Source organism: Chiloscyllium plagiosum, chromosome 2, assembly GCF_004010195.1.
Source record: "Chiloscyllium plagiosum isolate BGI_BamShark_2017 chromosome 2, ASM401019v2, whole genome shotgun sequence".
Taxonomy (NCBI): Eukaryota; Metazoa; Chordata; class Chondrichthyes; order Orectolobiformes; family Hemiscylliidae; genus Chiloscyllium; species Chiloscyllium plagiosum.
In genome coordinates this window covers 136,631,265-136,703,353 of record NC_057711.1, presented here as the reverse complement: position 1 = coordinate 136,703,353, position 72,089 = coordinate 136,631,265, and the positions used below count along the sequence as shown (strand labels likewise).

At 41.8% G+C, this 72,089-nt stretch overlaps 2 protein-coding genes across 2 annotated transcripts; both read left to right on the top strand.

Annotated features, from left to right (window-relative positions):
• The first annotated feature begins 23,771 nt into the window (after positions 1-23,771).
• On the top strand, positions 23,772-31,214 carry LOC122564182 (doublesex- and mab-3-related transcription factor A1-like). The gene is made up of 2 exons (XM_043718874.1): positions 23,772-24,801; positions 28,821-31,214. Exons 1-2 carry the CDS (start codon positions 24,273-24,275, stop codon positions 29,651-29,653), a joined length of 1,362 nt encoding a protein of 453 aa, XP_043574809.1. The 5' UTR covers positions 23,772-24,272; the 3' UTR covers positions 29,654-31,214.
• A 23,893-nt stretch (positions 31,215-55,107) lies between these two features.
• On the top strand, positions 55,108-56,893 carry LOC122558249 (doublesex- and mab-3-related transcription factor A2-like). Its single transcript, XM_043706623.1, has 2 exons — positions 55,108-55,429; positions 56,277-56,893. Exons 1-2 carry the CDS (start codon positions 55,108-55,110, stop codon positions 56,891-56,893), a joined length of 939 nt encoding a protein of 312 aa, XP_043562558.1.
• Positions 56,894-72,089: the final 15,196 nt, after the last annotated feature.

Genomic DNA, 72,089 nt, shown 5'->3' with positions numbered 1-72,089 from the left:
CAGATAGCTAAAACAGGCAGTCAGGCATCTGTAAGTAATTTTAAGACAGTTTATTTTGTCTATGATACAATAGCTAAACATAAAACCTGTGATAATTGCCAGCAGTTCTGTTATCAGAGGACAATAGATGGTTGGTAGTGTGGTGATCTCAGTTGTCTGTGATCACAGCATTTTGCTCTTGAGCCAGAGTGTTAGGGAACTCTTCCCCAACTTTCTATCTGAAGGAGGTGGCTGTTTGATTAGATTCCCTACAGTATGGAAACAGGCTATTTGGCCCAACAAGTCCATACCGACCCTACAAAGAGTAACCTACCCAGACCCATTCCCCTACCCTGACCAATACACCTAACACTATGGGCATTTTAGCATGACCAATCCACCTAACCTGCACATCTTTGAACTGTGAGAGGAAACTGGAGCACCCGGAGGAAAGCCACACAGACACAGGGAGAATGTGCAAGCTCCACACAGACAGCTGCCCAAAACTGGAATCAATCCTGGTTCCCTGGCACTGTGAATCAGCAGTGCAAACCACTGAGCCACCGTGCTACCCAAATGGTGTGGACTGTCCCAAGGTGTGATCGGCCCCATTTCTGAGCATTATACTTTGGCCTGGTTCTTTCCAATTTTCCGATGACTAGATAGTTGTTATCCCAGCATTGATGGGCATTGCATATGGAGTCCATGCGGAAGGCCTATTGTAGTAGACTCCAGAGAAATCACCTGGGAAATTGAGGGTTCAGCTGAATAATTCCTATAAGGTCATAAACCTCAAAACCTTCCATGTGTATCAGAGATCTCAGAGGTTTCAGACAAAGGTAAGCAAATAGTTACTCAGGACAATTTGGATTATTACATATATGTTTTGATTCCTGAATAACAATGCAATGAGCCCATACTTACCTCACACACTCCCAACTAAACCTTCCCCAAACCCTTTGCAACACCCAACTGCCCAGAAACTGGCCATTCCATTTTGGACCCATTTCGGACCCAATGCCCTTTCCCTGCCCCAGATCTGACCCTGATTTCCTGGATCTGGATCCAACTACGTCATCAGCTGACTCCCTTTCACCCTCCCTTCAGACCCACCCCCACTTTGCCCACAGTCTTCCCAAACCTCCTTCTAACAAAGAATTTGAGCCCCTTCTAAGACTTTGGACCCAACATCTCCTTCTCTTGCTCCAAACCCAAACATTCTTTACCACTACCACCCCCTGCCATAGGCACCTACCCATCTTCATACACAAACTTGACACAAACTCACTTCCCTCCTCAACACCTTCACATCACTCCACCCACTCCCATCCCTATTTGCCCCTGAGAAGGTGTTGGTGAGCTGCCTTCTTGAACCGTTGCCATCCATGTGCTGTAGGTTGACCCATAATGCCCTCAGGGAGAGAATTCCAGGATTTTGACCCAGCAGCAATGAAGAATCAGCGATATATTTGCAACTCAGGATGGTGAGTGGTTTGAAGGGGAATTTGCAGGTGGTGGCATTCCTAAGTATCTGCTGGCCTTGTCCTTCTCAATGAAGGTGGTCATGGGTTTGGAAGGTGCTGTCTATGGATCTTTGGTGAATTTGCATCCAGAACTACACCCCCTCTGCAACCTCCCAGACCTGCTCCTACTTCCACTGCCTCCAGATCTGTTATTCCGCCAACCCCAACCGTATACTCAACCTCTCGCTGCCTCATGTGACACAATTTCTCCCACCAACCTTGAACTATCATAAACACTTCATTGCTTACTTGGCTCTTTTGCCACCTTGCATCCTGGATTCCTAACCCTTGTCCGCTTTGCATTCCAGCCATCTTGCACCCTAACACTTGGCAAATTATGCCCTTTCCCACTTGACATTATACCAACTTGGTTGACCTAACTGACTTTCTACCTACTTGGCACACCACCCAGAATCCTCCTGGAACCTGAACCTCACTCTTAAAAAAACATACTTGGCATTTGGCATCAGCTGTCAAAGTGTGACTGTGGATGTTCACACACTAGAATATGACGGTTGACTGCTGTGGAAAGAGGGTGAGGTTTGCCTTGCTCCAACAGTTTTTCATGAAGAGAGAGCTGTCAGAATGGAGGCACAGCTCTCTGTTTCTGGAGGGGCCCTGATTGGAGTCTCCTGTCTGAAAAGCAGAGCCCTCTCCTTTAGCAAAAATAAGGGGCACAGCAGCCATCCACATGTGATTCTTGCTCCTTGGAAAATCAACCTGTTGTTTCCAGTGGCTTGTTTTTGGCTGTTTGTCAACTACTTGTTTGAACCTTTGTAACTGATGATTATTGGACAGGAGCCCAAGATGTTGGGATGGTAATACTTCAGTGTCCATCAGTAAGGTTGAGATCAGCTTTTTCATGCAATTCATGCCATGGGTCATTCCCTAGCTCTTCCCAAATCTTGCAGAATCCCAGAAGACTCCAAGATACCAAGTCACTAATGTAGTAGAGTCTGCTTGACCTCAATACAGAAAGCGTAACATCTTTTTGATTTTATCTTGTCTTGAGTGTCTGACTGTGTAGAATTTGTTATGCATTTCCAGACAGAAAAACCAATGGCTGTACCAGATAATTTCATTGGAGTCCTATAATATCCTTAAAAGTATTGACCTGGATTTTCCAATAGTCAAATAATTGTTTCTGCAACATAGACGGGAGTTGTACATGAAGATCCTGTGGAATTCCTATAGTAGGAAACTCCGAGGGAACTTTTTGAGAAAGTAAAGATTTCACTGGTCAACTCTCATTTGCCTGGGACCCTCTAAAAGTGCCCACTTAAATCTGAAACCTGGCATTTCTGTTCCCCTTCCTTATTGAACTACAGCAGAATTTCAGCATCAATTGTTATTCTTCTGGGTACATGTGAAATTTTATTCAATCTTATTAAAATCCAATTCAGATCTAAGTTTTAAAAATAAAAGCATCCCTGTTAAGTCTTGGCTCTTCTGCATTTACATGAGCAGTTGCACGTCAAGACCTACCAGACCCGTGAGCAGAGATATCATCAGTCTGTTCAAGTAAATACATTTCAGAAAAATGTGCTTTCCATAGAGGTGCTTTGCATCTCAGCCATAAACTGTTTCACTTCTTGAAATCAAACAAAAGCCAGGCAAAGCACAATCTGCTTGGATAAGTGTGATCTGCAAACATTAGACTGAATTCCATTCACAGTGAATGCACAACTAAACTTTGATTCACACCACCTCATTTTCTGCAAAGTGCATGTTTATTTTTATTTTTTCTATTTTTATTATTATTTTGTCCTTGTTTATTAATTTTGGCTTGATAATACCCTTACGATAAGTCCTGTTTCATCCATCATGACATAATTTTTATCTCTACTTGCGGAGTCCTTTTGTAAAGTGCAAAGTAAAACCTTTTATTTTGCCACAAAGGAAGTGCAGTAATGACTGAGCCCACATGAGAACGATATCTAAATGACTTGGCTGGCAGTCTTTCATTTTCCCAAGCTTTAGATTGTCCAGCATTTGGCAATTCTTAGAGCGACCTCTGAGGAAACCAAGAACAATTATTTCTAAGTTTGAATCATAACTGTAAATGGTTTAATACCTTGATTTCTTATATTGTCCACCTGAATTACATGGAGAGTGCTCAGTAAAGATTTATTGAGATGTTACCAGGAATGGAGGGTCTGAGATGTAAAAACAGGCTGGAAAGACTGGAACGTAGAGGTTGAGGGGTGACCTTATGGAAGCCTATAAAATCGTGAGAAGCACAGATAAGATGAATGACAAATGTCTTTCCCCTAGGTTGGGAGAGTTCAAAACTAGGGACCTATTTTTAAGGTGGGAGGCAAAAGATTTAAAAAGGATATTTGTTTGTCATTTATATAAATGATTTGGATGAGAATACAGGCAGCATGGTCATTAAGTTTGCATAGTGCACAGTGAAGAAGGTTATCTAAGAATACAAAGAGGTAATACAGAATCATGAAAACAATGAGGTCTTGATCAATTGAGTCAAAGGGCTGAAGAGTGAACTTCAGATGAAGATGAAGTATAATTTGGATAAATCTGAGGTATTGCATTTTGATAAAAAACAAGCAAGACCAGTACTTATACAATTAAAAGTAAGGCCTTGGGTACATTTTTTTTTTCAAATAAATAAATTAAGTTTATCGCTTTCCCATCTCCCCTCAAGTTTCTGAGTCACAGATGACAGGGAAGGGTTGAAAGTCTAATGTCTGGCAATGAATGTTTCTGGAACCTTGATAGATCTCTCATTTCCCAGATGCTATTTGCTCAGGAAATCCTCCAGTGTTGAAGTTGCTGTTGAAGTTTATTTCCCTTCAAAGATCTTTAGTTTCCTCAGATCACGTAAGGGAAGTTCGTTCGCTATCTAAATGAATGAATCTTCTTTTTCTGAATCTTTAATAAATACCCACATATGATAACTCCCATTCTTGCTTGTCTTCTTTTGGATATGATGAAGCAGAATTTTACTGAAATTCAGATGAGACAATTTGAATTGAATTGAATTGAATTTATTATCACGTGTACCAAGACGCAGTGAAAAGCTTTGTCTTGCGAGCAGTACAGGCAGATCACAGAGTTAAGTAGCATAGATAAGTAAATAATAGGTAAACAGCAGCAAAAACAAAAACACAGGTACAGGTAAATGTTAAGAGTTTGTGAGTCCATTCAGTATTCTAACAACAGTAGGGTAGAAACTGTTTCGAAACCGACTGGTATGCGTGTTCAGGCTTCTGTACCTTCTCCCCGATGGTAGAGATTGTAGAAAAACATTGCCAGGGTGGGATGGATCTTTGTGAATGCTGCCGGCCTTTCCTTGACAGTGGGCCTGGTAGACGGATTCTATAGATGGGAGGTTGGTCTTTGTGGTTATCCGGGCCGAGTTCACCACTCTGTGTAACTGTCTCCGATCTTGAATGGTACAGTTGCCATATCAGGTAGTGATAGAATGCTCTCGACGGTGCACCTATAAAAGTTGGCAAGGGTATTCGCCATCATGCCAAATTTCCTCAGTTGCCTGTGGAAGAAGAGACGTTGTTGGGCCTTTGTAACCATGTGTCCACATGAAGAGTCTAAGAAAGCTTGTTGTGGATGAGCGCTCCCAAGAGATTGACACTCTCCACTCGTTCCTCTTCTGTGCTGTTAATGTGTAGGGAGGCAGGAGTAACATCCTGCCAAAAGACAATAATGAGTTCCTTGGTTATGCCGACATTGAGAGCGAGGTTGTTCTCAATGCATCATTTTTCCAGGTCTTCCACCTCTCGCCTGTAGTCTGTTTCATCGCCATGTGATATTCGACCGACTATGCTGGTGTCATCACTGAACTTGTAAATGGCATTAGTCTGGTATTTGGCGACGCAGTCATGGGTATACAGTAGTACAGGAGGCAGCTGAGTACACACCCCCGGGGGGCTTCAGTGTTGCGGGTTAGTGAGGATGAAATTTTGCATTCCATGAGGTTCTCCGCAAACCCTTGTGAATTTTGATACGTCGTTCTGCAAAGCTTGCCGAATGAATTATGCACTCTGTTTGTCCTGTCCTCCCTCTCACCAGAGGAGAAATGCTTTCCACAACTAGGACCTCCTTGCATTCCCGGTGCAGGCACCATTTCAAAATACAGTCGTGCTCCAGGCCGAACCCTGTCAGCCTGGAACTGTCCCTCATGGCTTCCTCATGTGAACATTTTCCCAGAGATGGCAGCAGGGGCGATTTAGCAACCTGATTTGCCAGCTGGAATGCTTGTAGATCAGCTGGTCCACAGGAGGGTGTTGGAATCTGCGCCACCAAACTCTGCCACTCTGCTCTAATGAAGTGGGGGCATGTACAGTACTAACACAAGATGGTCTATGGCCTACGTGTCTTCCCAAAAATTGGCACCACTAGCAGAAGGAGAGATCCTTGCTCGAGCTGGTGAGGACTTGGACCTATCCTGTGGTGATGCCCATGTCCTGGAAACCAAGTATGAAGCATAGTTTATTGCTGTGTTGCTCTCCCAGCACTGTCACAGGGAATGTACTCTTAATGCCCCAAACCTCTGCCCTTTCTGTTGTGACTGAATGTCTCTTTTGTCTTCTGCAGGCCCTAGTGCAATTTGCACCGTCACTGCCAAGTGGGCAATCCTGCAAGAGTTCTCCTCCTCTAACGTTAAGTAATAGACCACAGATCTCTCAGAGGATGCACCATAAAAGCTGCCTCCTGGACCTCTCACCAGCTGAGATACTGTCGCCTGTACTACAGTTGGGCGCATGTGTTAGTGAGCACGTCTCTGTCATGTCTCTGCGGTGGGTTGAGAAAGAAATGCCCCAGCTCGAGCTGGGCACTAGGCACCACTTCACCCGCAGGCAGAAGAGAACCCCATAAACCATGCCGTCAATATTTAACAACTTCTTACAAATAAACCAGCAGAAAGAACAATAGGTTTGTCAGAGGTGCTCAGAGATTCCACCAATACTGCATGCTTCTGACTTCTGACTGCCATTATGAGCAGGTTGCCGTGGAGAGCTAGGTCCAGCAGTTGCAGTTTCTGCCAGATATATGCACAGACCTGCAGTCTATCTCTCTAACCATTGGTGCTCAACACCACAGGCAAAAGAGGGATAAGGGACCTTAACCTCGCTTCAGCTGCCCCATCCCCACAACAAGGTGGTGCTGAGACACATCCAGCCTGAGGAGGAACCACAAACAGAATCCTCACAGTCTCCTTTAGGGACAGACCAGAGGTTCTTCCACCTCCACCCTGCCTGCCACCCTGTTGGCCCATGACAGCTCAAGCCACAGAGAATGATCCTGCCTCTGGGCAGGACACGCTGAACATCTCTAAGCCCTTGACACAAAAATACCTCTGGGTTTGCCTGATGAAAATCAACTGGCTCCATGGTAGGGAAGGCTCTCTTCACCCCAGCTGCAGACTCTGGGATTGCACCGTGATGTTGTGAGGGGAGGGAGAGGGAGGGAAGAAGGGGATCTTCTAAGGGGTTATAAGTGGCACAGATGGCACTTCGTTGTAAATACATAATTACATTTCCAAATAAATACTCACCTCAACATCAGCTGTGTCCGTTAAGCCATTTTAGCTGCCACTACCAGACTTTAAGGACCAAGTCATCTTTTGGTATACATGATGTTCTATGGTCAATGATATGAAGTGAGCATCTCCTGTACCATGTGCAGGCATTGGGAACTTGGTAGGTGATAGCTACAGATATTATTAAATTGGAGAGGGTTCAGAAAATATTTACCAGGATGATGCTGGGAATGGAGGGTTTGAGTTATAAAAATATATTGGACAGGCTGGGACTTTTTTTTCAGTCGAGTTTAAGAGGCTGAGGGGTGACCTTGTAGAGGTTTATAAAATCATGAGGATCACAGATAAAGTGAATAACGAAGGTCTTTTCCCTCACTTAAGGGAGTTCAAAACGAGGGGCATATTTTTATGGTGAGAGGAGAAAGATTCAAAAAGGACATGAGGAGTACTTTTTTATACAGAGTGTGGTTAGTGTGTGAAATGAACTGCCAGAGAAAGTGATGGATGCATGTACAGTTTAAAAGACATTTGGTTAAGTACATGAATAAGAAAGGTTTGGAGGGGTGTGGTGCCAAATGCAGTCAGTGGGCCTAGTTTGCTTTGGGAAAATGGTTGGTGTGGATGAATTTCAATGCGGTATGACTCTATGACTCCATAAGTAGGATGAATCTTTCCAGGCTGCAATATATTTATGCTTCATTGCCATTAGTGGGGTTGATGTGTAATGTTGTATGATGTGGTCATATGTTTTTGGAGTAAGGATTTATTCTTTATGCAACTGGTTAATGCCTAAAGTTCACATATAGCATTTGCAGTAACAGATATTCTTCACCTGTATTATGTGAGTGTCTAATTAATACTCCTACCCTTTGAAGGGCTTCACATCACAAAAAGATGGAGCTTCCTTCCCCAGTGAATGAAACACTTACTCCACACAGCCGAGCAAATATCATCATCTTCGATGCACTCTTGCTTTTTGGATGACAATGGAAGGAGACAGTGGTTGTTCTTCACAGAGTGAGTCTCAGATATAGCGTTTCAGTCGAGGTGGCACTCCGAGTCTTCATATTCCCTATGTACAAACAAGATTCAAAAAGGACTTTGATCTTCCCCACATACCCAGCAAATTTGTTGTTTAATCATTTATCTCTCCAATTTACCCTCTGAGGTCCAGGCATATTGCGTCAGCATACCACATGTGGCAGTCCCTTTCCAATGTCTTACCACACCATAAGGCTGACAGAGAGAGAGAGAGAGAGAGATGTCTGGTGGTTTAACCTGAGGATCACCACACCTGAGGCAAAGGGAGAGGTTGAGAGGATCCTTGATGGTAACCTCAGCAGATGCAGGAATTGAACCCACACTGTTGGCATAACTCTGTGTTGTAAACCATCCAGTCAACTGAGGCAACCAATCTAGATATGGTCATGTAGTGCACTGGGCACCCAACATGGAAGCCAATGTGGTGTTGAGATTGAATAATTCCCTTCTGCCTTACCCCTTTCTCACACAAGCTCTATTGTCTCCTGCCATATCCCTTTATATTTAGAGTTGCTAGTTCGGTCAAGGGCTACTTTTTAAAAAAACATTTAAAATAATGATTTCCTCTGCAAATGAACAAAATGTTTTTAAAAACTGACAAGTGAATTAAAAGAATATATTAACATCGATTCTAAAAATTAATCACTGAAGCTTAGGCTGAAGGAAGCAGCAGTTACAATTTTTTTTAAATTTAAATCCTAATTAAAAACTTTGTCATGGAACAAAATTGCTAGTTACAAATCTGCGTAGATTGATGACAAATGTTAAAATTATAACAGGGAAGCATGTTTATTCCTTAGCTAATATTGAGCCCATCAGATGTAAACTTGCCTTTTTGATTTAGCAGAAAAATGGTTCCGAATTAGACTGTAATATTCTATGACTATAAATAAACCATGAGACTTTTGACAAAATTTGTAATTATGTTCCTACTTCTGTTTTGTGTCATTTTATGTAGCTTTTTTTTTCTAGAATGAGATGTTGTGCTTCTGTTAAAATATTAGATGAAAGAATAATTAAAATTTGTGTATTTAAATAATTACAGCAATAATTTAATCATAAATATGTTACAAATCTCAGCTACTCCAAAGTAATTATTGCTGAATTTTAGTCAATATTTTGTTTTTGAGGCTTTGCTGCCATTTATAATGCAACTGAGGTTCATATGTAATTGCATCAGAGCTGCAGTGTTGAAATTAATTGCCTGGCAGCTACTTATTAACACATAAGTAATGAAGCTTCAAAACATATAGTTTAACATCATGCATTGGTGAAACTTAATGTGGTTGATATCACAGTCCAGATGTTCACAAACACTTCAGGGTGTATGTAAATTAATGCAAGATTTGAATTGCTGTTTGGTCCATTCCTCCATATTGGCATTATTCTTTGCGCCACTATTTGACTGATGATTTGGACCTTTTTACCCAAAGATTATGTCATAAAGTAATGCATAGATATAGGGCCAAACATCAGCCATTGACACCCGATAAAGAAATGTGTTTGGTAATGTCATTGGATTCAACGTCCAGAGACCCAAGCAAATGTTAGGGACATGGGTTCAATTCCAATTGTGGAAGATGGTGAAATTTGAATTAAAAACAAGCCTAATGGGACCATGCTGTGTTCTTCCTATAAAGGGAGTGCAGCAAAGGTTTACCAAACTGATTCCTGGAACAGCTGGACTAATACATGAGGAGAGATTGAGTTAGTTAGGATTGTGGAGTTTAGAAGAATGACAAGGGATGTCTTAGAAACCTACAAAATTCTAATAGGACTGGGCAGATTAGATGTAGGAAGAATGGTCCTGATGGTGGGGGAGTCTAGAACCAGTGGTCATCATTTAAAATAAAAGGGTAAACCTTTTAGGATTGAGATGAGGAGAAGTTGCTTAACTCAGAGAGTGTCTGAGCCTATGGAATTCACTACCGCAAAGAGTGGTTGAGGCCAAAGCATTCCGTTTTCAAGAATGAGATCGATGTTGCTGTTGTGACTAAAGGGATCAAGGGATATGCAAGGAGGTCAGGATTGGGATATTGAGCTCGATGATCAGTAATGATCACATTGAATGGCAGAACAAGCCCAAGGGGCCAAATGGCCTACTCCTGGTCTTACCTTCTGTGGTTCTATATCTGTGTTTCATGAGACCATTGTCGAGCGTCATAAAATCCCAACCAGATCGCTAAGGTCTTATAGGAAAGGAAAATCTGCCATCCTTACCTTGTCTGGCCTACATGTGACTTCAGACCCACAGCAATGCCATTGACTCTTCGCGGCCTTGTGAAGTGGCCAAGAGAACCGATCAGTTCAAAGGCAAATGAAGATGATGCCAGCCTTGTCAGCAATGCTCAAAACCCATACAAGGAGAAATAAAAACTCTCTGTCCCGATGATTACATGTGCTGAGAACACCATCTAAACATGACAAGGCAAGATCAGCTTGTAGCCCAAAGGTATAGCTGGTGTCTGATGGGCAGAAGTTCAGTAAATCTCACTGAAGGGTAATGACTGCATGAGTAGTCTCTTTGCAGCAAAAGTTATATTATAGCCACAAGATTAAGACTGTTAAAGTGATCATCAACTGATATATTTTAAAAATCAAACACCAGTTTAGTTTGAAATATTAAGGGAGCAAAATATTTTGTACTTGATCGATTTTTTTAAAAAAGAACATCAATGGAATCATCTTTACTTTTCAGCTCTCCTGTTCTATTCTTCTTGCTAACTGATCATTTGCCATTGAAGGTTAGTTTGACAATTAGTAACAAAATAATATTGGTCATTTTCTCCCTAATCTTGAATCTTTCATTATCCCTTCTTGCTTTAAAATCTTTCTGTTTTGGGATCTTTCTAGACCACATCCCTTCACTCTTAATTAAGCTCTTTTTTCTATCCTTCTCGGTGACAATTGACTTTTCTCTCTGCACTCCTGTAATGCAATCTGAGATGTCTTTCTGAATGTTAATGCTGTACCAACACCTTGTCATTGTGTTTTACATGTAAGGATTCATTGTAAAAGTCTGTACAGCTGGTGGAAAACTACATGCACTGGCAGTGCATGTTGTGTACTGAAGTGCACACTCGCTGCAACTTTCTTTGCTGTGGAATGAATGGCCATAAAACAATAGGTTACATTTTTCAGAACGTGCTGTAAATAAGCAGGGATTCCCACTAGCAGATGACCCCTCCTCCCCTATGAATTATTAAATGTTGAGAATATAGCAAAGCCTGGTAAATTACAAACTACCCACTTAAGCTGTGAAAACCTCTGATCAAGTACTTGAGAACGTGACTGTACAAGTAGTGGTGCCTACAGACATGTCCCCAGTTCCCTGCTGTTGCATTAGTGATGACAGATTAATAGGGTTTTTTTGGCACCTATGAATCCTATATTAATCTTTGCTCCTAATGACTGTTGAGATTCTTAGGCCCAAACTGAGCTGCATTGCAATCATTTTCTTAGGACCAGAAGGACAGCACAGCAACAGATCAGCTGAGGGTAGAATAGCTTATTCTATCAGTAATATTAATTTCCAGATATAATGAACATAGTTACCAGTCTAGAGAACCAGAAAAAAAGTGATATGAAGCTCATCACAATCCTTACTGAAGTTCCATACAAAACCTTGATGCAAACATATGAGAAACAAAATGGAAATCATTGTTCATATATTATCATTTGTATTTCCCTAGATTTAAATCTGTAGGAATAAAAAAAGTTGTTGTTCTCATGCAAACAGAGTTGTGTAAGGGCAGATTTATTTAAAACTATTGATAAAGCGAACAAGAAGAAACTATTTCCAGTGGCAGAAATGTCAGTATCCCAATGACACAGAGCTATAATAATTGGCAGAGGAACCAAGAAATATGGAGAAAATGTTTTAAATCATCAAGCTGTTGGATACTCCTAAGTCTAATACAGCACAGGTGGACACTTCATGTTTTTTACATGGCCAGTCCTGGTGCCAAGCATAAAATAAATTGATGTGATGAACATGTATCCTGATTTTTGACATATTAAAGAAAATGTCTTGAAAACCGTGATGTCAAACTATCAGAGATTGATGGTGAATGACAAAAGGCACACTGGGGAGAATCATTTTTATGTAGTGAGTGTGCAAAATCCGATCATCTGTGACTAACATTGTAATATAATTCTTAATCATGGATTAGAACATTAATTAACACATTCACTGGGTTGCATTAGACATCTGAAAAATGTAGTAATATAGCCAAAGTTCCATATAATAGGGCAAGCCATTACATTGCAAAATTAAAATACTCTTTTTCCCTGTATTGTCTGACCACTTACCACTTACAATAAGAGGGTTGCAAAGATTAAACCTGTTAATATGGTGAATATGGACTGTAAAAGAATCTGTTTGCTGCAGTGCTGCACAACAAACTTATGGCGAAAGTCAGGTATTTTGAAATAAAAAGGACAGTTACAATATGAATACAAAATTAGCTAGAAACAGAGCTTAATGGTTATAGAATGCATTTTCAGACTGAAGAAAGGTTTGTAGTCGAATCTCCCTGGGTATGGTTTTTGGACCCTTGCTTTGACTAAACAAGGTTGATGTACAGAGCAGATTTCACAATCTGCAGATGTTATGGAAGTTAGTAATATTGTGAACTGTGGGGAGAATGGGATAGAGCTTCAAAAGGATAGAGACAATTTGATAGAATGGATGTACAAGTGGCTGATGAAATTTCATGCAGAGTAGTGTGTGATGATTGGTACCAGGATATATATGTGTACAAAATAATCGAAGATATCATGAAGGTGCAAAGCATGGTTAGTAAAGCACACTGTATCCTAGGCTTTATTAATAGGAGCATAGAGCACAAGAACAAGGAAGTTAAGTTAAACTTCCAAAAATGCTCACTGGTTCAAACTCACCTGGAGTACAGCATCCATCCTGGACAACACAGTCTATATAAAAAGTAAAGATGTTAGAGAGATTGCAGAAAAGACTCATAAGAATTGTTTCACATAAACATTGAAGAGGTTGGGGCTACTTTTCTGGAGTTGGAGAAAAAAAGGTGGGAAGAGCTTTGTTGGAGATATTCCGAATTGTGGGGGTCTGGCCAGAGTATTTCAGAAAAAAAAAGTGGACAAATCAAGATCCAAGAAGCACAGTGTTAAGGTAATTGGCAAAAGCCACACTGGAGATGTGAGGTGGATCCTTTTCATGTCGCGCGTGGTAAAAATCTGGAACAGGTTGTCACAGTATGATGGAGCTGAGTCTAAACAAAGCAATCAGAAGTGTATTTGGTTGTGATCTGAAAAAGAAGAATGTGCAGAGTTACATGGAGAAAGCAGTAAAATGGGATTACATGCACTGCTCATTTGTACAGCCAGTGGAGACATAAATCGACAATGTCATAAATAGAAGATAAGGGGTTGTAAGATTCCCTCTGAACTTATTGGCTTACACTGCCTCAAAGTCCAGTAACACATTGATTTTATAACTCATGTTCTTGCTTCCAAATCCCTCAATGCTTCCACCTTATAAGGTAATTTCCTCCAGTCCTCCAAGATCTCCCCTATAGTTCTGGTGTCTTGTGCATCCCTGTTTCACAGCATGCCACCATTGCTAACTGCACCTTCAGCTGCCTTGGCCCAATTCTCTCGAATTTTCTCTCTAGACTTCTCTTCCTCTCCACTTCTCTTTCCTCCTTCAAGATATCCCTTTAAGATAATTCTTGATAATGTATACTTAAATCTCCTTATGTGGCTCACTGCTGAATATTGATGAAATTGCTACTGTTATCATTAAAGATGGTGTAACAATGGAAGCAATTGTTGTTTCACCTTGTTCCAGATGTTCTCAAAATGCTCCACAAAATTTAACATCATATCTATTCAACTTCATAAAGATTTTAAAATTTATCAGAGGTGATGAACTAACTGTTGCATTAAAGTCAAATTTGCCATTATCCCATCAGAGTCGATTGTATGCTGCTGGAAAAGCACAGCAGGGCAGGCAGCATCTGAGGAGCAGGAGAATTGATATTTTGCGCATAAGCCCTTCATCAAGAATGAGGATGAAGGGCTCATTCCTGATGAAGGGCTTATGCCCGGAATGTCAATTCTCCTGCCTGACCTGCTGTGCTTTTCAGCACGACAGTCTCGACTCTGATCTCTAGTATCTACAGTCCTCACTTTCTCCTATGATCCCATCAGACCATAGAGAGTCTCTCTCATGAGTGAGAAAGAGTCGGGCAGAGACAGAGAGAGAGAGAGAGGGAGAGAGAAAACTGGTGGTGGTATAACCTGAAGCTCACCACACCTCTGGTGAGGGGGGTGGTTGTGAATGATGGACCGGCATGGTTACTTCAGTTGCTATGAGGATTGAACCCACGCTATTGCAAACCAGCCATTCAGTCAACAAATAGCATGTATGGCCAGCAATCTATCAATCTATGGCACTGAATTTGCAGAGAGTTTTTATTTACACAGAGTGATTATGGACTAGGGAATTGTTCAGCCGAGCTACCTCATGGACAGGTCCTGCAACTAGAGTGTTCCAGTTGATATGGCAACATTGAAAGGGAAATGTTGTCATAACAATTTACAACAGTAAAAGTGAACTGAAAAGCATGATTCCAAAATCACATCAGGGAGTAGGAATTGTGGGCAGAAAGTGCATCCAGGTCAAGTTTAGTAAAAATCTATAGTTGTCAAAATTTGAGCTTTAGAGAAATGTTCAATATCTGAATGATTCCATGAAAGCTTTAGAATAGATTAGCGCTTGATAGGAGTTATTCTTTGATGTTCTGTTCTGATTAACTGGGGTCTCCACTAGAAATACGTAGTCAGAAAATGACTGCTAAAAATTAATTAAGTAGTGCATGCTGAATAACCGAATCACTGTAAAGCAAGCTGAATCCAATGGGAATTTAAGAATCTTCTACCAATTAAAGGGCCAGAAAGTACAAATATTATATATTCCACAGCTGACAGCAAGAACTTGTCATTACTCTTAGACTCAAAGTAACAATTTGGCAGCTTATAAAATATGAAAGGAGATGTAGGTGCAATATCTTTGCCTAATTTTTGATCAATTTCTTGAATGATTTTTCTGGGCTGAATTTTATAGGGGCTTGAGTGATGTGGGCAACAGTGAGATTTATTGCAGAATTGCATGAGACGTTTGGTGAGGCCAGACGCAGATCACAATGGTAGACACCAGCTTGTCCGTGATGACAGACAGATGATTGCAAGATTGGCAGAGTGGAGTCACCATAGCAAAACAGCACTCCTGCTGTCACTGGGCATGAGAGCCATTGTGTTCCACATACCTGTCTGCTACTCCTGTTCCTCCCTGCTTATGTGGATGAATCTCTGATTGCTGACACCACAGGGTCCTCTCCTCCTGTGGCTGAGCTCCCCAACCTTCTAAGGGCTAAGTTCCCACGGTGGGTATCAGTATTTTTGCTGGGGGTGAAGAGTACATGCAGAAGGTATCCTTCCCAGTGCTTCCTCTGATGCCTCAATAGTTTCATTCTTAAAGATTAAAGCGATGGGTTCTGACAGAGCAGACCATTTCTTTGCTGAGATCCTGAACATCTGGCACCTGCAAGACACAAGGGCAAGAAGGGATAGTGGTCAGTGGGGAGACATGGTGGGCAATGAAAGAGACTGACAACAAGGTTACTGTGAGAGTTGTGACTGAATGGAGAATGATGCTTACTCAGTTGGAGGGACATGGATGCAACAGCATCTCCACAGAATAATCCCCTTCTTCTCCTAAAAGAGACAGCATTCTCTCCTCATAGTTGATGGGGAGCCTAATATTGCCACTCTGCAACCCATCCAGACCATTCCTGTCCTATTGTAGACTGTAAACTCCAGAATAAGAGGGATTGAGGGAGGTTAAATGTGGGTGGCATAGCTATTAGTGTTGTTACAGGCGCTGAAAAAATAGTAAGGAGCACGAGGCAAGCAAGTAGACAATGCAGAGGCCTGCTAAGAGGCCTGCTAAGCAGGCCTAAGATAGTGGTGTGGAAGGTTGCTGGGCAATGAGAACGAGTGGAGGAAGATGTTGCAGGAAATAGTGAGAGTGGCAGAGCATGGACCTTGGCGAAAAGAGAACAGTCTGGTACTTTGTTGAGGTAGAACTTTGTTGGCGGAGCAGAGAACATTATTGACCTTCATCCCCAACTGGACTGTGGAGATTAGACTGACCTGGGTGATGATTCAAGACCAGGTTGTCAGGGTTTGGTTTTGGGACCTCTTCTGCAGGTCCCTCAGGAAGAGGATTACCTGTTGTGTACCGACCTGTTGTCTTTTCTTGACAATAACAATCTATTCTTAAATAATTCAACTTAGTTCATTGATTGAAGTGTCAGCTGCATTTCTCTATCTTAACAAGTTTCCTTCAATTTATTCCTATCAAAACTTTGGCTTCCTACAAGTGTTTTATCGTATAATTACATTGAATTCAAAGTAATTTTCTGCAGTTGCAGGAAATTTGAGATCAAATCTGAAAAGACCATTGCATCTGGCAACAGCTGTAGAGAGAGAAACTGAGTTAACATTTTGGAGTCAGAGTCACAGAGAACTGCAACACAGAAAAGGGCCCTTCAGCCCATTATGTCCATACGAGTCAAAAGCAACCATCTAACATTTTTGATTTAGTGGACAGCGAAGAGGGTTACCTCAGATTACAACAGGATCTTGACCAGATGGGCCAATGGGCTGAGAAGTGGCAGATGGAGTTTAATTCAGATAAATGCGAGGTGCTGCATTTTGGGAAAGCAAATCTTAGCAGGACTTATACACTCAATGATAAGGTCCTTGGGAGTGTTGCTGAACAAAGTGCAGGTTCATAGCTCCTTGAAAGTAGAGTCGTAGGTAGATAGGAGAGTGAAGAAGGCATATTGTATGCTTTCCTTTATTGGTCAGAGTATTGAGTACAGGAGTTGGGAGGTCATGCTGCAGCTGTACAGGACATTGGTTAGGCCACTGTTGGAATATTGCATGTAATTCTGGTCTCCTTCCTATCAGAAAGATGTTGTGAAACTTGAAAAGGTTCAGAAAAGATTTACAAGGATGTTGCCAGCTTTGGAGGATTTGAGCTATAGAGAGAGGCTGAACAGGCTGGGCTGTTTTCCCTGGAGGGTCGGAGGCTGAGGGGTGACCTTATAGAGGTTTACAAAATTATGAGAGGCATGGATAGGATAAATAGACAAAGTCTTTTCCCTGGGGTCAGGGAGTCCAGAACTAGAGGACATAGGTTTAGGGTAAGAGGGGAAAGATACAAAAGAGACCTAAGGGGCAACATTTTCACACAGAGGGTGGTACGTGTATGGAATGTGCTGCCAGAGGATCTGGTGGAGGCTGGTACAATTGCAGCATTTAAGAGCCATTTGGATGGATATATGAATTGTAAGGATTTGGAGGGATATGGGCCGGGTGCTGGCTGGTGGGACTAGATTGTGTTGGGATATCTAGTCGGCATGGACAGGTTGGACCGAAGAGTCTGTTTCCATGCTGTACATCTCCATGACTCTATGACTCTATAATTAGGTCAATGACTCTTCATCAAAATTTCCTGAATCCTGTCTTGTTATGATTTAAGTTGACTTTATATGAATCCTAATATCCTCATTGAATGATTAACTTTATTTCTTAAAGTAGCTTTGTATTTTTGGTTTGGTTTTGTGCCCTTATGCAGAGCCTGTAGTCTTCCTCTTAGTATTTGCTCCCTGATTGTCAGAGGTATCTTTCATACTGGGAGAAAGTGAGGATTGCAGATGCTGGAAATCAGAGTCAAAATGGGTGGTGTTGGAAAAGCATTGATGAATAGCTTGAATAAGTTTAGGATCAAGAATTGACTTGATATAGTTAAGGGTGGAATTTAAATTAAATTAATTTTTAAAAGGTGGAGTTGAAAACTATTATCAGTAATACTAACAAAATATTATCACTGTTGTGAAATCCTATTTACTTCACTCGTGTCCTTCAGAGAAGAAAATCTACTGTTGTAACCTGGTCTGGCCTATATGTAAATCTGAGCAACTCTCAAGGTCAATTAGAGATAGGAATCAGATGCTGGTCTTGCCAGAGATGCCCACATCCTGTTAATGAATAAAGAAAATAATTTATAGGGACCCGCACCGAGCTTTCTGCTAGGGACAGTATGCATAATGAAAGACAGGCAATGCAAATGCATCTTTAAATCAAAGATGTTGGCACTACAATTTGATACTACTTTCACTTAAATTACAAGGACTGTGGAGATATTGCAGAAAAATGAAGTACAGGATTAGCCATGATCTAGTTGAATGAAAAGCAAACATAAGGTCCTGAATGGCCTACTCCTGCTCCTATTTACAATGCTCCTACATTGCTATGTTCTATCAGTAGCCAGATGACTCTTATTTTATGGAGGGCCTTAAAAAAACCCAGCCATCCACTCTTTTTCAACTGGCCTCATTATCCATCTGATGGAATGTCAGCATAATATTGGGGTGAACTGAGCTTTGAACACATTTAATTAACAAGTACTGGGTATGGGAGTTGGGATGTCATGTTGTGACTGGACAGGAAATTGGTTAGGCCACTTTTGCAATACTGCATTGAATTCTGGTCTCCCTGTATAGGAAAGATGTTGTTAAACTTGAAAGGGTTCAGAAAAGATTTACAAGGATGTTGTAAACTGGAGGCTTTATAAAATCACTTGGGGAATCGATAAGTGAACAGCCAAGATCATTTCTCCAGGAAAAGGGAATCCAAAATTAGATGACATAGGTTTAAGGTGAGAGGGGAAAGATTTAAGATGGACCTGTTAGGTAACTTTTTCATGCAGAGGGTGGTGCATGTATGGAATGAGCTGCCAGAGGAAGTGGTGAAGGCTGGTACAATTCCAATATTTAAAAGGAATCTGGATAGGTACATAAATAAGAAGGGCTTAGAGTGTTATGTGCCTAATGTGGATAAATGGGAATAGATTAATTTAGGATATCTGATTGGTATGGACAAGTTGGACCAAATGGTCTAGTTCTGTGCTGTACAATTCTATGACTCTAATTGACATTTAATTGTTTTATTTCCATATGGTGGTCAAGCAACTGACTGAGCATGGGAAGTTGGCAGGCTGAGTACATGAACTATTTTACATGCCCCCAGTAATACCATGGCAGAGACATGTCTTATCTAGGCTATAGCCCTGGTCTGGCCTGAATGTATATTCACATCTGAAACATTTTCCACTTTGCTATTCTTGTCAGGACCTAATAATCATAAAGTGTAGGAGCAAATAATTTTCACATATTTAGCTGACTCCATGAATTAAAGTAAAAGTGGCTAAACTGTACACTGGTGGGTTGCCTGGTAACTTGAGCATTTGACACAAAGTTACATTCAGTACTTTCCTGTTGAAATTTTCACATAAACTGTAGTGAGCAAATAGATTATCATTGCATCTAATCTATTAACTGCAAAATGTGTAAACAATCTATTAAGACAAAAATGTACTACTGCTGCAGATATTACTATAGAAAGAAAATTCTATCATTGCTACTCTGCGATAGGTGAAAGGAGAGAAAGCATTAGTCTAATTTCCCTGACTCTTTTTTTTGGTAAATGCCCGGTTATTATATCATGGCTTTGTTGTTTATAACTCCTATGGTCTAGCTGAGCTCCAGGGTGTGATAATTGCATGTTTCATCTGGAAGACAGCATTAATAATTAAAATTGTGAATGGGTTAGTGAGCCTGGGTTCATTAAGGAGTAACTCATGCATGTGAGGATTATTCCATTATAAAGATTTTCTTTTTATCATGTGATCCAAATAGCCCTAAGAATTGAACAGCAAGAGTTTTACCAACTGACGAGGAAGGAAATCTATAGAACATGTGGGAACCTGCACCTTTTATTGTTAATGATACTCTACCTGCTGGTTAAACAAATACAGCTTAGTAAACAGAATGAGGACTGCACTACTGATAAATCAAGACATTCATTTAATCCTTCCAGTTTGGTAATATATATGTAAGTCCACTTACTTGATTCATAAAGCAAATAAAGCAACCCATAGTTAAGCAGATGCATTAAAAGGCAATCATGATCTAAAGGGATATTGTTCAGGTACTGACCACTATTATTAAAGGTGCCCAAATAAAAGGTCTGAGTATAACTAGCTAGCGACTGTAACTCTAACAGTCAGAAAATGTATGTTGTTTACTACATGGTAGTAAAACTGGTTGTTGGCTGAATTAAAAGATTTAAACGTTGCGTCAATCTGAATTTGAATACGTTTGGTACTAAATCCAGTCACCCAGTAGCTGCAGAGTTATTTTTTTGTTTATGCATTTTTTGTTAATATGCAAGTAATTCAAACCCCACTGCCCCCCCCCCCCCCCCCCCCACAGACAGACACATACACACTCTTAAAGGTAACGATACAATATAGTATCCTCTTATGGTCCATAGGCCTGTGTAAAAATGCTTCGGCTATAGGATTGAACCCTGCACCCTAAGCTGTCAACGAGCAATGGAAACCGTCTGGACCTCGCTGTGATATATTGATTGTCATATATTCGGCCCATCATGCCTATGTTGCCTCTTTCAAGTTTGATCCCTGAAGAAAGATGTTATTTTGTAGACTTATAAAATATGCGGGTTTCCAATGTGACTACGGTCTTTCTTTTTTTTAAAAAAAGAACGCTGCTAATTATCACAAATTACAAGTAACGCAGTTTTAAATTGTAGTATTGTTTGGATAATTTAGTCATAGACGTTGGTGCGTGCGAGTGAACTGCTAAACAGCCGAGCAAAGATTAAGGTTACAGATTGACCTTTCCTGTCTTTTTTTAAATATTGGATCAGGTTCCACTCTAATATAAAATGTAATTGACAGTAGGTTCTGCAGTTAGATCATTTTCGTTTGAACAAGTGGTTATATTTAATTATAGTATTCTATTGAGTGAAAAGTTTTGCTTCTGAATCAGCTCGATTACAGAAAGAGCCGACTAATTATTCCATCTATGAATGTACCTGGAATTGTTTGGAAGTAACAGGAGCGGGAACGCTGTAGAAATTGTATACACGTAGGATATGAATGTAAAGAGGAAATGTGCAAGAAAATACAATCAACTCATCTGGAAGGTGTTGGAAAGGATACTTCTATGGTAGTGATCGTACGTAGGCGTAGTAGACTCATTTATGTCTCTTTGTTTCAGGCGTGTTTCTGATCTTGAGAATTAAACACACAATTTTAAATTGGATGATAAACTTCCCGCCTCTCTGCTTGAACTAGTTTTTTAAAAATTTCTAACGCAGTATTAACTCCTGGCCTTTTAAATTTGGATACAAAAAGTTCGCAAAAACGAAAAGGAAACAAACTCTGGGTGTTCTTATATTGTAAGAACATCAATTAAACCCAGTGTAATCAACGGAATAAACAGTTTCATGAATTAACAATACAAGTACCTGTTATCGGTTAACAATCCAAACCAAGTGTGTTAAAGGCGATGATTATAAGGAGGTATAATAAACATTTTCCCCCAACAAATATGAAAATGAACCCCGCTCGGAGTGGGATTTCGTCAACAGGAAGATTACAGCGTCCTGTTTGCAATTTATTTTCCATCTCTCCAAAGCTTCAAAAATGTCAATATCGAAGCCTTTGTTTTAGATTAAATAAGAGACGCCCCAAATCGGAACAAAAATAGAAATCGCTGGAAAAGCTCAGTAGGTCTGACAGATGCCCAATTAAAGTGATTTGACCTTTTAAAAATCCAAAGGTCTGGAGTATGTATTAATTTGGAAGCAGCCATCTCTAAACTAAGGTTTTAGTAGTGTCCTTTTTAACACGAAATCTGATAAGACAGGTGTATGTCTGTAGAGAGTGGTTGAGTTATTCCAAGTAATTTCGAGACAGTGACTCCGATATAACTTAATTGAATTACGTTTTACATTAAAACGTCTTTCTTGTTGAAAATAACCGGTTTGTACGAGATAGCGGACAATTTTATGGAAATAAAAAAAGTGTATAAGCATCTGTAGAAGCTAAAATGAAAGGCAGAAGCTAAAAAAATCTTCATTAAACAACTTAAGGAGAAGCGCTCGGGTTATTATGTGGTACACTCACGGCTAATTTTCGCCTTTTGAAATTATTTACAGCGTGATTAAGTGGACCTCACGGTTAAAATATGTAACGTGACACCTTGAGTCACCATTCATACAGCGAACGGGCGACGATTGTAAAATGTTCGCCAGTATCAAATCTTAACGATTATCAGCTGTTAAAACGTTCTATCAACATGTCCAGGATTAGATTTCTAAATGTGCTCTACGGGTTAAAATCGGCCGCAGTTAGCAAAAATTCACATGTTTCTAACTTTCTAGTATAAAGGCAGATGCGAAAGATGTTTATTTTACAATGGGCGTATATTTGAGATAATTCTGTAAATGACTTTCCAAAACTGCATTAAGATTTTTTTTCATGGACACGACTTTATTCAATAAAAATTTGGCAGCGAAAAGTGGAAACCTATTATAATTTTATTCTAATGAAAAATTAAACAAAAATAAAACAAAAAAACCGCGGATGCCGAAAAGCTAATTTTATTCTGTCTTTTTTCTAAAAAAAAACTAGCACAAAAAAAGGACTGTCTACAAAACGAGTCATTTGTAGGTGTATTTATTCAAACCAGTTAATCTGGCAGATGTACAAACGGTTTCGGCCGGAATTTAACGTGTTTTTGGTGAGGAAAGTAAAATGAAAACGCCTCGTGAAACATCAAAAGGAACAGAATACAGTATTGAGGAATTTCGATAACCCTTTCCACTCTTGTTCAGAAACAGCCTAAGTTAGAACATAACACTGACATAGGTTAGCTTCGAAGAGTGAAATCTGTTCATGGCTTGCTGACTATTTCAAATGCCTGTTTCTCCAAATTGAGTTACAGATATTTTCCCTGCTCGGTGAGATTGTGACACAGCTTTGGAGTAGGTGGGACTTGAAGCCGGGCCCCCTATCTCAGAGGGAGGGACAGAGTGCTACAAGAGCCCCTCGTATGGAGGTGGATCATGAGAGTCTGTTTTTTTTTATTCCACGTGGAGATTCCCTGACACTGATTCAGCTCCCTCACAGCCAGCTTGCAGTGAACAGAACCTCTGACACTCCTGTTTATTTTTTTTTAACACACTGATCCAGCTCCCTCAGAGGCAGCTCTCAGAGTGAGCAGTACCTCGGACCCAGTGTTGATTTTGTTTCACTGCTAACCCCCACACTACCCCCTAGCTGCGGTAGTGCTTATGTTTTTCCCCAGCACCCATGGTGTGTGTGTGCAGGTGTGAGACACAGTGAGAGACACAAGGTGCACAAATCTTTATTCAATTTCCACCACCAGGAAGATAGGAAAACACCCGAGTGGCCAGTGACAAGCACTGCCCATCATGAGAGTCTGCGAGGGGTCAGTTTGCTTTGCTGTTGGGCGGGGGGGGGGGGGGGGCAGTCAATATGGAATAGAATGAGTTTCCATTGGTGCAGAACTCCAGCCAATAGGGGAGCTCCCCCACCATGTCCCCGCCCACCCCGGGTGGTGATTGACAGCCAGCTGGGGGCGGGGGCAAGTCCACATGTCAGTCATCTATTTATCTTTTGCAGCGTCTGCACTTGAACAGAGGCCGGGCAAGACCATCAGGAGTAGAGTCGCGAGTGTGGCGCTGGAAAAGCACTGCAGGTCAGGCAGCATCCGAGAAGCAGGAGGGCCGACGTTTCGGGCATAAACCCTTCATCAGGAGTCCAGAACTCAGGAGTAGTCGCATTTCGCAAGTGCAAACTCAGAGCGCTTATCCCCGATTCTTTTTCCTTCCCATTTGTAGCCACAGAGTGTGCATGTGGCAAAAAAAAAAGAGAGATCTAACTTGAAGTCAGGTTTGCTTGTAATCCAAGCAATTTTGCTTTCAGTAGAAAAGTCCTCCTGATGATTTGCAGCATGTCACATCTCCAGTGAGCCGGGGAAGTGCTGGCTGTTGATTGACCCTTCATGAGGGTGCAGTAGTTTGCAAATCCCTGCCAGCGCCTTTGGTGCATCTTGTTGCACAACCATGTTTGTTGCTATTTTGTTGCGAGGCCAGCTGTAAAACAACAAGCACACACATACAAAAAAAAAAGTCACCTCTAATTGATCATTATAAATAAGATTGCTCCTTGCTGGTTTGTTTTAATTTTGTTTGGTGGGGTGGGGATGGATGGCAGAGCGTCCCTGGCCTCTGCCCCGCTCCCGGGCTCCTGTCTGCAGCCTAACCCCGCGGCTGTGCCCATCTCCGTCGGTGGCGGCACGGCCGGCGGTTCGCCCTTGCTCCGGCCGCCGGCGCTGCTCTTGCGGGCGGCCGCCGCCGCAGCCGCCGCCGCCTCGGCCGCCGAGCGCTACCCCCGGACGCCGAAGTGCGCCCGCTGCCGCAACCACGGCGTAGTGTCGGCGCTGAAGGGCCACAAGCGCTTCTGCCGCTGGAGGGACTGCCTGTGCGCCAAGTGCATGCTGATCGCCGAGAGGCAGCGGGTCATGGCCGCGCAAGTCGCTCTCCGGCGCCAGCAAGCCCAGGAGGAGAACGAAGCCAGGGAGCTCCAGTTCATGTACGCCGGGGGAGGAGCGGCCGAAGCCGGCCTGGCCATGGCAGCGGCCGCCGCGGCTGCTAACAGCATCATCCCGGGATCGAGAGCCGTCTCGGCGCCCTACGAGATCTTCGGAGCCGACTATCAGAAGCAGAAGGAAGGTGAGGGGGTGCGCCACACAGCCGGAGGCAGAAGCCGCTGGGAAAGCTCGGCGGGTCCGTGCAGAGAGAAATCAAGAGCCAGTGACCCTCCTGGGCAGAACTGAGGGCTTAAACCCCCCCCCCCCCCCCCACCGGCCCGTCGTGAAAATAAAACGGGGAACAACAAAAAAAAACCCCAGAAATTGCTGCAGAAACTCAGTATCTGTGGGCAGACAAACTCCTCTGAGGAAGGGTCACCTAACCTGAAATGTTAACTCTGATTTCTCTGCACAGATGCTGCCAGACGCGCTGAGTTTTCCCAGCAATTTCTGTTGATGTTTCTGAATGTCGACTGTTTTCTGTCTCCATCGATGCAGCCAGACCCGCTGAATTTTCCCAGCTATTTCTGTTTTTGTTCAATGTTCAATAGTGCCAGGTTTCTGCTATAATTCGACTTCATTCAAATTATTTGAAACATATTATTGAACGGTTGTAAATTTATTGTTAGTGTTTAGTGGATCGAGTACTCCGGGTCAGCCTGGAATAGTCAATAATTTTCCGCTTAATGGGTTAACATCTCAAATCATTCATTTCAAATCGTGACCTCCTCATGCACTAACAGAACTCGACTGTTTTCGATGTCATGATGGGCCATTTTAAGTTATCAGTTTTAAAACAGAATGCATGTAATTTTACCCCATTTAAAAATGTGCGCTCTTGTTGGTAAAGCATTATTCGGTTTTCTCCGCGTCGAAATTGCTGTTTGGAAAACAATGGTCAATCTTCTTGATTTTAAAAAAAACTCTCGCTTAGCAGTTGTTTCTGAGCCCAATACATTATCTAAATATTCGAGTCAGTATCTGATCATCCTTTCAACAATAACATGTTCATTATCTCAATAGCCAACTCGGTGATAAGGTCTGAGCGTTGTCAACAAACATTTCAAGTGGGGAATAAACCCTTTCACCTCACTGCACCCCAGGATAATAAATGAGGACTACAGCCTTGCGTGAGGCTTAAATGCAAACTTTATGTGGAGACTATTTACAAAGAAAACAAAGCTGCAGTTTCTGCTTGACCATATTTTCCTGATGTGGGTCAAATTGTACAGTCCGAGCAGTTGAAACGTGAAATGATACAAGTTTGAGTCAAATGTCCACTTTACTCCACTTGTCCATAAACAATGAACAAGTTGAAGTAATTTGAAATAAAAGGCTGATTTACAAATAAAAGGAAAGCTTCCAGTTAATCTCGGAATTACTCTACTTTCCTTTGTAGTGAAACCATTCCTTGTTACTGTTTCAATTTTCCAATAAGGGGAGGAATCGAACAGCGATTGGACAATGGACTGTTGATTCTGATCTTATTTAAACCACCCTCAAAAATGATCTGACTTTGATTTATTTACAAATCTGTTGTCAATAGCCTAATGGGAAATTAGCGAGAATCTAAGACTTTGTTCAAGTAATTGTATTCAGCCAATATGCAAATGTGTCCCAAAATGTGACTCTAGACTGGTACTAAAAAGAGAAAATACTGGAGATACTGTGATATGTGGAGAGAGGTGTTCCATTCGTAAGAAAGGTTACCGGGTGGGGTTTAAACTGTCTAGGCTGAACCACTTTAAGCGAGACTGTGGATTTTAGCTTCTAATGGGTTGTGGTTTGTTTGCTTTTGCGAAAGTAGTAACCTATTAGATGCTTTTCTGTTTTTGCGACTGGATCGTGACATTAACAGGAGATGCCAAGTCGGGCGGTAAAGGGACATTTTTGTGAATTACATTAAACCAAGTGTATTGGACCCGTCCAAACTTGTTTTAAATGAATGCCTTCAAGCTGGGAATAATGCAGACCAGACAAGTAGAGTGATATAGACATTGCAGTTTATTGAGGTCACCCTCAAGCCAATTTACTGTGGACAAATGTTAATGTGTTTGCGAACATGAAAGTGTTTTCCCTCAACCTCGGAAACTTGTGTTGAAAGGCAGCAATCCAATCCACAAAAATATATATTTTTAAAATTTTCATTCATTTCAAAGTGTGTATATGTTGTGGCGGTGAGAGGTGGGTTGGCTTTTGATGTGACAAATCGTTTCATACATAAGTGAGGTAAATGAGGAAATATCAACAAAATGTAGAATTTGCTTCCCTGGTAGAGTAACATTTTATACTAAACTATTGATTTTTTTTGTACATCCTATACTGTGTCCCTTGAAGGTCACTAACAGATCCTAGCGAATTCAGTTCTTTTTCGTATACATTAATGCAAAATAAAATTTTAAATATGGGGTGGAATGATTTGCAACCAGATTCCAACAGTTAAAAATAAGTGTCCTTGCCCTGGAAGAACTGTAAACTGTTTAAAAGCTTGAATGTTCTGTAGAACTTGCAGGAATAGAGTCGCGAATGTGCTTCGAGATAGTCCAATACAATGGGGGGAAGATTCCGAAAATGGGCTGTCTCTCAGTAAGCTGAGCTCTGGCTTGCTGATAAGAGACCAGGTATAGTTCACAAAAGCAGAAATGGCTGCTCACGAAACAAGCAGGTCACTTACCCACTGCAGCTAAAGGCAGACATTTTATACAGCGCTTAAACCAAAACGACAGATTGATTGCAATTTGCAAACGTTGCCAGCATCTGGGGAACTGAGTGGTAAAACCTTATCACACACACACAAAACAGTAAGATGCTCCTGGGAGAACCCAGAATTCCTCTGAAAACATACAGAATCTATGATAAAATATTATAGTTAACGTTTCGGGTTCAGTTCTGAGGTAGGGTCACCGGACCCGAAACGTTAAGTTTCTCTTCACAGATGCTGCCAGACTTGCTGAGCTTTTCCAGCAACTTCTGTTTTTGTTTCTGGGTAACAGCATCCGCAGTTCTTTCGGTTTTTATTTAGAGTATTATATAACACACGTCGAATTCCTGGCCTGGGGAAAGACTGATCTGAAGCCTTCTTTTGTACTGGGCCAAGCTGGAGATTTACTGGTTTTAATATGGATTTTAGATCTTATGTGACGTACTTTAAAAAGGGGGATGCTTTCGTTCAACGGCGTTTGAATGGAAACACATTCGTAAGATAGTGTTTCAAATGAAATCATAAAGGGCATTGTTCGGGTGAATAGTCAAGCTCTATTCCCCAAGGTAGGAGAGTCCAAAGCTATAGAGGGCACAGGTTTAAGGTGAGTGGGGAAAGATTTAAAAGGGACCCAAAGGACAACTTTTTCATCAGGGGGTGGTGTGTGTATGGAATGAGCTGCCAGAGCAAATAGTGGGGGCTGGTACAATTAGAAAGTTTAAACGACATTTGAATGGTTTTACGAATGGGAAGGGTTTGGACAGATACCAAATGCTGGCAAATGGGACTAGATTAGTTTAGGATTTCTGGTCGATGAAGGCTCTGTTTCTGTGCTGTACAATTCTACGACTCTGTTTTGTTTAGCATCAAAACCTGTCGTAAATAATTTGAATTTGAGCGAGAATTTAAAGAAAAAAATATCGTTTTAATTCACGCAAATCTACCGAGCAGCAAAACTATTCTCTTGGGCATAACAGAATATTTTATATTGAAACAAACACAGAAAATGTTGGAGAAACTCGGGCTGGTCTGTGTAGAAAGTGAGGACTGCAGATGGTCTGTGCAGGGCGAAAACAATTAACATTTTGAGTCCAGTGACCATGCTTCAGAAATGTCACATGATTTTGTTTTTGTGATTTGCATCGTTTGTAAGATAGTAGAAACCCTGAGTAGAAACACTGAGGTGAATCAATCAATAGGACATGAGGGGGATCTCGGCTGAAAATGTGTTGCTGGAAAAGCGCAGCCGATCAGGCAGCATCCAGGGAACACTTTGGTTTGGTTTTCCTTTAACAGGAGAATTTCACTCAGTTAAAACAAGAATCGTACAGTACCGTGTTAAATTATAAACTTTTGTCATAGTTGTTTTCTTGATCTTTGTGTGTAATATATCTATTTGCAAAGCAAGTAATGTTTTAAGTTGCTGTGCCTAGTCTAAGTGTCTTTTGTTTTTATTCTAGGCCAGAAAAGTCCCAAGTATGAACTATTTTACAACGGTTTGGTGAGCCGCTCGGTTCTCCAGGCCGCGCCCTCTCTTGGTTCAGAGGCGGAGGGCTCAGACGCCAATGGAAAGCAGAAGGGAAGCGCCGAAGCAGGGGAGACCGAGCCGGGCCGGCTATCCCCATCCCCGGATCCTCCATCGGAAGGCGCCGACAGCCCTCGCTCAGTGACTCCGTCGGACGTGGAGTCGGGCAACGAGTGTGAGAAACCCAAGGAGCTGGCGAAGGTGATGGCCAGTCTCCCGGGCTCATCGGCCAACCACAGGGCACCCATTGACATCTTGACCAAAATCTTCCCCAGCCACAAGCGGGACAAGCTGGAGTGTATCCTGGCAGACTGCAGGGGAGACGTGGTGCAGGCCATCGAGCAGGTGCTCAATGGGAAGGAGCAGAAAGGGCAAGGCAAGGACGTGGCGTGCCCCGGGCCCGACCCTACGGAGCTCCAGCGACCCCCGCACTTCACCCTGGCTGGGCTCTCTGGCGGATCCCTGGGCACCAAATCCGCCTTCTCTCCGCTGCAATCGAGCGCAGTGTTCGGAGGACCCGCCAATCTGTACGGCTTGAACCCCAGGCTGGGCGTTAATCCACTCCGGCTGGCATACTCCAGCCCTGGCCGGGGGCTCCCCACCTTCATGTCCCCTTATGTCACTTCTGGCCTGATGCCAACTCTCCCATTTCGCCCACACATGGACTACTCCTTCCCGGGAATCGTTAGAGACCTTCCATACTTCCAGAACAAAGAGGCACTCTGTTCCAGTGGACTGTACTCTCGAATCAATCCAGAAAAGCAATGAGCGACTCCGTGAGACAACTGAATGTGAGGCACAGCAGGGAAACTTGGAATGTGCAAAATAAACGGTGGTTCAATGATTACGGACCGATTTAGTTTCACTTTGTCACCAAATTGTTCCACGGATCCAACTGAAAATCAACGTGGTTACTTTGATTTCAAATATGTCGCGGCTAATAGCATTGTACTGAACAGATTGGAAAATACAGCATTGGCTGAAGCTGGTAATGATAAACCCACGCTGAGCTGTGGCCCGTTTCGCTGATGCCTCTGGAGAGTTTAGTGAACAGGCCAGAGAGTGTAATTTCCCTTTGCCATGGTGGACAGCGTTTCTGAAAGGCAGTCTGGGAGGGGAGACGCCTAGGATACAGAAGTGGACTTTACCATGTTGCTTGCAACGGTTTTCTTTGGGGGGGGGGGGGAGTTGTGGGAAGGGGGAGGGTAAGTGAGATGGAAAATCGGACCAAGTCCAGCAATTGAAGAAGAGACGCTTTCAGTTTTTGCTGTAACTGCTGACTGCATGGCCCCGCACCTGGTGCACTAAGTTAAAATATTTAGTCACACTTATACATTTAAAAAAACGAAGTGCAGTTGAAAAGAAACAGCAGATTTATCCATCAGGTGATGTGTGAACAGTTAGCTGGCTGTATTTAATAGACTGATCGCACTCTGATTGGTTTGAATGTTTAACACGGATTAGCAGTACCGCTCGCTCTAGTGGTCTCACATGGCTTTTTAATCATGTATTGTCAAATTTCATAATAAATATAGCTTCAAACAAAGTACTCGCAACGAACTGCGGATGCTGTAACTCAGACACAAGAACAGAACTTACTGGAAAAGCTCAGCAGGTCTGGTAGCGTCTGTGCAGAGGAATCAGAGTTAACGTTTCAGGTCGAGGTCAAGGACTTGTTAATTGTGCGCATGAGGAGCAGCATTTGACTCAAAACCTACCTGTTCGAACTATGTACAGCAACACCAACAAAACAAAAAGTGCCTTATTTCGAGTTAGTTAAAGGGGTCGGGGGAAGTGGGGGGGGGGGGGGGGGGGGTGAGAAGGAGAGTGTAAGCTAAAACCTTTCCGGGTTTTCCCAACTCCGGGAAATTCCTATGGAATCAGAAAAAACACACACATACTGACAAACGACCTATTTCATCAAACAACCACAACCCAGAGAGGAACACTGCTGGGATTGGACAACCACGCTGCCTGAGGGGACAGGCAAGGGAGAGGAGTCGGTGTATTTTTGACAAATTGAAAACAAAATCACCCTGATAATGCATTGCCGCAAGACTTACGTGAATGAAATATAAAAATCCCGAAGACTTTCTGAGGAAAGGCCATAACATTTTAGCACTGCGAGCTATCCGTCCACACACTGGACGTCGAAAGGCTGAGCGGTAATTGGCCCTAAAAGGATGGGCGTTTACAGCAGGCAGTTCACTGGCTGAGGTTGTGTTACTGTTAGGATATTTTTGTATACTAATGTTCAGAGTTAAGTGCTACTGATAACAGATCTCTTATTGTTGTAAACAAGATGAAAAAAATAAATCAATTAAAAGTAAGCCGGTTTTAATTTTCGAATTCGTTATGATAAAGGGAGGAAGGTGTTTGCACTTTTTTGTTTTATATCTGTTCAACTGGCACTTCCTACTAAATATAAGCAATAATAGTTATTTGCGACGAGATTCAATAATAATACCAATTAAAACAATGGAATAGGCTTATATAAACATTCAACAAAATTAATTTTAACCACACCCTAAAATATTTTGATTTTACAATGCCATAATTAGATTAGATTCCCTACAGTGTGGAAACAGGCCCTTCGGCCCAACAAGTCCACACCGACCCGCCGAAGAGAAACCCACCCAGACCCATTTCCCTCTGACTAATGTACCTAACACTGTGGCCAATTCGCCTGACCTGCCACATCTTCGGACTGTGGGAGGAAACTCACGCAGACACGGGGAGAATGTGCAAACTCCACACAGTCGCCGAGGCTGGAATCGAATCTCGGACCCTGATGCTGTAAGGCAGCAGTGCTAACCGCTGAGCCACCGTGCTGCCTATTTTAGTTACATCACACTGTAAATTTTAGCTATAAATTCTGTGTCTTACAATCTTATATTCCACAACCACCTGATGAAGGAGTAGCGCTCTGAAAGCTAGTGCGCCCAAATAAACCTGTTGGACTATAACCTGGCGTTGGTGTGACAGATGTCAAAAGTGTGGATTATTTAAAAAAAAATAACACTGGCCATATAGTATCATCTTCTGGGGGGTCCTCTCAAATTTCAAATCTAATGTTGATCTTGCTTTATGCGCACCTTCTTTGCAATGGTAACTCTATATTCCTCGCTCTGTTCAATCACCCTATGTATGTTATGATCTGCCTATACTGCACGTAAAACAAAGCTTTTCACTCTACCTAGCTACATGTGATAATAATAAATCAAATCAAACCTCATTTGCCAATGACATAAATAGTTATGGCCAATTTTTAAAAAATGTTGCTGTGTTCCTTTTAATTGTCAGAAAAATAGCTTTCAGTAGGAAAGACTGCATTTTTCTGACTGACCTCAACACACCAAAGTGATTTACAATCATCCGCCAAGTATAGTCACGATTGTAGGAATAGGATGCAACCAACCGCACTACAATAATGACAAGAAAATCTGATTGCTCTGAATAACAGATAAATATGGTCTCGATCACCACTACAACAAAGGGCAATCTGCAAAATAGGGCCATTGGATCTTTTACATCCAGTTGAGAAGGCAGATGAGACTTCCCCATTTCAGTGGACGATAGCCATTTAACACAGCATCACTCCCTCAGTAAGGTGCTGGGATGACAACCAGGATTATGTACTTATGTCTCTGTGGTCAAGTGATGTTGCTCACTGACTTACATATAATTTATTCATTAAGAAGTCACATCAGGAAATGGAGCAATATTGGAAAATACAGTAGCTCATCTTCACTATTCATTTTGATCTGAGGTCGGCTTTTCAATCATCTAAAGGAATTTCATAAAGAAGAATTCTCCTTACATTCTTAATAAAAATAGAAAATATTGGAAATGCACAGCAGTTCAGGCAGAACGAATGGGTGACACAGTGGCTCAGCGGTTAGCAGTGCTGCCTCATAGCACCAGGGACCCAGGTTTGATTCCACCCTCCGGCGACTGTGTAGAGTTTACGCATTCTCCTGTCTCTGCCTGGGTTTCCTCCAGGTGCTCCGGTTTCCTCCCACAGGTTAGCTGGATCAGCCATGCAAAATTGCCCAAAGTGTCCAGGGATTGTGCAGGCTAGGTGGATTTGCCATGAGAAATGTGGTGCTATAGGGGTGGGCTGGGGAGGTGAGTCTGATGGGATGCTGTTCTGAGGATCAGGGTGAACAAGATAGTCAAAACAGCCTGCTTCCACATTGTAGGGATTCTTTGAACAAAACAGTCTTTGTTGTTTGTCAGAAGACCTCTTACATTGTTTATATTAGCAGAAACACTTGCAGCAATCTGTGAAAACTAGATTCATTGTGACCTTTAGCATCATAGGAACAAGAATAATCCAATTAACCCTAAACCCTATTCTGCCATCCAATGGATTAATGATTAATCCAAATCTTAACTCCATGTATTACATTAGTTTTTTTTAAAATGCCAAATAAAAGTAATTCATTTGAAGTTTAGAATTTCTTTGTGATTTACCAGATGTCCACAACTATGGGCGAAACAGTTTCAGATTTATTATGAAGTGCTTCATGACATCACCCCATTGCATGACTCTAATTTCAAGGTTATCCCTCATTATTTTAATCTTCCTTACAAGAGAAAGTCACTTTTTCTCCATCTGTGCCAATAAATTCTGAAATCATCTGAAACATTTCAATTACATCACCCCTTAGCTTGTGCTAATAGGGGTGGAGGCTGAAGAAAGATTTGTGCATCTAAAGGGAAAAGTCAAAACGACAGAAGAGTTGGTAAAAACAATCTGGTAAAAACAACCAAATGGGGACAGGTAGGTCCAATGAATAACTGCGCATCAGCGAATAAGGTCCATGCAGAGAACCATAGGAAAAGAAATAAAATTGAAGGGTCTTTATCTATTTGTATGAACTACCATCGTATGAGACAGGCACTAATGGTATAAATTGGTTAGATGGTTTAGACCCAATTGCCATTACCAGAGAAATGGTTACAAGGGACTGGAGTAAACAGCAAGGGCACATGCCCTGCTCTCTAGTCTAAATATTAGAGGTGACCCTGACGTTTTTTTTTACTCCTCATCGACCTGTCCAGAAATGTTATGACACATCCCTGGAACAGGTGGGAATTTTAAAAAATCGTTTGCGGGACTTGGGCGTCGCAGGCTGGCCAGCACTGATAGCCCATCCCTATTTGCCCTTGAGAAGGTGGTGATGAGCTGTCTTCTTGAATCACTGCACTTACTGTGGGTTGACCTACAATGCCGGTAGGGAGGGAATTCCAGGAGTTTGACCCAATGCCTGTGAAGGAACAGGGGTATATTTCCAAGTCCGGGTGTGTGTGGATTGGAGGGGAACTTGGAGGTGGTGGTGTTCCCAAGTACCTGCTGTCCTTGTCCTTCTAGATGGAAGTAGTCGTGGGTTTGGAAGGTGCTGTCTCAGGATCTTTGGTGAATCTCTGCAGTGCATCTTGTAGATAGTAGACACTGCTTCTACTAAGCACTGGTGGTGGAGGGATTGAGTGTTTGTAGATGTGGTGCCAATCAAGCGGGTTGCTTTGTCCTGGAAGGTGTCAAGCTTCTTGAGTGTTGTTGGAGCTGTACCCATCCAGGAAAGTGGGGAGTATTCCATCACACTCCTGACTTGTGCCTTGTAGATAGACTTTGGGATGTCAGGAGGTGAGTTATTCGCTGTAGTAAGTTTCCCTAGTTTCTGACCTGCTTTTGTAGCCACGGTGTTTATGTGGTGAGTCCAGTTGAGTTTCTGGTCAATGGTAACCCCAAGGATGTTGACAGTGGTGGTTTTAGTGATGGTAATACAGCTGAATGCCAAGGGGCAGTGCTTAGAGTGTCCCTAATTGGTGATGGTCATTGTCTGGCATTTATGGATGTGTTACTTGCCACTTGTCAGTGCAAGCCTGGATATTGTCCAGATCTTGTTGCGTTTGAGCACGGACTGCTTCAGCATCTGAGGAATCGCAAAAGGTGCTGAATTTCATCTCATAGAGGTGCTGGCCAATCAAAGGCTGACAATCTTGCACACTGGCAACACCCGGGGACTGCTTCTGCAGTTGACAGGCTAAGGGAATGATGTTCCAGACATTCAGGTTATGTCCAAGATCATATCAGTGTGAAATTTGCAAAAATATGCCATTCTATTTCCCAATGAATTTACACACAAATACTTTTGATATTATTAAAGGTGATAGAAATTGAAAAATTGATTGAAAATCTTCCAATTGTTAGAAGTAAAATGTTTCCATTTGTATTTTTTAAATTACAGCTGAAAATGTGTTGCTGGAAAAGCGCAGCAGGTCAGGCAGCATCCAGGGAACAGGAGAATCAACGTTTCGGGCATAAGCCCTTCTTCAGGGCTGAAGAAGGGCTTATGCCCGAAACGTCGATTCTCCTGTTCCTTGGATGCTGCCTGACCTGCTGCGCTTTTACAGCAACACATTTTCAGCTCTGATCTCCAGCATCTGCAGACCTCACTTTCTCCTTTTTTAAATTACAGCAAAGGATCACGAGAAGTTAAACATGTTACTTAATTACAAGTCAGAATGAAAAAAAAATGTAAAGTTGAAAGGATATCTTGCAAACCAGGAGTAAATTTAGAAGAAGTTTTGTTTTATGAAACTCGTCATAAATGTGAAATTGTTCACAGTGCTATTGTGTTAGCTCAATGCAAAGCAGATTTGATATACAATAGTACAAGACCAATACTATAATCTGGAGTCAAGGAACAAATCTAATTCTGAGGATGTGATGTCACCTTCAGAGTACTTTTTTTTGTACAGAGCTAAGCTTTTCTTTGGCTACAGATTAATTCCATTCAAGCTCAAAACAACATTTTAAAAGTTAACTTTGAATCAGTTAAGAAGGAGGTAGGCTATGAGAGTTCACATTCACAGCCTTTCTTTATTGGAAAGCATGGGAGGCACAATGTGTAACATAACTCTGCTCTGGTTAACTAGTCAAACACTGTATTTTGAGGCTGAATTTACACTGCAGTCTTACGGTACTCCAATTGGCGTGAGTTAATTCATGGAAAAACTTTAGTGCATTCCATGGTATGGTTCAACAGGTACTTTAACCTATTGAGCCCACACAGCTGTTTTCCAATGACATAAAAGTTGCAGTTCAAAAACAATCTTAGGTATTGGGGTCACATATTGTATCCTTAGTAATTGGAAACAGTTCAACTCAACAGGGAGCAGGGAGATGGGAAAGAGCTGTTGGAAGAAAATTCAATGAATAAGCAAACGATGGTGGAAGTTACAATCTGAAGAGGAGATTACCAAGAATCAGTGGAAAAGTCAGTGGGATATTAAGGGTAACAAACCCTTCTGTCACCAATCATCTGAAGGTCAGCTCCCTTTGTTTTGAAAGGCTACTGTTATATCTCTGTTGTGTGTTTTGGCCTTCAGGTTTGGACTCTGAGCTGAATCTGCCAGGTATCAGGCTATAGTTTCCAAGTTAGGTTTTCACCATGACTAGATTGTTGGGCATATTTGGTAAGAACAGAAGCAGAATATTAATGAAGTTGGGCCATCAATAAGGAGCTTAACAAACAGTAATTCGAATGACACAGCTCTCTGCTGCCAAGTGAGAATCCTGCCGTGCTGTTTGTGAAAGACGAACTGACATGATCTCCATATTGAGATGGGCTTCACCAGAGTTTTTGTCCCATTTTGCTTATACATTTCACCAAAGCCCACCCAGATTCCTGAACATTTCCACCCAAAGTTCTCAGGACAGGTACCCTGTCTACAGCTTGGACCAGATTGCCTACCAGAGCTGATGGCTTGTCGTCAGCATGCTTCAGCTGGAGCCTACTGACATGTCTCCAACATTTATCATTGGATTTTATTTTAAGGCTAAGATAGACAGATATTTGGACAGTGAAAGTATTAAGGGTTATGGTGAGCAGGTAAGTGGAGCAGAATCCACAAAAAGATCAGCCATGATTTTATTGAATGGTGGAGCAGGTTCCAGGGGCCACTCAGACTAGCCCTGATCCTAGTTCTTATATTCTTACACATGCCTTGCCTTGCAGTGCCAATTACCGCAGTTACCAAAACACAAAGCAGGTAGTCCTCAGTAGTCCTCAGTCAAGGGCGCATTGTGCCACATCAGTCTTACCTTTGGCAGCAACCAGAGTCATAGAGTCATAGAGATGTACAGCATGGAAACAGACCCTTCGGTCCAACTCGTCCATGCCGACCAGATATCCCAACCCAATCTATTCCACCTGCCAGCACCTGGCCCATATCCCTCCAAGCCCTTCCTATTCATAAAACCATCCAAATGCCTCTTAAATGTTGTAATTGTACCAGCCTCCAGCACTTCCTCTGGCAGCTCATTACATACATGTACCACCTTCTGCGTGAAAAAGTTGCCCCTTAGGTCTCTTTTATATCTTTTCCTCTCACCCTAAACCTATGCCCTCCAGTTCTGGACTCCCCCAAAAGCACTGGACCTGCAGCAACCTGTCAACCTTTGTTGTAACATCTGAGAGGAGTAGTCCTCAAAATTATCAGTCAGGGAAACCAGGAACAGTTAGACAAGGGCATTCACCCACACCAGCCACACCGGGAACCTATGTCACTTAACTCCAGGAGTGTGTCCTTTGTTCTTTGTCTTCATGGGAACCAATCTGGGTATTCTTTGGGAGGGCACTGGCATGTTGAGCCTGGATGATGCTGCAGGGAACCAGCAGAGGACTGCTCATTGGCAGTTTCCATTGTGAAGTGAATGGAAAGTGTGTGCGCAAAGGAAGGCAACAGCCACCATATTGTTGGAATATTGCTTGCATCCTGGTCTCCTTTCTATCGGAATGATGTCGTGAAACTTGAAAGGGTTCAGAAAAAATTTACAAGGACGTTGCCAGGGTTGGAAGATTTGAGCTATAGGAAGAGGCTATGGCTGTTTTCCCTGGAATGTCAGAGGCTGAGGGGGTGACCTTATAGAGGTTTATAAAATCATGAGAAGCATAGATAGGATAAAGAGACAAAGTCTCTTCCCTGAGGTGAAGGAGTCCAGAACAAGAGGGCATAGGTTTAGGGTGAGAGGGGAAAGATGTAAAAGAGACCAAAGGGGCAACATTTTCACACAGAGGTGGTATGTGTATGGAATGAGCTGCCAGAGGAAGTACAACTGCAACATTTAAAAGGAACCTGGATAGGTATATGAATAGGAAGAGTTTGGAGGGATATGGGACAGGTGCTGTCAGGTACTAGATTAGGTTGCGATCCTGGTTGGCATGGATGAGTTGGACCAAAGGGTCTGTTTCTGTGCTGTGCATCTCTATGACTCTAAGGAGTTCCTCCTGGACCTAAAGTTCCAAGGGTCAGAGGAAAGACAGGGAGAGTGGAGGTGGAGGGCTCAGCCATATTTGCAGTATTCTGAAAGGAAAGTGTAGAGGGGTCAGTGTGTTGTTCCACTTCCAGCTTTGTGCCTCCTGGCAATGTCTTATCGTTTGTGAGGATGGAGCACCTGAATTAGGGATGAAGGATCCTGCCCTAGTGTTGTGTGCCTTTAATCCTGAGGACAATGGAGTATGGGCCTAGGTATGGGCCAATATCCTCTGAGGGCACTGGGCCTGAATCTCGATGGCAGCTGGTAACCTTTCCATCAAGGCAGACAGACAGTGACGAGGCTCTGCTGCAGCTTTTGGGAGCAGCTCTTTGGGGAATTTATCACACACACCCTGTCTGCCGCTCCTGCTCCTCCCCGTGATTGCACATGACAGGCCTCAGGGCTGACACTGCGGGCTCCTCTCCTGCCTGGCACTGAGCAGGTGCCTGGTGTCTGACAGTCCTCCCAGTGCCAATGGACTGGGGTGTTTCTCCTTCACCCAGGTGCAGAGTTGTCATTGTGGGGTTCTCACCAGACAATTATCCCACACTCTGTGCATTTATGGACCTCAGTGTGGTGTCAAGGTGCAAAAGGCTGCAGCCTTGCTGATGCTTCCTCCGGTGCCTTGATACTGAATTTGAATTGAATTAAATTTATTGTCACGTGTACCAAGGCACAGTGAAAAGCTTTGTCTTGTGAGCAATACAGGCAGGTCACATCGTTAAGTAGCAAAGATAGTAAATAATAAGTAAACAGCAGCAAAAACAAAAACACAGGTACAGGTGAATGTTAAGAGTTTGTGAGTCCATTCAGTATTCTAACAACAGTAGGGTAGAAACTGTTTCGAAACCAGCTGGTGCGTGTATTCAGGCTTCTGTACCTTCTTCCTGATGGTAGAGGTTGTAGAAAAACATTGCCAGGATGGGATGGATCTTTGAGAATGCTGGCAGCCTTTCCTTGACAAGTGGGCCTGGTAGATGGATCTATAGATGGGAAGTTGACCTTTGTGATTGTCTCTGTAACCAACTCCGATCTTGAATGGTGGAGTTGCCATACCAGGTAGTGATACATCCAGACAGAATGCTCTCAATGGCGCACCTATAAAAGTTGAGGTTTTCGCCTGGGGGAGAGGGTCTGGTTTCAGCAGATGCCTTGGGAGGAGAGTTGTGGCCTCTATTCAAAGTCCTGTTTGATTCATTACACCGACAGCTGGTTAATATTAAAATTTGGTGTTCAGTGACAAGTGATCCTTACACAGCTGGGACAACATAGATGCCTCTGTATTCTTACAGGAGCAGACCTGCTCTTCCCCTGTGAGAGGATTCTGTCCTGATTGGGGATGAGGAGATGGATATTAGCCACGACCCTGTTTGACACCGCTCCATCCGGATATTGGATGTTCTCTTCACTAGTTACATAAAAGGGATAAATGAATAAGATCCAAGTCAGTGGTACAGTTATTAGTGTAGATGCATGTGGAGGAAAGATGTTCTGAGGGAGTGAGGAGGCAGCACAGAGGTCATGCAGGATCAGTGCTGTGGAAAATGAGGGACGTCATTACCCACAAAAGAGAGAATGGCAAAACATGCACCTTGGTAAAATGTGTGTATGCTTGCAGGGATAGAGTGAGTATGAACAGAGCATGGCTCTTACCGTGGGAGAGCATAGAAGGTGACTGACCTTCTTTCTGCTCTGCACCCCAGTGTTCCACATACCCAGACACAACTCTGATCCTGGTTGATGTTGTCTGGTGATGTGCCCTTCACCTCTGTTCTTCTGTGACGGAATGTCCATTCTTCTCAACCACCTCATCTACCAGGATGTCAAAGTTCCTTTTGGAGAAACACAGTGCCAACCTTTTCTGCTAAGCCTCCTCTCCTTGCAATCTCCAATACCAGTCAGATGCCAGTGGTCCTCCAGATGCTCAGCAGGCTTTCAAACAAGATATGGACGCAAGAAATGTTGGTCTCTGAGCTGAGGTCTTTTAAGTGGTTTGTCCTTCCAGGAAAAGCATGTGCTAAGAAGGGCTCTAATATTGGATGTAATAAATGCCAGACGGTTAGGAACAGCAATTAATGTGGTGAGTTGGGTGAAAAAGCATGCTTGACCTGCAGTTGGGAATCCATCCAACAAACCTGGCACAAACTGAACTAGGCCAAAACAACATAAGAATCAGCCTCTATTTTTCAATAATACTTCAATGAGTCAGCTCAACCTGCTCAAACTTTCCTCATAAAATAAACCCTTCATCTCCAAATGAACCTGAGTGAACCTTCCTCTGAATTGCTCTCAATGGAAATGTACCCTTCATAAAGTAAGGTGAGCAAAACTGTACACAGCACTCTAAGTATGGTAACACTTGTACTCTCTACAATTATCACAAAATCTCCTTACTTTTATAACATTTCTTCTTGTATACTTTGTACCACATTATGGCTACTGTTAGGAGACTTGGGGATCTCTTGCACTAGTGACTTCTTTTCCCTACTATTGCTCATTTCAAAACAAACTGATTTCACATCCTGATCTCCTGAACCAAGGATCATCTCCAACTATGCTGAAACGCCATCCTTGATTAACTGTACCTCCCCTCCAGTTTTACCCAGCTTCCTACTTTTCTTGAATATTCAGGATTTAACCCTCGTCACCCTGAGGCTATGTCTCTGTAATGATCATCAGGTCATACACACATACAGTTATACATATTTATTTGGTTCTACAGAGTCATAGATTCTTACAGCAAGGAAACAGAGCCTTCGGCCCAACTTATCCATGCTGAACAAGTTTCCCAAATTCAACTAGTCCCATTGGCCTGCATTTAGCCCATATCCCCCTAAACCTTCCCTATTCACGGACCCGTCCAAATGTCTTTGTAACTGCACCTGCATCTATCACTTCCGCTGGCATTCCATTCCATGTATGCACCACCCTCTCTGTAAATACATTGCACCTCATGTCCCTTTTAAATCTTTCTCCTCTCACCCTAAAATTATGCCCTCTAGGATTGTACTCTCTGAATTTGGGTAAATGACCTTTGCTATTCACTTTATCTATTCCCCTCAATGAGGTCACACCCCTCAACCTCCTCCACTCCAGTGAAAAATGTCCCAACCTATCCAACCTATCCTTCTAACTCAAACTCTCCAACCCTGGTAGCATCCTTATAAATATTTACTGTACTATCTCTAATCTACTAATATCCTCCCCATAACAGGGTGACTAGAACTGTATATAGTACTCCAAGGGTGGCCTCACCAACATCCTGTACAACTGTAACATGATGCCCCATTATTTTCTTTGTTTGAATGCACATGTGGGTACTGAGGCATTAGTTTCATCTTTTTATTTTCTTTGTCATATCTTGCTCTGATTATTGGTGTATTCTGAGCATTTCTCTCTCTCTGCTCATTTCTGTCATTCTTTGACTCACATTTCTTATATTAATGTTACCTCTTATCTGTTACCCAATCTTTGATTGACATCTTTCCCCATTTGCCCCTGCTATTTAGTTTGAAACACTCTCTACTTGTTTAGTTATATGGTTTAGAAGAACACTGGCCTCAGCACAAATCAGATATTGACTGCCCCAATGGGCATCTTCCATTGCCCCAGGAGTGGAGGCAGCAGTCCACAAACTTAAATCATTATCTCCCATACAGAGGTAATTTGAGACACCCATTCTTCTCTCGAATTTTATGTACCCTATGCTAAGTTACATGCAGCTCAGTTGATAACCTAGAGATTATAACTTTTGACATTTTGCTTTTCAACTCTGTATGGCTGATCTCTTTCTAAGTTCGACCAAGTCACTTTCACCTGCATAGACTAAAGACACTGAATCCTTCCCCTTTCATTGTAAGTTCCTTTTCAGCCCAAACAGTTAGCCTGAACCTTGGCAGTGGCAGGCAACACTGCTGTCTGGATTCTTACTCTTTGCTGCAGAGAATGACGTCAATCCCTGTTATAACATTGTCACCTCTTAGTGCCTTCCTTGTTACTCCCCTTCCTCCATTTGAATAGCTTTCTGTACCGTGTTCAGTTTGCACATCCACCCTGAAGCCTCTCTTGCCATTCAAACAGACTGAGAAAATCTCAAACCAATTGCACAACTGCTGACGCTGATACTCCTGCATTCCAGATTTCCTTACTTGCCTGGTTCACAGTCACAAAAGGAGGCAATAGCCTAGTGGTACTATCACTAGACTGTCACTCTTAAAAGCCAAACCATACTCTGGGGACCTGGGTTGAAATCTCAGCATGGTAGAATTTAAAATCAATTTTAAAAATCTGGAATTAAGAGTCTAATGAAGACTAATGGTCATCTGATGACTGTAAATCCATTATCAATTGTCAGAAAACCCATCTGGTTCATTGATGTCCTTTAAGGAAATAAACTGTCAGCCTTACCCTGGTCTGACTACATGTAACTCCAGAGCCACAGCAATGTGGTTGATTCTTAACTGCCCTCTGGGTAATTAGGGATGGGCAATAAATCGTGATCTGACTAGCGATGCTTTCAACCTGTGAATGAATAAAAAAAAGCTTCCTGTCCAGACCTGTGACCAAATCTGAAGACCCTTGCCTGAGTGCGTAACTGCCTCCGAGTTCAAATAATCCAGGTTACATTCCCATTCCCAGATGTGTTGCAGTGCTATTAGCTCATCCTCCAGCTCATAAACTCTGAACTAAAGCTGATTGAACTTGAAACATTTACTGCACATCTATTTGCCTCAGATCATGATGAGATCCAGGCAGTCCCACATGATGCATCACCTGACCTGCCATCCTTAATGAATTGCAATTACTTAAATATAATATTTACTTACTTATGTTGTCTTTATTTATTTCATTAACCTTACCACAAATTTGTACGCTATGTTAAAACTTAAGACTAGTAAAAATATTGACAAATTACCAGAGATACATCAAACTAATAGCTCCTTTTTTGCTAATAAAGCAACAATTAATTCTAATCAACTCTAATAAATTGTTGTTCTATCTCTAACCACCTGCCAGAGGTCCTCACCTCACTCTCTTTTCTTAAATTGCCTAACTCCTTGGAGAGTATGGACTACCACATAACTGCTAGGAAGCAAGTTCCAGGAGTTTGATCCAGCAACAATGAAGAAATAGCAATATAGCTCCGAGATTAAAGGGGAACTTGAAGGCAGTGTTGTTCCCATTCATTTGCTGTCCTTGTCCACCTAGGTGATAGGTAGAGGACACAGGTTTTGAGTGTGTTGTTAAAGGAGGTTTGGCGAGTTGTGATAGTGCATCTTAAAGACTGTAGATACTGCTGCTGCTATGCAATGGTGGTGAAAAGACTGTATGTTGAAAGCTGTTGCTAGGGCACTGATCAAGTGGATTGCTTTGTCCTGGATAGTGTCTAACATCTTGAGTTTTGTTAGAGCTGCACACTACAGGCAAATGAGGAGTATTCCATCACAATCATGACTTGTTCCTTGTATTTGGTGAACAGGCTTTGGCAAGACGGAAGGTGTGTTACTTGTTGCCCAATTCCCAGCCTCTGATTGGCCCTTGAAGACACAATTTTTATATAGCTGGTTCAGTTCAGTGTTTGGTCATTAGTAACCCCAAGGGTGTTGAAGTGGGATTCAGTGACTGATAATGACATTGAACATCAAATGCGATGTTGAGATTCTGTCTTGGAGATGGTCATTGTGTGCTATGAATGTTACTTGCCACTCTTTAGAGTTGAGAGTGTGGTGCTGGAAAAGCATGGTAGGTCAGGCAGCATCCAAAGAGCAGGAGAATCGATGTTTCAGGCATAAGCCCTTCATCAGGAATGAGGCTTGTGGGCTGGGCTGAGAGGTAAATGGGAGGGGGGTAGGGCTGGGAGAAAGGTAGCTGGGAATGTGGTAGGTAGATGAAGGTGGGAGTGAAAGTGATAGGTCAGAGAGGAGGGTGGAGCAGATTGGTGGAAAGGAAGATGGACAGGCCAAGATGGCAGTGCCGAGTTGGAGGCTTGCAACTGGGATAAGGTGGGGGGAGGGGAATGAGGAAAATGATGAAATCCACATTGATCCTGTGTGGTTGCAGGATCCCTAGGCGGAAGATGCGGCGTTCTTCTTCCAGGAGTTGGGTGATTAGGGTTTGGCAATAAAGGCTTGAAATGTTGATTCTTCTGCTCCTTGGATGCTGCCTGACGTGCCGTGCTTTTCCAGCACCACACTCTGGACTCTGATCTCCAGCATCTGCATTCCTCACTCTCTCCTTGTCACTTTTCAGCCCAAGCCTGGATATTGTCCAGGTCTTGTAACACGTGTGATACGGAGGAGCCAATGTTGGACTGCAGTGGACAATGTAAGAAGTTGCATGACACCAGGTTAAACTCCACAGGTTTATTTGAAATCATAAGCTTTCAGAGCGTTGCTCCTTCACCTGAGGAAGGAGCTGTGCTCCCAAAGCTTGTGATTTCAAATAAACCTGTTTGTCTATAACCTGGGGTCATGTGACTTGTGACTTAGCTGCTTATAGTCACACACCACTTCGGCGTTTGAGGAATCAGGAATACGACTGAACATTGTGCACTTTCACTTCTGACCTGATGGTGGAGGAAAGGTCATTGGTGCAGTAGCTGAAGATGGTTGGGCAGGGGATATCAACCTGAGGATTTTTCAACTTCTATTCTTTGTGAAAGAAATTGGACTTTTATAAGTGGACGGTTAAGTATTAAGGAAAAAACATTTGTCAACTGCAGGTTGTTTTTTTTTTGGCTTCACCATTCAGGTCCAAGAAAGCTATGTCACTAATATTGAAAATAACTGTGAAAGAAAACAAAATACATTGAACGGAACTCTCAGTTATTTTAGTAATCTAACTTTTGAACAGAAAAAGACTATGGAAAGATACAGGTGCAGCTAAAATATGAAACAACTGCAATCTTCATAATCTATTTTACTTTGTGTGAAATTGCACATTTTGAGAAAGAGACAAGAGCCGTCTGAGTTTTTCACCATCAACAAAACTTTCTCAGAAATTTGAGCGTCGCCTGTTCGCCAGTGCCCCCAGGGATTCCCTGGACCTCTTTATTTACCTTTAATTGGAAGGGCGATCTGTAAACATTTGCTGCTCTGTTTAATTAGCCAGAACCCGAACAGTGTGCTGTTTTGCCCCGCCCACTATTGACCTCCCCTTTTACCCTGCAGTCCATCTGGTGACTCTCCAGTCCTCCTGACAGACCCAAACCTTCCCCAAATGGAACCTTTCTCAAATGAATAAAGCTTTACAGAATATGTGTATTAAGGAGAAAACATCACATTAATCCCACTGTGTTCAATTGCCTTACTTGTGTGAATTGCGTGAACAGGTTCAACTTTTTTTTTAACGTTTGAAAGTTCCTTCATTACACACCAAGAGTACTTAATTGTTTGTAAAGCGCTTTAGGACATCTTTATGTAGTAAAAGACGTTCTGTTAATGCAAGTTCTTTCTCAAGTTCTAGGAGTGAAATCAGGAATCCCTTTTATTTTACTGAAAGACCCTTAAAAATTTGCAATTCTTAGCTTCAAATTACAGTGGATGTTATGGATTATAGATCGGAATTAAGATCAAAGGGCGCTTGTTAGGCAGGAGATGAACAGAGCGAATGGCCCTAAGGATGGGCGATGACTATTTTGATTGAATGGTCTGCGGGGGCTAAATTTCAACCCTGTCTCGAAAGTTCCTATTTATTACGGGGCTGTTCCCGAAAGAGTCAACAATTTCACTGTATAACTTGTTAAAAAAACAAAAAATCACGAATACTTCGCACAATTGTAATCGTGGTGATGCCGCTGAAACATAACAGCGGGACAGAGGAATTTGTACAGCACCAGTTCAGAGAACTGATGGAAAGGGGGATGTTTGCTTGTTCTCTCTCGACCGTGCCGCGCACATCGCTGTTTGAAGCTAAACTTGACTTTGTCCGAAATTCTTTCAGATAAAAGAAAGCGAAATTTCTGCTAACTACAGCGAAACAAACAGCATTACAAATCCACATGAATTTTTTTTTAAATATGAATTTTGATGCCAATGTAAAATAAGAACGCAAATGGTCTGGTTTCTGTAGTCACACATCGCTCTCTAGCGGTACCTTTAACCATTGGTCAGAGTGTGTTTACTTAAAATTACATTCCTGGCAAGTGGTTGAGGCTGGAAGCTGCAACTCAGGGTCAAGGTCACTGTCCTTAGAGTCATAAAGGTTTTACAGCACTGAAATAGAACCTTCCGCCCATCATACCCATGCCGGAAAGATGTTGTGAAACTTGAAAGGGTTCAGAAAAGATTTACAAGGTTGTTGCCAGGGTTGGAGGATTTGAGCTACAGGGAGAGGCTGAACAGGCTGGGGCTATTTTCCCTGGAGCATCGGAGGCTGAGGGGTGACCTTATAGAGGTTTACAAAATTATGAGGGGCATGGATAGGATAAATAGACAAAGTCTTTTTCCTGCACTTCATGATCACAAATCCTTGAATGCAGCAGGATAGATAGATTAGGTGGTTCAGAGGCCTGTGCGATACTTGCCTTTATTTAGTTAAAGGGGCAATGATGGACCTCTACATAATGTTTGTTAGGCCAGAGCTGGAGTAGTGTGTGCAGTTCTGGTTGCCACCCTATAGGAAGGTTATGACTGTGTGAGAGGTAGAGTGCAGAGGAGATTCACCGGGGATGTTGCCTGAGTTGGAGTAACCCAGCTATGAAGTGAGCCTGAGTTGGAGTAACCCAGCTATGAAGTGAGCCTGAGTTGGAGTAACCCAGCTATGAAGCGAGCCTGAGTTGGAGTAACCCAGCTATGAAGCGAGACTGGATAGGCTGGGATTGTTTTCCTATGAGTGGGAAAGCTGAGAGGGGGGTAATCTGATTGAGGGGTACAAAGTTCTGAGGAGCATGCATAGGACAGATAGGAATAAACCTTTTTACCCCTTATTAGAGAGGTTAATAAATGGGGACATAGTTATAAGGTAAGGGGAGATTTGAGGGGAAAAAAACCTCTTTCACCCAAAAGGTGGTATAAATCAGAAACTCGCTGCCTAAAAGCAGGAACCCTCAAGACATTTAACAAGTATTTAGAGGAGTACTTTGAACTTACAAGTGCTGGAAAATGCGTATAGAATAGAGCCATAGAGTCATAGAGATGTACAGCATGGAAACAGACCCTTCGGTCCAACTTGTCCATGTTGACCAGATATCCCAACCCAATCTAGTCCCACCTGCCAGCACCTGGCCCATATCCCTCCAAACCCTTCCTATTCATATACCCATCCAAATGCCTCTTAAATATTGCAATTGTACCAGCCTCCACCACATCCTCTGGCAGCTCATTCCATACACGTACCACCCTCTGCGTGAAAAAGTTGCCCCTTAGGTCTCTTTTATATCTTTCCCCTCTCACCCTAAACCTATGCCCTCTAGTTCTGGACTCACTGACCCTCCTGTCTCTCAATGCTAATATGTTCAAGTATATCACAGTTTCTCTCCTTAATTTTTAAACCAACATCATTCTTCTCGACAGTGAATACAGATACAAAGTACACACTTAAGATGTCAGATATGTCTTCCAGCTCTACATACAGGTTGTCACTTTGGTCACTAATTGGTCCTATTACTTTGTTGGTTATTCTCCTGCTCCTTATTTTCCTTTGATTTTCCTTAATATTAACTGTCAGTGTTTGTTCATGTCCCCTCTTCAATTTTCTAATTTATTTTAAAAGCAACCCCTAGCACTTTCTATACTCATTGAAGACATTTACTGGTTTGAGACTGCGGTGTCTACCATATGTTTCTTTTACTTTCTTATCCAATCCTGTGTATCCTTTGAATCCAGAGTTCTCTGGACTTATTGGTTCCCACCCTTCACCTTTACAGGAACATGTTAGTCCTGCACTTTTACTGTTACAATTTTGAATGTCTCCCACTGCTCTGATGTGAATTTTCCTGCATGTAGCTGCTCCCAATCTGATTTGGTCAGATGCTGTCTTGTGTTATTAAAATTGGCCACCCCTGGATTCACAACTTTATTTCCAGTCCATTTTTGTCCTTATCCATAATTACTTTAAATCTTACTGAATTATAGTCACCATCACTGAAATTCCCCTCCACAGGCACATCTGTCACTTGACTGGCTTTGCTCCCTAAAATTAGGCCCAACAGAATTCTCTCTTGCAGGAATCTCTATGTGCTGGCTTAAAAGTATTCCTGGATACATTTAAGAATTCCATCATCTTTGAACCTTTCACACTCTGTTTATCCAAGTTAACATTGGTGAAGTTGAAATTCCCCATTATTACATCATGTGGGTATTGCCTGACTTCCGCACAGCAGAGAACACTGTCTGAACCTAGGAACCAGAACTGTACTCAGAAATTAGTGATTTAATTGTTCAAGCAGAAGGATCATTGTTGTTCCAGACTAAACATTTAAATTGACAGAAGGCCATTTTAAGAAATGCTGAAAATTGTAAGTCATGTCAGGAATTATCGAGTCAACAGCATGAGGCAAGTATCAGAAATATTGGGTTTGGGAGGATATTCCATGACAGAGTGAGAAAATGAATGCAATGCAAGGCAATTGTGTCAAACTTTTAAAAACATCTAGAAGGTGCAATGTGGAGCTGCAAATGTCAGCAACAGGAACAATACCAGGACCTCTTATCTGAAGGAAATGGGAGCAATGGTTATGATCTGAAGTCATTGAAGTTAGTGTTACAGGCTGTAAGGTGTCTCATAGAAAGATGAGGTGGGGGGATCCAAGATGGCGGCGACCCAGTAAGACTGAGTCTATGTTTATATCTGAGAGTTTTGTTTATTTTTGTAAACTTGTAAAAATGTTAAATTTCTAATAAAAATATCTATAAAAAAAAAAGAAAGATGAGGTGACGTTCTGAGTTATTTTGGATAGAGAGATGAAAATGCACTTGGATGGAGCATTAAAACAACAAGAAACTGAAAGCACAGGCTCTATCCGGAGGACTGAACTGAAAGCAATCAGAATTCAACTTGGTTTCAATCTGCCTAATATCAGGGAGACTGCAACACGAACAGTGAATACATCGACTGAGTTGAAAGAACTACAATCACAAGGAATATGACTTATTTGGAGGGACTGCTTAGGCAATGAAATAGTGAGAAGGAAAATGATGAAAAGGCAGTTGTTGGATCTCCTGATTTGGGACTGATGGAAGAGTGGAACAGAGGGAGGGACTAAACCCTTAATGCTGGAGTGGAGGAGAGATGTGTTTGTTTGTGAAATATTGAAGATCAAGGCAGGTGAGATGTAAGGCAAGGACAAAAGGAATGCTATTGCAATTCTTGGAGGGAAGGGTGAAGGAGGAATTTTACTGGATGGGAAATGAGATGAAAATGGTTAAGGTCATAGTTGTTTATATGGTTCAACCTCGTGTAAACTTAATCTGACAAATGTGAAAATGCTTTCAAGTTAAAAGGCCTTTTCTCAAAGACACAGTCATGTTTTGAATTGGAGGTTTAGTTTTGTCGCTTAAAGTTTGAACAATATTAGTTTTGTGTGGTTACTATGAGCTGTAACTCATTTTGGGTACCAACAGTTATCATGGAGTCACACATGAGCAGGTGGAACTTGAATCTGGGCCTCCTGGCTTAGAGAAAGGGAAACCACCGCTGCACCACAGGGACACTCAATTAACATCTTATCCACTCTTAATTCACCTCCAACACTTACACCCTTTTCACTGCCCCATCCTCTATGAACATAGGCGTTGTAACAAATCCCCTTTCACCTTCACCCTTTCTCACTGTCTAGTGCTCCATTCGGTTCTTCAGGTGTGACTTATTTATTTAACAATTTGGAACACTGTACTTTCTCACAATATAGTCTCCTCTGTATTGGCTGAAACAAATGTAGGTTAATCACGTTGCTTAACATTGCCATTCAGTCTTTGAGCATAACAGTTTCACATCATTTACTACTTTAATTTACCACCTCACTTGCATTCTGATCTCTCTGTCTTACACCAAGCCAATGAAAGTTCAAGGACTGGCACTACATCCTTTGACTTTCTGGATTGAGCAATGTTTTCAGTAACTTCAGATCATAAGTACTGCTTTAATTGTAATCAGTGAGTAAATGCTGATAGCAGTTCTCCCATGAGCATTTCCAACCATCTGTTATTTCTTTACTGTTCATTACTGCTCCCATCTACTTTGTTATTTAATCATTCTGGTCTTCCACCCACCACAGACATTTTTTCTTTTTCCTTCATCTTTCATTTCCTTGTTTTGCTCAGCACTTCCCCAAAATTTGTTACTCTTTAACTTCCAGTTCTGAATTAGTTTCTCTTGCTCTGGATTACATAACCTCCTGAGTACTTTTGACATTTTCTGCTTTTATTTCAGGCTTATATCATCTAATTGATGTCACTAATTTAAAAGAAGGTCATGCAGTTAATTCGTGCCTTTCTCAAACTCAAGGTGTCCCCAACCTCTTGTTTTGCTTCTCGGCAGTACACTGAAAGAGTGCAGTCTGAGAAATTCTCGACAGATTTTATTTGAGAGTAAGGTTCAGCAATCTTCAGGCATCCTCCTATATTATAACTAAAGCATCAATGGAACTCAATTCCAAATATTAACCTGATACCAGGTCAAATAAGTAGTCTCGCTTCACTTTCTTTCAGTCAGCTTTATATTGTGTAAATTTAATGTCGATGTTAAACTGCACATCAACATTAAACTGCAGATTAAGTATTACTCACTTGATGTCTGATTTATGTTGCAGACTGGGGTGAAGCACATAATGTGTAAATAATTCACAAATCCATATGCATTTTTTTACAGATGAAAATCTTTCTCTTCCAACTTGCTGTTGCCATGGGAAATAAATCTTCTTGCAATAATTTATATGAGAACAAAGTCAAATAATTCAGTGATTGAGAAGTAGAAATATTAATGAGTATAGTCTATTTTTAATACAATGATAATTCACAGGCCATGGATATTGCTGAGATTTTGCCTTTATCAATCAAAACATTTCAAAACTGAATTATTGCAGGTTCAAATAATATCAAGATAATAAAATGCACGAGTAACAAGCAGAAAATTTGTTTTATTTTGTGGACTGACATAAGCAGGATATTATTCTGTTTAATACAATTTGCAAAAAGATTAACTGCAAGATAGGAGCTTACTATTTATTATCATTTATTACTGAGGAAGTTGGTGAAAATTTGTTATACCTGTGCACTTTCAGAGCCATCTTATTCTCTTGCTAACTGAAACACTAAGTTTTATGAGTAAAGTGTAATCATGGCTAAAGGCAACACATTATAATACTGACCCATTTTGCTATGCTGTTGTTTTCACTTGTGGAACTCACACTACTGAGAGAAATTTAGACATTTCTTCTTCGGCAGAACGGGAGAGACGCAGAACTGGAGGTGATTGGTTGCTTCTGCACACTTTATTCTGAATCAGTATTATGCCAACATTGATAAGACCTGGGAGCATATTCACCATTTTATTGAGATTGTATTTGGCATAAAGACATCCAGGCAACAACAAAATGATATTTAATAATTTATAAAAGGTAGGGTGAATCTGGCCCTCATAAGAATTAATTTCTACACAGGACACTGTGGTGCTGGATATTCTCGCATTACAGTACTATAAAATTCCTCTAAAGGTGCACAACTATAACAATACTTTACCAATTTTCTCAGAAAGAAATAGGAATTAGAAGCCAGTGTTTCAGTCAGTCTTATCGCAAGATGTATGGTGTTAGACAGAATTAATTGTCTATATCAAATCATATTGTTTGCTTATTTTCTTGCATGGAAAGTGCCTACATAACCACTAAAAGTCAATACTTCAGAAGTGGACAGATGTTCACACTTCATTCACTTACAGTCATCCAATGTGGAATGCATTATGGGTGAAACTCCTAACACTATTCCAAGTAACATTCAGTTCATGCCAAATTGGCAATGTTTTAGGCAGTCAATTCTTATTCCCTTTCTCTAGAAAAATATTATTCTGCATCTACTCTCAATGTTTGGTACCAGACTGGTGAAAAAATTTGTTTTTTTAAAAAAAGGATTGTGTTGTCCGAACAAATGAATCAATAATCATCCAGTCTGTGTCTCGGCATGGAATGTAAGCTTGATGTTAAATGATGTTTGCAAATGAAAGTGTGCGACAGTGTGTTTGAATGTTTAAGAAATACAGGATGAGTTGGCGATTAGATAATTGTGAGTGGGAACAACAGTGTTGTTGTGCATGTGTGAGAAAGACTGCATGAGTGAAAGGAATGGATACAGCAGCCTGATTGTGTGAGACAGACTGAATATAAGTGACTGTATATGTGCTTGTGTGTGGGCGCAGAAAGGTGAGCTTAAGTAATGGGTATTTAACTCATATATATATTCGGGCTAAGACTTTGCTTTCTTTTGAATAAGGTATCAACAAGTTGTTAAGTGAAACCCTTGGCCGGATGGGGCTATCATGTCGAAGTTGACAGGAACTTTTACTGATTAAAATATAAATGACAGTAAATGTAATTAATAAGCAACAGAGAGTCTATGTAACTCTGCTGAAGAAAATTCCATGACGTCAGGTCATATTAGTAGAGGATAATTAAAGTAGCCAGGAAACATTCTTCAGGATGACTGATAGCCAACTGTATTCGCAGTGTACGCTAAGAAACGAAAGGTTCTGTTCAAAGTCGGTCCACACGTTAAAAAGAAAACTCATAGAAGTTACTCTCCCTGCTGTAACATTAGCTTAACCACTTATTTCAGAACATTTAAATGAACGATGATAAGCATATAAAGTATTGATTTGTGAGCTTATCTGTTCTTATTATCGATACTTTCAATCATATACTTACAATCACGTACTCTACAACCACCTGATGAAGGAGCAGCGCTCCGAAAGCTAGTGCTTCCAATTAAACCTTGGTTGGATGATAACCTGGTGTTGTGTGATTTTGTTTTAACTTTGTACACCCCAGTCCAACACCGGGATCTCCAAATCATCACTTCAAAACACTGAACAGCAAAATTCTAAACCTGGGCATTAACAAAAAAGTTGTTAAACCGAGGAGTGTTAACACAATAAAGGAAATGAAATAGAATAATTCAGATGCAGTTAAGAATTTTTTAATGGATAAAACTGAAACGGTTGACCCAAGACTTTTTTTCAATATTATTAGCACAAAAAAAATTTAAAATTTGAAACAAACCGTTAGCGGTGAGCATTCAGGGGGATATACCTTCCGATTCAAAAGGAGAATATTCAGATTACGAACAACACCGGAGACTGTTAGACTCACCGCAATCACCCGAACCTCTCAATCTGAGCCGTGGTGAATCTGTACTCAATGTGCCATTTTCAAGACTCCAAGGTCTGCATTAAAGAGCAGTTATAACCGGAGTAAATCGAAGGAGAGGTCGGAGCAGCGGGAGAAAAGGATGTGATTGCCCTCAAGGCCTGGCCCAATGGGTTTTCCCTCAAAGTGCCTTCCCCATTATTTCTGAATCTTTATCGCCGTCACAATGAACAATTCAAGACAAGGAAGGAAGCGGTCAATGTGACCGAGCCTGAAATTAGGAAGGAACGCCAGCTCTGAGAGAATCTGCAATATTCAATTTGCCTTCAACTTTTAAACAGCGTGGCTAAATCCTCCGCAATTTGACACAAACACAGAAGTTAGCTGGAAAAGCTCAGCAGGTCTGGCAGCCTCTGTGCAGAGAAATCAGAGTTAACGTTTCGTCAGAACGTGAAACCTGCAACGGTCACCCTGATTTCTCTGCACAGATGCTGCCAGACCAGCTGAGCTTTTCCAGCTAACTTCCGTGTTTGTTTCTGTTTCACAGCATCCGCAGTTCTTTGGGGTTTTAATTAGTGTTGCGCTCTTCAGTTTGAACTTGTCTGGCTAAGGTGTTACATCAAGCTGCAGCATAATGTTCTTCCAGATGGAAGAAAAAGCGAGTCGAAGGATCGTCAGAGTAGCAATACAATGAAAGGGGTGCTGCAAATTGATCAATATCTCCCCCCCCCCCCCCAAGTGAAGAAACTATTATTTGTTAAATGTTGGTGCTTACACGTGCATTTTTAAAGTTGCATATCACTGTCAATGGTTAATGGGCGTGAGCAAGGAAGTGCAGCTCTGTCACCGTGCCCTGAACCCCTCCCCTGGAGGTGGACCTACTCTGCAGGTCTAGCCGATGACAGTAACACTCGGGAGCTCGGTCGCTGTGGCGTTGAACGGGAGTTATTCAAGTGGCGAAAGTCCCGAGGTAAACAAACTTGGCGTTAAAAATAATCTAGCAACGCCCCGTGTTCTGAAAGGGTCGGGATTCCTTTCTTTTGGACATTGAGAGTTCTACATTCAACAGCACATCTCCCGCTGCTGTGTAAGGCGTCGCTATCAGTACAACATCTCCCCGGTGCTGGCTCTATTTCAAAGTTGGGAAATTACTGTGTTCGCAAACGAGGATTGCAACTCTGTTCTGGCGCAGACCTGTTAACTTATTCCGAGAGGTCGGGCGATCCAGGTACGGGAGGGAGAGCTGGAAGACTGTTTTTCAATTTATGTTATTATATATAAATCGAATAATTCATCCATATCAGGCATAGATATCTAGAAAGACAATATTTCCACCTGGTCGGCTGATAGCAGCTCCACCTGGAGTCAATAATCGATTCATTGGAAAAGAAATACTGAATTTGGATGAATTGTTCATTAATTAACCGTGAATAGTTATTCCGAACAGGTACCCCTCTCCCGTTATTTGGGGAGCGGGGGAGGTGTTCACATCCGCCGTCACTTTTCATTTCCCGATCTTTGGCGACGCGTCTGCCGAAGTTACCAGCGAGCTGAGCCCAGTATTAAAGTCATTCCAGAGACACGGGATATCGGGGGAGGATGGATGCGCTGCTGAGCAGTGAGGGGAAAGGCGGCAGGAAACCCAAGTGCTCCCGGTGCAGGAACCACGGGGTGATCGCTTGGCTGAAGGGACACAAGCGGCTGTGCCCTCACAGAGAGTGTACCTGTGTAAAGTGCATCCTGATCTCAGAGAGGCAGCGGGTGATGGCAGCTCAGGTGGCACTGAAGAGGCAGCAGGCGGCAGAGGATGCTCTGGCTCTGCGGGACAACCTTCCTCCAAGGCCGGCTTTCCCTGATGGAACAGGGACAAGAGACAGGGCAGGCAGGGAGTCGAAACGGCCTCAGAAGAACCAGCTGTCAGGTATGTTAAATTAACAAAGAACTTTTAATTAAAAAAAAAGATTGTTGTTATATTTGACTCTGTGGTAGATATAAATGCAATTGGATAGCTTACCTGCTCATAAAGTATATAGCGTCAACCTCCTCAAGCTACAAACCTAATGTTGAGCTTGCTTTTTGTACACCTTATTCGTGGCCTTAATTTTGTATTCATCGGTCTTTTCTATCACCAGGTGATCTTTTTATGGTATGATCTGCCTGCGCTGCACTCAAAACAGAACTTTTCACTGTATCCAGGCACATGTGACAATAATGAATCAAAGCTAATCAAAAATTCAACCAGCTATCAACATTAATATGCCTCCACTATTTCATTAGTTCACTAATCATACCGCAGCTTATTTTCGGTTTGAAGTTTTGGAAGAAAATATAGATTGTGTTAACGCGATTGTAAGTCCAAGTTTACAACGCTAGTGAAGTTAAAAATCACTCATCAGGTTATAGTCCAACAGGTTTATTTGGAAGCACTCGCTTTCGGAGCGCTGCTCCTTCATCAGGTGGGTGTGGAGAATAAGATTGTAAGGCACAGAATTTATAGCAAAAGTTTACAGTGTGATGTAACTGAAATTATAAATTGAAAAATACCTGGATTGTTTGTTAAGTCTCCAAGTCATAACTAATGAAAAAATCGCAAGTAATGTTTCCACCCGGTGACACAGTCTCCTTGTGTAATATTTAGTATTTGTATTTACTCTTAACTGAAAGGTAAGTTCGATAGAAATTGACGTGTTTACGAATTGAATTCCTGCGTAAAAGATCTAACCACATCCTCAAGGATTTGGAAATAATTGAATGTATTTTTCATTCAGACCGATGCGAGGTGAGAGGTTTCACAAACGAAGCCAGAGCAGTTGAAACGGATGATTTGGAAATGCCAGTCCCTTTGTCGGAGAGGTTGGATTCCAGGCGGTTCCCGCTCACAGCCGGCTTTCATAGACAGTACAGAGACAACCAGCTCCCGCCGGCCAGGATGAACCACATGGAGATACTGCAGCGACTGTTCCCCTCGGAGAAGCGATCCGTGTTGGGGTTAGTGCTTCAAGCGTACCACGGGGACGTGCTAAAGACGATCGAAACCTTCCTGTCGGCTGCTGAAGCTGTGATGAACAATCACCTTGTCTCCAGCATGAGGCAGCTCTGTTCTGCTGGGGCTCTGGGCAATGGACTGAGCCCTCACCCAGTTAGAGAGGTCTCTCTCGGAGGTATTAACTCGGCCTTCACTCCTCTGCAAGGCCCGCTCCCTGCTGCCGCCGTCTTGGCTTACCGAAGGTCAGGTTTATCCACCTCCATCCACTCCAGAAGTTCGCCCTTATTTTCTTACCCATTCAGTGGAGCCGGGTGTTCACCGATGGGATTTCTGTTTCCTTATCGCGCAATTCCCACTTGTTCCTCCGAGAGATTCTGCCTGGAAAACCTCGAACTCTGAAAGTCAGGTCCCATGAAAATGTACAGACGTTAGAATCATAGATTCCGTACAACTCCCTCCCCCCTGCATTTTCCATGTCGAGATTAGAGTGGTGCTGGAAAAACACAGCAGGCCAGGCAGCATGCGAGGAGCAGGAAAATCGACGTTTCAGGAATGGTCATCAGGAATTCCTGATGAAGGGCTTTGGCCCGAAACGTCGATTTTCCTGCTCCTCGGATGCTGCCTGGCCTGTTGTGTTTTTCCAGCACCACTCTAATCTCCAAGCATCTGCAGTACCCACTTTCGCTTTTTCCATGTCGAGTTCACCTAGCCGGAACACCCCTGGACACTATGTACGATTTAGCACGGCCAATCCACCTAACCAGCATATTACTGGACTGTGGGAGGAAACCGGAGCACCCGGAGGAAACCCACGCAGACACGGGGAGAATGTGCAAACTCCACACAGTCAGTCGCCCGAAGCTAGAATCGAACCCGGGTCCCTGGCACCGTGAGGCAGTGCTAACCACTAAGCTAACGTGCCACCCTTAACACGATTTAACAGTGACAACTTGACAGCATAAATCATATGATAGGTGCTAAAAAACTACCCTCAGCAGTTTGAGGTTAGAGTCATAGGGAGTTACAGCAGGGAAACAGACTCATCGGTAAAAACAATGACTGCAGATGCTGGAAACCAGAGTCTAGATTAGAGTGGTGCTGGAAAAGCACAGCAGGTCAGGCAGCATCTGAGGAGCAGGAAAATGGACGTTTCGGGCAAAAGCCCTTCATCAGGAGTAGACCCTTCCGTCCAACTCGTCCATGCCGACCAGATATTCTAAATTAATCGAGTCCCACTTGCCAGCGTTTGACCCATATCCCTCTAAAGCCTTCCTATTCATATACCCATCCAGCTACCTATTAAATGTTGTAATTGTACCAGCCTCCACCACATCCTCTGGCAGATCATTCCACACACGCACCACCCTCTTCGTGAAAACATTGCCCCACGGGTCCCTTTTGATGAAATAGTTTCTTGAATCTTGCTTTTTGGCAGTCCTCAGAGGGAACGCACTTCTTTCTAACCATCAGCACCCCCTCTCCACCTCCGGGAATATTGACACATACAGTAACATCAAAGGACAGAGTGTATCTATCTGATGGATGGGAGCAACGTTCCAAACGTTGGGGTAACGTTCCATTTGTTCCCATTTTGTAGACCTTCAAACCTGACCTTGAGTTCTACATATTGCAAGGCAATGCTTTCCATTCACGGAATTGTAAATAATGACCATCTCAGTAAACTCTTTCACACTATCATTTGCAAACATATTTTGAAAGAATGTTAAGGTTACAGCTTTATTCTACCTAGCAATAATAGCTTTAACAGTGATCTTGCGTTTGGGCAAGCACTAACTTAATTCATTGAGTGAAATTTAAGAGGATTTAGTTTGGTGAAGTAGTGTAAATAATGTAATATAAAACTCTTAAAATCGAAACGAAAAAATATCGAATTAATGCTGTTAGTGGAACAATGTTTAACGAGGTATTATCTGAACTGTGAGGTAAGATTGGCTTTCTCTCTGCGCAGTATTCCCCTTTCCATGAGGAATTTGGTTTTCAACCTCTTCCCTTACTCGAGGCATGGTGACCCTTAGGTTAAACTACACCAGTTGTCTTTCTATTGAGAGAGCAGCCCTGCGATTTGATAGGACTACGGTACCTGTACCTTTTTTAAAAAAATGTCCCATAACACTCCCCTCATGAAAATAGGAATTCAAAAACAGTATTTTATTTAAGAGCTCACTGTTACCGTCTTCAAGTGAGCTTTCTTGGTCCGTCACCTTGCATAATGAATGGCAGGTATTCACTATACCAATGGGTAAACATTATCAAGTGTATGAACACGCGCTCAAACAAACACTGACTTTCCATCACAGATGTCAGGGTAGGAATCGACAATGGAAACACTGCCAATTCTTCTCATCTGTATTCCAGGGGTGAAAGAACTAATTGTAGCACCTCACTAACCTCCCCCGATTAGAATAGTTATTTGCATAGACCACTGGCAGAACTATAGACCTTCTAAGAATGATTGGTATTTTCTCGATTCCTGTTTTCAATTTGTTTAACACTCCTCTCCTCAGGATTTGACTTTACATTGTCTTATGGATCCATATTCCCCATTAGCCTTCTTTAACTTGTACAAGTAGCGATTTTTCGTTTGTAAGTGGAATGGTGAGATGACAATTTGACTGTGCAAGGACATAACAGCAGAATCCAATTATGTTCACATCTCATACTCAAACTTAATCACAATTCCAGTCAGATGTCACTGATCTAGGCAATTCTCTCACTTCCTTGGAAAATATTAATCAATTTTAGTGTTGCGAGCATTAAAGATGATTTTCATTGTAATCACCATTTCAACAATAACAACCACTTGGATTTGCATAGTACCGTTAAAGTGATAAAACATCCTGAGACACCGAAACCAAATCACATAAGGAGTTATTATACAAGTGGTCAAGACATTGATCGAGGTGTTGGGTTTTAAGAGAATCTTTAAAAAGGCGAGAGAGAGAAAAAAAGTCGAAAGATTTAGTGAGGTAATTTCATATAGAAATATCCATTACAATTTCAGAAATGTAATTTAATCTTTTATTAAAGTGTAGCATTCTTTGCCAGAAATGTATGAAATAAATTCATTGTAATTCAGTGACTGCAACATCATTAATATTAATCGTGTATTTGTACTGACGGAGACTATACAGATTTTTTTTGATTGTATACATGGACCTGCTGTGTATTCTCATCATTTTCTGTTTATATTTCGGATTTTCAACACACGTTTTTCGTCTTGGTTTCATTTATTGGCTGAGTATCTGACGTACTACAGGCCAGCAACACGACTATAAACAGGATACTGCAAAATGTCTTAGCAGGATGCAAAAATCATTTTGATAATTGAATTCCTTTTAAGACTTCAGTATTATTTGGCATGGCATGATTATACAGTAACCGGTTTGCCCACTAACAGCATTGGAGTAATGACCAGAGTATTGCTTTTGCTGATATTAGTTGAGGGAGAAGTGATTGACCACAAACCCGGAAACTTCCGTAGTTCCAGGTTGAATAGCGCCGCGAAATTGTTTATTTCCAGAGTGAGCGAGATTGTGGGGATCTCAAAAGGCAGCATCGCTAAGAGTCCCGAGGAAGTGTCACTGGACCCGAAACGTTAACTCCAATTTCTCTCCACAGATGCTGCCAGACCTGCTGAGTTTTTTCCAGCAATGTCTGTTTTTGTTTCTGATTTACATCATCCAAGTTCTTTTCGGATTTTGCTCGTCCTGTGATCCCTCGCCGCTATATATAAATGTCAGCCTGGAACCTATTCTGGAGTTTCTGCGTGGGACTTTGACCCAGAGTTGAGAATCCTACTACTCAGGCTGCTGATACCTCGGATTCCTCACAAGTTCCAAACAAGTGAAAGTGGGTATTGCAGATGCTGGAGATTAGAGTCAAGATTAGAGTGGTGCTGGAAAAGCACAGCGGGTCAGGCAGCATCAGAGGAGCAGGAAAATCGACGTTTCAATTTTTGGTGATCAGGATTCCTGATGAAGGGCTTTTGCCCGAAACGTCGATTTTCCTGCTCCTCGCATGCTGCCTGACCTGCTGTGCTTTTCCAGCACCACTCTAATAAAGTTACAAAGGGATGTTGGCTGCTACATCCAGCCATATCGTCTTCAGATTTCAGCCTTGATGTGGAGGTGCTGGTGTTGGACTGGGGTGGAAAAAGTTAAAAATCACAACACCAGGCTAGAGTATAACAGGTTTGTTCGGAGGCACTAGCTTTCCAAGCACTGCTCCCTCCTGAAGCGCTTTGAAAGCTAGTGCCTCTGAATAAACCTGTTGGACTCTAACCCAATGTTGCGCGATGTTTAGATTTCAGGGAGAGAATCAAACCTCAAACTCAACCCCTGGTTATTTCAAATCTCAGTGAAGGTTATTGACATGTTCTACGTAAACATGGGCGATGTGAACACAAATTCTGAAAGACAACTGAATAGAAATAGATTTTGACTTAATCAAGTGACACATACTGTCCACGTATCAAAGACACTCAATTGCTATTCAACAAGTATAATCTATACGAAGCATAAAGAAATGAATATATCGCTGCCATGTTCCAAGTTTTTTCTGAAAACTGAAAACTTTAAGTCAGAAGTTACACGGCGCCAGGTTATAGTCGAACAGGATTATTTGGAATCACAAACTTTCGGAGAACAATGTGGGCGGCATGGTGGCACTGCTGCCTCACAGCTAGTGTGCTTCCAATTAAACCTGTTGGACTATAACCTGGTGTTGTGAGATTTTTAACAATATAACACTGTGTAAGATAATCCTCACTAGGCAGTTACTGCAGTCCTCGTGATTTCTGGCAAATGCAACAAAACCTGCTCCAGCTGGACTGAAAGAAGTGATCTTTCCTCAACAATTATCTGTGGTAAAACTGTTCTCCACTTATTGCTATGACCTTTCTCGCTTCCAGTTTACCAGTGAAATAGTTTCCCTTTGAGATCATGGTTTTCTGCAGTTTGCACCGCACACTCCGCGGCCTGATTGGTTTATGAACTGACTCTGTTTGTACAAAGATACTTGGGAAGTATTGTAACTGTGCAGCGTTTGCTGTTCCCAGCCGCAGGGTGTGCCTATTGTAACTCGATGTCTCTCCATTCTGAGGACCAGACTGGAAAAGTTAAACGTGCACATTCCCCCCAAACAATCCGAATCAGTAAAATTCCTCAAACTGAACAAAAAAATTCTAAATCAGTTGAATCCCTCATCGCCCTCCATTTCAAATCTCCAGAAGCAGTTACATTTGTGGCGACTTTGTTCAAGGGACTTTGCCCGTTTCCAACATACACAGGTGTGTAAAACAAACGACCACCGTACTGTCGAGTTAATCTCGCTCATGACTGACCTTGTGCAGAATTCATTGGAACCGTGAAAATGAAGCGGTGATTTTATTAGTTTCAATCTGAAACAACAGTAGCCTGACGAATCAGAACGTTCTGAACTGCGTCTAACCCAATGAAGAGCTTCTACAATGAAATCAGTGGGGGGCAAAAAGCTCTGTGTTTCACACCTCCTGGCCGCTAGGTATTATAACATGCCGGTGTCTAACTCGGGCTCAGAAAGCGGATGTCTTAACAAACAAAGAACCAGCAACTGCCTGATAGTTCGAGTGGTGGAAAATAATGGGTTTACAGTCTGGTCACCAACAAAAAACTCTTGAAAGTACGTGCCATCATAATTGTTGTTTGGATGCTCAGTTTTAATTACCGTTGTTTCATTCCGGGCATAAATGTCGGCTTGTTTGCTTCACTAATTCTGTTCAAGAGTTAGATTAGATTACTTACAGTGTGGAAACAGGCCCTTCGGCCCATCAAGTCCACACCGACCCTCCGAAGAGCAACCCACCCAGACCCATTCCCCTACATTTACCCCTGCACCTAACACTACGGGCAATTTAGCATGGCCAATTCACCCTAACCTGCACATTTTTGGACTGTGGGAGGAAACCGGAGCACCCGGAGGAAACCCACGCAGACACGGGGAGAACGTGCACAGACAGTCGCCTGAGGCGGGATTTGAAACGGGTGTCTGGCACTGTGAGGCAGCAGTGCTAACCACTGGGCAACTGTGCCGCCCAGTTACACGAACATGCAGCTCCGAACTGTCCTGGGGGCGGAGGCGGGAGGCGGGGAGGACAGTAGGTCTCACTGTTCTTTCAGAGAAAAAAATAAATCCGGGGTCTCTCTGATTTCTGACCCGTTGTTTCACACCGAAAAACGACCAATTATTAGAGTTCGATTCGGACAGTCACGCTTCTGAAGCACCCCAATATTGTGATGGTTCTGATTTCCTCTCACCCACCCAGGTTCCTGGCCTCGAATGTTAAGCAGCTGAACAGCTTCCAGCCGTTTCTTATTTCACAAATTTCGATGGAACATTCATATTAGGCATGAAATCCTCTGAACTTAGGGTTTTTTTTGGCTTTTTTTTGCGGATGACTGGAGTTTACATCGAAAGCGCAAGACCATTTTGAGCAATGCTATTTAAAAAAAATCTTAAGGGGTAGAACCGCACTTTCAAATAGATTTAACATCTATTGTTTATTTCTCTCCTCCCCATCTTCACTAATGCATTCCAATCTCTCCCTAGCTACAATCATTTCTGTAGAAGGGTCACTGGACCCGAAATTTTGCTTTCTCTCCACAGATGCTGCCAGAATTGTCGAGTTTTCCCTTTTTTTTTTGGTTTTTAACATTTAATCAAACTGATCTATTTATTCTATTGAATGTTTAGTTCTGCGTTGACTTGGCACAGACTATGTTTTAAAGCCTAGGTTTAAACACCGGTGATAGTGAGGATTGAGGGGGAACAATGGAGGTCAGGTCAGAAAAAAGAGCACTGAGCAAAACGCAGGCAGCAACAGTGGGTGAAGAGAGAAGTAGCTGTTTCACTCTATGGTGGCCCTTCATCAGAATTTGTTATGCAGCTGACTGGGATCTGCAACATTAAAACAATGTAGAGCTGGAGCCCACTTTTCAGGCTCTGACCCCAACCCACACACTAGACCTTGCCATCATGGTCTGCTACCACACACCCATTTCAGCCATTAACTGAGGTCTGTCTTTTAGTTACTACAGGCTTGGTGCTGGGTTGGAAAGACTGTTATTCCAAACTTTTCCTTTCCTTTTCTAATTTATTTCCATGATTTGTAATGCTGGTCTTTTTATTTCTTTATTTTTATAATTTTTTTTCTCATTAAAAATTTGTTCTTAAGAATCTTTACCTACGTACCTTTGTACCTAAATGGTTCTGTAATGTGGTGACTTGTAAACTTTCCACTGTATTCATTTGAGTATGTGACAATAAAGTGAATTCAATTTGATTCAATAATGATCCCCGTTAGCAGCTATTCATTCTTCCAGGCTGACCTTTACCCACTTTCTGGATTAGTGGTGCTGGAAGAGCACAGCAGTTCAGGCAGCATCCGAGGAGCAGTAAAATCGACGTTTCGGGCAAAAGCCCTTCTGACCTTTACCCACTGCTTTGTCTACCCAATGGCGTTTCTCTCCACCCATCGTTTACTCCTCCTCCCTCTCCCCATCTTCGCTAATATATCCCAACCTTTCTCCAGCTACAATCAGTACTAAAGAAAGTAGTCGAGCGATTGGTGTTGGAAAAGCAAAGCAGGTCAGACAGCATCCAGGGAACAGGAGAATGACATTTTGGGCAAAAGCTCACTGGAGTGTTTGATTAAAGGCTTGAGCTGGCAACCACTGATTATTGATGCAGATGGAGTTGCCTTTGAAATCCTTCTCAACCCATTCCCCCCAGAGCTATGTGTAAATCTCATGCCAGAATGTGCATGTCACCCCTAGGGAATTATTAACACATCTTTATTAACCCATGGAATTTGTCAAGCACATTTAGAGTTAGGAATAAGCATACTATCAAGAAAAGTCCAGTTTATCCTGAAACAACATTTCATGCCCTTTAGAGAACCATCTGCTTACATCTGTAACAATAATGCTTCTATTCAAAAGCAACCAATAAGCCTTTGTATTTATAACATGACTGGCAATAAAACATTTCCATCTGGAGCACTAATGTTATATTTCTTGATGTGTATCACTGAGGTGTGAGTCAGGTGAAACAGAGAGTGAAAAATCAAATCCTATGGAAGGAGTAACCAAGCTAAGAAAAATTTTTATTCTGAAATTATACCACCTCTTTCTCAAGGATGTGATGATATGGACTTTAAGGCATTGTTGAGCTGGGATGTCACTTTTTTTTAGATACTGATAAAACCTTAAGTTATTTTGGGACAGTGACTTGAAAGAAATTCTGGTATTTACAAACTAATCAATTGAAACCTGCATCCTCATTCCCAAGCAATTGAAGACTTAACAGCAATTTTGGTTTGTCCAATACATCACATCAGTTGTATGACACTTTGATCTTTTACTGTAAGTTCTGTGTCCTATACTCCTGCCCTACTAGCTACCTGATGAAGGAGCAGCGCTCCAAAAGCTTGCACTTTCAAATAAACCTGTTGGACTATAACCTGGTGTTATGTCAAGGATGTGAGGCAGTTTTGCTTTAGGTGGATGTGAAACTGTCTCACTATAACATTTGAACGGAACCTTGAACTTTGTAACAAATCTGAACCCTTCAGAAAAATCCTGCCAACCAGCTGGCATTGAAACTTGGTTTTGAAATGGTTCCAGAACATAGGAAACACAGTTAAACTTGAGCAGGTGAACTCTTAGAAATACATTGAACATGAGAGCAGAAGAAATATGACAAGACACACACACACAATGTATACAGCTTTCTCCATCATTCACTATGATTAGTGAATCTCACTCAATTCATACATGCCTCAATTTCTCATAGACCAAAGTCTATCGATTGCATCTTTAAACTTGCAAGAATGGAGCATCCACAACTCTCTGGGATAGAAAATTCCAAAGATTCCAAGCCATTTGAGGGAAGAAATTTCTATTCCCCCTAGTCCTAAATGAAAGACCCCTCATACAATAGCTCCCTCATCCAGGGCTGATCCAGTTAATATTTGTTCCTTACACCAGTTTCCTTGCATTGAAGACTAACATGCAACATGTTTTTCCTAACTGCTTGCTGTACTTTCATGCTAACTGTTTTGCATTCCTTGTCTGGCCACGCAGACGTCTCTCTTAATATTTACATCTATGAGTTTTATGCTTTTTATGTGAGTAAATAATCTCACACTTCCTTATTTTATTAACCACCCTGTCCCTATAACCCTGCATTTCCCATGGCTAACCCACCTAACCTGCACATCCCTGGACATCAAGGGCAACTTAGCACGGCCAATACACCTAACCTGCACATCTTTGGACTGTGAGAAGAAACCAGAGCACCTGAAACAAACCCACTCAGACAACAGAATTTATTCCTGATGAAGGGCTTATGCCCAAAACATTGATCCTCCTGCTCCTTGGATGCTGCTTGGCCTGCTGTGCTTTTCCAGCACCACACATCCTTCTGGTAGTGTGGTGTATCAAAGATGCAGGGAGAATGTGCAAACTCCATATTGACAATCATCTGAGGGTGAAATGGAACCCAGGTCCCTGGCGCTGTGAGGCAGCAGTGCTAACCAACGAGTGAGTGCGCCACCCCAAATATATTATAGTCCAAATTCTATCTTGTTTTCTGCTCACTTAACTGCTCTATACCAAACCTAGATACAGTGCTCCATGTCCTCTGTACATAAATAATTTAGTTTAATGCCCTTGCTATAGCTCTATTTACTCAACTCACCAAAACATTTGTCCCAGCATAGTTCAGGTGAAAACCATCCCAAAATACTGTACATCCTCCTCTGTCTTCAGTATTGGTGCCACTACCCCATTAATTTAAATCCATTTCCCCTACACCGATCTTTAAGCTAAGCATTCAGTTCTCTGATTTTATTTACCACATGCCTATTTGGTCATAGCTCAGGTGGTAATCAGAGACTTTTTTTTTGAGTTCAGATTTAAAAAAAAATTAGAACACAGCATTTATATTCCCTCAGCTGATCTGGCAGCATTTGTGGAGAGAAATCAGGATGAAGATCCAATCACCCTTCTTCGAAAGACAGTTCAATTTTGAACCTTCCTAGTGACAGACATTCCTCCTCTGCCAGTACAGCGTGGGTACCATTTGACTTTTTGGGAAAGGCAGATGAAAATTATTGATTTAACATCTCAGTTGTGCCTCTTGCTCCCATTGAAAATCACCTTGTTCCCGAATCAGCCCTCCTCCTTCTTTTACCACTCTACTACTTGTTTCCATACATGGTGTGGATATTTCCCTTCATGTTAATGTTTTTCTTACAAATCCCCTGTTGCTTCTTAAACATGGTTTATCACCTTTCCTCTTAACCTTCTGTATTCTCCATGCTTCTCAGTTGTATTTTTGTCCTGACTACGGTAATAAGCACACTACTTTGTCTTTATTTTAATTTTGACCTCTTTTTTTCCATCAAGAAAGCTCTGGATTTGTTTTCTGTCCCTTTTCCTTTTCAGAGAAAGCACCTTCATTGTGCCTGAACCATTTTTCAAGATTGCCCATTGTTCAGTTGCAGTGTTTCCTATCAACATTTTGGTTCAGTCTATCTGACCCAGTTTCATTTTTGCCCCATTACAATAATCTGTCCCCCAGCTGTCATCTTCTATCATCCTGAAGCTTACGATACAGTAATCACTGTCTCCTAACTATTCCCCAGCTGATACTTGATCTACTTAGCCAACATCATTTGCACAAGCCAGGTCTAACAATGCATCCTTTCCTATTGGACAGGACAGACACTGGATTAGGAATTTTTCTTGAATGCAAAGTGGGACCATTTTTCCCCTCTCTGCCCTTAGTGCTACCGTCATGTCACTTTACATTCGGATAGTTAAAATCCCTAATTATAACCCTTGTATGTTGGCACAAATCAGTAATTTCCCTGCAGATTTGTTCCATTACATGTATCCCTCTAGTTAGACTACACTGAGCTATGTAATTGCACCCTTTTTGTACCCTAGCTATACACTGCTCGATTCAGTCTTTGAATCCTCTGGGACATCCTCTTTTTCCAAAACTGCAGAACACTCCTTAACCAATACTGCCAGCCCTACTCCCAGCCTTACTTTCTTATCTTTTTCAAACATCGCGAACCCAAAAGTCTTAATCCAGCTTTTCCTGGAGCAAAGTGTCTGTTGTCACAGCATCATTTTTTGACATGACAATCTGTACCTGTAAATCCCTACTCATACGTATCACACTCATGGAGACAATAACCCAGATTTAACTCAATTACTTTCTCCTTTTAGCTTCCTGACTTACTCTTCCCTATGTTGGTTCTATCTGACTCTCCAAGAATTTTGTGCACTCTGACGTTCCTTTCTAATATTCTCCTGGTTCCCATTCCCCTGATGAGTTAGTTAATTTTTTTCACAATAACACTAGCATAATGCCCTCCAAGGAACTTAGTCCCAGCTCTTTTCAGGTGTAACCCATCTGGCTTGTTCAGGTTCCATCTTTCCCATCCTACAGCTGAAGGATCCAAAGTCCCCTGATTTGCCCTATCGTTCCAGCCACACATTCACATTCTTCTATTTTTGTACTGATTTAAATGTGGCGCTGGAAGTAATCTGGGGATTATTACACTTGAGATCCTTTTTGTTATTTTTTCCCCCTAACTCCCAAAATGCTGATTATTAAGCCACAGTTTCCTTCCTATGCAAGTTGCAGGTTCCAATATGGCCTATGGGTTCTGGCTGAGCACCCTTTCTGAGCACAAAGTGGTGAAGACTGGCAAGGTCAAGGAGAGCATCAGAGCTGGATAGGGGTGAAGACGAGTAGCAGACTCAGAGGGGGTGTGGAAGTAGGCACATATCAAATATTATCACTGGACTGGTAAACCAGAGGTTAATTGCCCTGGGGGTATGGGTTCATATTGCTTGCTTACTATGGTCTGCCTGTGCCGTTTTTCATTGTCCTTTGGTACACATGACAATAATATTAGATTACATTCCCTACAGTGTGGAAACAGGCCTTCAGCCCAACCAGTCCACACAGACCCTCTGAAGAGTAACCAACCCTGACCCATTTCCCTCTGACTAATGCACACGGCACTATGGGCAATTTAGCATGGCCAACTCACCCGACCTGCACACCTTTGGACTGTGAGAGGAAACCGGAGCATTCAGAGGAAACCCACACAGGGACAGGGAGAACGTGCAAACTCCACGCAGACAGTCACCCGAGGCTGGAATCAAACCTGGGACCCTGGTGCTGTGAGGCAGCAGTGCTAACCACTGAACCACTGTGCCACCCCAAAGGTCAATAAATCAGTCACATTGTATTGTGACAGCTGGTTGAATTTGAATTCAACGAATGAATCTTGAATATAAAGCTGGTCTCCATCATGAGCTGTCATTTATTGTTGTAAAAAGTATCCATGTTCGTGAGGAAAGAAAATCTGCTGTCCTTACCTGGTGAACCCAAGATCCACAGCAATGTGGTGGACTCTTTAATGCCCTTTGAAATGGCTGAGCAAACCATTCAGTTCAAGGACAATTAAGGACAGGCAACAATTGCTAATCTTGCCAGTAACACCCACAATCCCATGAAAAACAATAAGGAGAGAAATGGAATATAATGGATCAAATTTTACTGCATTTGCATTAATTCAAAAGAGGACTGGCAAGGCACTTTAAAAGTCAACATTCTTTTCTATAAATATCTAAAACTGGTTATGGTTCAGCATTAGTCAAATTGAAAAGAAAACTCCGTTGTCTGTTTTATTAATTAGGAAAAGAGGGGGAACTTTAAAGCTAAACAAAGAATAAAAAATATCTTAATGTTTGTAACTTTTAGTGATAATAAATGCAACAAACTTATGTAAAATCTGATGAAAATGGTTAGATATAACAGAACCCTGATACTGACCGTGGATATTTCGCTGCCTGTGGATGTTTGAATCTTGCACCACATGACAAATCTAACATGAGCTACTTAGGAATGTATGACTCACATTGGAAAACACTGAGAGGCTGAATTGGCTAACCTCCAAATGCATGAAAAATGAAGTAGATGATCTTTGAATCAGCACCAATGACTGAAACTGAATAATTCTGTCATATTTTCAACAATGCTCATTTAATGAAAAGCAAAACATATTTTGTATGATTTTGGACAATTGACTTGGCATTAAGTTTGGGAATGTAAATGACATAAAATGACTTTTTTCCTTTTACTTTCATGAGTGCCACTTAATGCTTTTAAAACTGTTTCGATTTGCAGAGATTTCACATAAAGGAATGTTGATGGTATTGGGACAGTCCTGCTCTGAAACTTACTACCTTCTCTGATCTCAGAAAGACTTGAAAGATGCAAGGATTCTGAAATCTGCTAACAACATCCAGTATCCGCGAAATATGAGACTTCAGTAGGAGTTTTAGATTCGGTAAACTAAAATGGTGGTTTCACGTGTTTCTTGCAAACAGAATAGACAATGGTGCTGTCCTCTATGATTATCTTGAGGTTACAGAAGACTGTCTCAGGCTGCACAGGTGGCTGCTAGTTGAATCTTTTCATGAGAATGCACCTGGGTACATAAACATCGGCTGAGCAAACACAAGGCCCACCCATGACACGATGGAATTGTTGGCCAGGCAATCTGGATTTAATTATATCCCAGTAGAAGATTCAAGAATAGGTTGTCACTGTCAAAGTTATTCCAGTTGAACTAATAAGACTCTCAAAAGTAAATCTCCACATAGAATATCCTCTTTGTTGTTTCCTATCTGAGTACATTTCCTGTGGGCTTGAACGTCGTTGTTTGGAGCTGGTTATTTCACCAGCAACTGGTCATGGGTGATTGCAAGCTATTTGATGTAATTTACTTCGCTGTGCCTGGAATAAAGTATAATCCACAACTGTTTTGTGGAGAGTGAAGTCATAGATATTTCATTAATATACCTCCGAAGAAATTGTTTTATTTTAAACCAAGGGCTTTTGAAGGCCATACGTAGTAAAACATATTAAAATAAAAGCTAAAATATACAGTAATGTAATGTAAATGAAATACATGAGAAACACACTGATATTTTTCACTCTGATGTAATTGTGTAACCAACAACTTGCTTTTATATAGAACCTTTAAAGTAATAAAGCATCTCACGGCATCTAATGCAGAATTACTGCATACCAAGCAGTAGAATAATGGTTAAGAAAATTGATCAAAGATATGCTGAAAATGTTGCAATGAGATTTTCAAAGGCAGGCAAAACAATAGCAACACCGAGAGAATGATAAAAGGCATTGCAGACTGGAGGTAACTAGGTGTCTGTTGTCAATGGAGGAATGTTGATTGGTATACATGGGGTTAGAGTTGAAGACTGGACTAAATTGCACAAATAAAGTAAAACAGGTCATGAAGTGCTTTGTAGGATTTTGAATTCAGTTTCTTGGAGACCAGGTAGCCAGTAGAATTTGAACCAATGGCTGAGCAGGCAGGATAAGTGCTGTGAGGTTTTTGGGTGAACTGAGGTTTGCTTGGTTTCTCAATATTCTGACAACCAGATGTTGTAGAAAAGATTTCAGCAGAAATGCAGGGAATACATTCAGACATAAGTTTGTATGCCTTGCTCTGTTCAATCAGCTTTTGATCTGTATGTCCTTATATTTAATGATCAGCCTGTACTGCATGCAAAACAAAACTTTTCACTGTACATAGGAACATGTGACAACAATAAATCAAATCAAATCAAAAATCAAAGTTGAGGAGGCACTTGCTGCAATTGGAGAAGGTCAGGAAATTGAGAGACATTTCCGATGACGGCTGTTCTAAAGATCAGGGTAGCAATACTCAGGCCAAAGGATTTGCTAATAGCAGTGATAACGGGTAGCTCAGTTGTTAGGAATTGGGTTCATGGCAGAAATTAGTTTGGGTAAAACAGAGGGGAAGTTGGGGAAAGAGGTTAAAATGCTGTGTAATTGTTGTTGAATGGATAAAAGCTGATTGTGTGAGGATATATGGAGAAGATAGAGGATGTTGGCTCAATTTACTTAATGCCACTTACTGGACAATCCCTCAAATCATAGTTATTGTTCTGGTGAAAGTTTCATGCACCATTTTCTATTTTTAAAATAAAATCTTAAAAACCAACCTTTTTGACAAAGTTTTAGCCCTCTGACTTAATTCTCCTTAATTGCCTGAGTGTTACACTTTGTTTGATAATGTTCCCTTGAAGCACTATGGGACATTTCTTGCATTACAGGCATTACAAAATTACATTATTGTTGGTTTATGGTGGAAAATGAAGCCCAAGATAAGCAAAATAAAATTTGACAAATCAGAGGATTGAGCTTTTGGCCTTTCAGTATAAGGCTTGAAGGCTTTCGAGTTGAAGATGCTGTTAAGCAGCCTGGCAGCAGCATTGTGAATTTTTGAGAGTATGTGTGGATATTCGTGTGGGTGGAGTGTTTTGATAAAGTTGAGAGTGGGTGCTGGAAAAGCACAGCAGGTCAGGCAGCATCTGAGGAGCAGGAGAATCAACGTTTTGGGAAAGAGCATTTAGTCAAGCCTCATTCCTGATGAAGGGCCCTTGCCCAAAACATTGAT

Coding starts and splice junctions, on each gene's coding strand:
- LOC122564182 (XM_043718874.1), top strand. CDS start 24,273: ATGGATGGCAGAGCGTCCCTGGCCTCTGCCCCGCTCCCGGGCTCCTGT. Junction 24,802..28,820: donor CTATCAGAAGCAGAAGGAAG/GTGAGGGGGTGC, acceptor TTTTTATTCTAG/GCCAGAAAAGTCCCAAGTAT.
- LOC122558249 (XM_043706623.1), top strand. CDS start 55,108: ATGGATGCGCTGCTGAGCAGTGAGGGGAAAGGCGGCAGGAAACCCAAG. Junction 55,430..56,276: donor TCAGAAGAACCAGCTGTCAG/GTATGTTAAATT, acceptor TTTTTCATTCAG/ACCGATGCGAGGTGAGAGGT.